A 72,089-nucleotide genomic window follows, 5' to 3' on the forward strand; every position below is an offset into this window, starting at 1 on the left:
TTCGGGATTCTTCCAAATCCCTATACACCCGGATGACCAACATAAGACCACCTTCACATGCCCTTATGGTACTTTTGCATATAGGAGGATGCCTTTTGGTTTATGTAATGCCCCCGCCACTTTCCAAAGATGCATGATGAGTGTCTTCTCCGATTACTTAGAGACCATAATGGAAGTTTTTATGGATGATTTTAGTGTTTATGGAAAGGACTTTGACTCATGTTTGCATAATATTTCTCTTGTGTTGTAAAAATGTGAAGATGTTAGTCTTGTTTTAAATTGGGAAAAGTGTCACTTCATGGTCAATGAAGGAATTGTTTTGGGTCATTTGATTTCGGAAAAGGGCATCGAGGTCGATAAAGCTAAAGTTGAGGTGATAGAGAAACTACCACCTCCCATGAATGTTAGAAGGGTGAGAAGTTTTCTCGGTCACGCGGGTTTTTATCGCCGTTTCATAAAGGATTTTTCAAAAATAGCCAAACCCCTCGCTCAACTTTTGCTTAAAGATGCCCAATTCCAATTCACTGATGAGTGTGTTGAAGCCTTTAATAGAATCAAGGAAGCACTAATCTCGGCACCGATCATCCAACCTCCAAATTGGGAACTACCATTCGAGATTATGTGTGATGCTAGCAACTACGCCGTTGGAGCGGTTCTTGGCCAACGGGTAGGAAGAGCTCTTCATGCCATCTATTATATAAGAAAGACTCTTGATCCCTCCCAAGTGAACTACGATACCACCGAGAAAGAGCTTCTCGCCATTGTCTATGCTTTGGACAAATTCTGTTCCTACTTGCTTGGATCCAAGGTGATTGTATTTTCAGATCACCGTGCTCTCCGACATCTCTTGATAAAGAAGGAGGCAAAACCAAGGTTGTTGAGATGGATTTTGCTTCTTCAAGAATTTGACTTGGAAATAAGAGACAAGAAAGGAGCCGAGAATGTAGTGGCGGATCATTTGTCAAGGATCCGGTTTCATGATGAAAATGGAGAAACCCCGATCAATGACTCATTTCCCGACGATATTTTGATGGCCATTCAAACACAACTTGAAAGGCACATCACCCCATGGTTTGCCGATTATGCTAATTATATTGTTGGAAAAGTACTCCCTCCAAATTTGAACCACAACCAAAGAAAGAGGTTCCTATTCGAAGTTAAGAGGTACTTTTGGGACGATCCAAACCTCTACAAAGAGTGTAGTGATGGGCACTACCGGAGATGCATCCCTCAATGGGAAGTCCAAGGAATCTTGGAAGGGTGTCATTCATCACCCTATGGTGGGCACCATGGAGCAAGGAGGACCGTTGCAAAAATTCTTCAATCGGGCTTCTATTGGCCTACGATGTTTCAAGACACAAGAGAATTCATCATTCATTGCGACGCTTGTCAAAGAACGGGGAATATCTCTTGGAGGAACGAAATGCCACAAAGGGGCATTCTAGAGATGGAGATCTTCGATGTTTGGGGAATCGACTACCAAGGTCCCTTTGTGACATCCAATGGGAATAAATACATCCTTGTGGCCGTAGACTACGTCTCAAAATGGGTGGAGGCCATTGCCACTCCAAATGATGATGCAAAAACGGTCACCAAGCTCTTCAAAAAAATAATCTTCCCAAGATTTGGAGTTCCTAGAGCAATCATAAGTGATGGAGGAACGCATTTCCATGAGAAGAAACTTGCATCTCTTTTGACCAAATATGGTGTTCAACATAGAACCGGCTTGGGATATCATCCTCAAACAAGCGGTCAAGTTGAAGTTTCAAATAGAGAGATCGAACAAATCCTTGAAAAAGTTGTGAACAAGACCCGGAAAGATTGGAGCACAAATCTTAATTATGCTCTTTTGGCTTATAGGACGGCCTATAAGACTCCCATAGGAGCCTCCCCTTACAAGCTTGTCTATGGAAAAGCATGTCATTTGCCAATCGAATTGGAGTACAAAGCTTTTTGGACAATCCGAGCACTTAATCTTGATCTCAAGTTAAGTGGTCAAAAGAGGATGATTCAAATTCAAGAGTTGGAGGAATTCCGACTACAATCCTATGAAAATGCAAAGATTTACAAAGAAAGAACGAAATTACTCCATGGCAAGAGAATTAGACAAAAGGCCTTGCACAAAGGGGACAAAGTCCTTCTATTCAATTCCCGCTACCGACTTTTTCCGGGAAAGTTGAACTCTAGATGGATGGGTCCCTATGTGATAACCGAAGTTGGAAGATATGGAGATTTTGAACTCAAGGCGGAGGATGGAAGCAAGTTTAAAGTCAATGGTCAAAGGTTGAAGCCATACTATGAGGGAGCGTTTATTGGAGAGGTCGAGGTCACCTACCTCGGGCCCTCTCATCCTTGAAAGAACCATCAAAGGGAGAGTTTGGTGGAGTCCTCCCTAAACCACCACTTGTAAATATACTAACCCTCTAACTTGTATTTATAATTTTATTGTATTTCTTTTAATAATTAGCATAAGCTCTTTTCATGAGAGTAAGTGAGGGAGGGTCACTAATGAATTTTGAATGAAGGAAGGAACCAATTTTCAAGTGTGGGGAAGCGTCTATGAGAGGAAAGGAAGTCAAAGGAAGAATTCACAGCTTGAACACGTGCGTTTTCCCTGGAATCCGGCCGTCTTGCTGGAATCCGGGCGTCCTAAGAAGAATCCGTCCGTCCTGCTAAGCTGAGAATTTGAAGATTTTGGGACTGAAGAAGAATCCGAGCGTCTCAGAAGGAAGGACGCTCATCCTGAAGAATCCGGCCGGCTTTGCGGAAAGCCGCCCGTCTTTCTACCTGTGCATTTTAAGAAAAATCCCTGGAAAGGACTCCGCCCGTCTTCAGAAGAGGACGCCCGTCCCGATAAGAAAGAATCCGAGCGTCTCATGCTCGGGACGCCCGTCTTTGTGGTGTCATATTTTTGGAAAGATAGCTGTGACAGAATCCGGGCGTCTTACCCAGAATTCGCCCGTCCCGAGAAGCCTGAATCCGAGCGTCTTCTGCTCGAATCCGCCCGTCTTCCCGTGGTGATTTGACCCGTCTTTTCTTAATTAAATTACACCCCACCACACATTTAGTGACACATCACTCTTCCTTCCACTTGCATTATAAAACCCACCTCCTTATGACTCCCAAGCATATCCAAATCACTCTTAAACCCCACAAAATCAAAAAGCCCCAATTTTCTAGGGTTTCCAAAGGCAACACTCAATCAACAAGGAGCATCCTTATCCTTTCACAAATCAAAAGAATCCAGCTCAATAATCAAAGAATGGCACCAAGGAGATCCTCTTTTAGGAATGGGAGAAGACCAAGGATGAGGGGAAGTTCTTCCACCTCCCATGTCAACACATTAAGAAGGGAGCATGAAGATATTGTAGATCTCACAAGGCTTGATGACTTCTCAAATGTGGAATTTGTCAATGATGTGCAAAGATTAGTCTTCCACCGGCTTCTAAGTAAGAATATTCTTCCCACTAAGTTTTTATGTCATGCTACCTTGAGGAAACTTTGGATTTATCACCTAGTGGAAGCTCTCTTTGAAGTATTTGGTCTCTCCACCCTTTTTCGCATGTATAAACAAACTTATCGATCTCTTGTGCTTGAATTTTTGAGCTTTTTGAAGATTACAACCTTGAACAAAACAATATGCATAGAATTTCAACCCCTTCATCCTCCCCCGTGACGACTTTGTCACGGGAATCTTACAAGATTTGCACTACCGTCAATACGAAACCTCCGTGGACAATTACTATGCACTCTATCCTCAATACCACGAGATGGTTCGAAGAGGACGGATTAGTGAGGAAGGAGCATTTCCCTCATAGGCTCAATTGGATTTGCTCTTCCCCAATTCGGAGAGGGCTAATGAAGGGGCAAACGGGAGACAAGAGGAGGGGAGCAACAATTCTTGTGGAGGAGACACGGTGGAGCTTGAAAGTGAAGAGGACGAATTCATGGACCCAAGTATGAGTGATGCATCAAAGGAGATATGGGATAGCGATCTAGAAGGAGATGATGCCGATGTCTAGAGGATTACTTCATAGCTAGGTGGAGCGGGCGAGAGGCACCCACCTAAGTTTAAGTGAAGTTTTCTCATCTCCTCTCTTTAATTTTCAAGTTTCATGAAAAGAAGTTTGTGTTTTGTTAACTTGTATTTTATTAATCTTGATCATTGTTGGAGTAGTCCTAGCACCATAGAGGACTAACACCTCGGTCCCATTGAGGTGTTCTCATTTTATTGTTCCCACCTTTCAAAATCCAAAATGACAAATTAGTTTCATGCATTGCATAGTGTGTGCATGAACTACACCCATCCTTAGGACATTAGCAATAGTGTCTAACTCGGTTTGGGGAAGTCAATGCATACACAACGGGAGGTAATCTAAATTATCCTCTCCATCATAAACAAAAAAACATGCATCATGTAGTGTAGATTAGTGTAGCTTGCATTTAGTATAGAAATCATGCATCATGTTTGCATAATTACCCATCATTTTGGCCATTGAGGACAATGCCCATATTAGTGTGGGGATGGGGAATTCTAATTTAACTTTTATTCAAAAATCCAAAAAATTTGAAAAATTTCGAAAAATCATAAAAATTTGAAAATTGAAAAACCAAAAACATATTCATTTCCTTTGTAGTGTAGTCTTGTATATATTATTGTATATATTGTGTTTGTTCTATCCTTGTTCACATTGATCGACTACGCCACATCCGAGACATGAGGATCATGAAGACCGCATGGTATGATCTTTCCAATCTCCTTTTACCTCTTTATGTTAATGACTATGTGGCTTTATTTTGATTGATGCGGTATAACAATGTGAACTTAGGACTTGCATTTAGTTTATATGTCATATTAGTTGGTAGAATCACTTGCATTAGGATGTATATAATAGTTGCATCATGGCATATAGTTGCATTTAGATAAAAAGTTTTGAAAAGTGCCTAATTGGGAACTTTGACAAGAGCAACTAACCCATTACAAATACTTTTTCAACTTAAGACTTTGCCTACTATAATGGTTGTAAAACACCCTAGATTGTGTCATACTAGTGTCTTTTGACCCATGACCAAAAGCCTAGTCAAGGGTTTGCATGTGAGTCACCTATCCAACCCCGTGATGCGATGTGGACTTGGTTAACTTGTCTAGGTGACCTTGATTGACCTTGTGGTAAGGCAACCCAAAAATACTTTCTATCAATAAGTTTGAAGTGCTCATTTCGAAAATTTTGTTATGTGGAAGTAATTTATTGCTAAGGAAACCTCAAACGTTATGAAATGTTGAAATGTTGAGAAATTTAGTTATTTTGATGGAGGCGTACCACTTCGATGTGATTTGGAGAGGGATCCATTGAATTGGGCCCCCACACGGTTGTGAATTCAACCGCCCAGAGACAGAGTGACTATCACCCCGAAAAGCTATTGTCTAGCGGTTAACCGGTTGCCTAATAAGCGATTGGCGAAAGCAAAGGACACTAGCCCGGAAGGGACAAACCCCATCTTAAATTTTTGAAATGTGAAAGTTGAATGAGGTCGATTTTTGAATACTAGTCATATCCACCCTTTGTTTACAACGATTTGAGCATTTCATTCCTAAAAAGCCTTTTTGTCAAGCCACTTTGTCGAGCTTGGGACGATCCATGACCTTTACTTTTGTAGAGAATTCGAGACTTGTCATGTCATATGCTACTAGCATCATAGGGATCATCATTCCATAACCATCCGATCGCCCTTGACAAAAGCATTTGGAAATTGAGGACGAAAGTAGTCTAGTTTAACACCATTTGGAGGTGATTTAGTGCCATCCTCTTAGCCTTAGTAATTTGTTGAACTAGTATTTGTGAAGGATTATATGCTCTTAAATTTGTTCCTCTTTAGTGCCTCCGCCACTTGATGAGGAAGTGGCTATTCCTTTTGTAAATGCATCCATTATTTGATTTTGTGTGCTTAATGTTTGGATATGTCGCCATTTTGGTAAGACCTACCTTGCCTTTCAAGAAGGCATCCTACCTCATGGTTGTCTTGTTGTGAGTTGAAGGGGCGGAGTGAGACCCGCTAATTGTCTCATATCGGCTATGTTATTAGGTTAGTTTAAATAATGGTCCTAGTCTTTATCACCTATTTACTCGGGACGAGCAAAGGTTCGGTTTGGGGATATTTGATGTGACCATAATTAGCGCATATATAGCCCCCGAATTAGCCTTGTTCCCATGCTTTTTAGTGCATATTTGTGTCATTTATTGTCTTTAGTTCTTTGTTTTGCATATTCTTTGAGATTTTGATCCCTTGGTAGGAAAGGAGTAAGAATCTTGCATTTTCATCGCAAAACGAGACTAAATTGATTGAATTCAATGACCAAGCATCAAGGAGAGACAAGATTAGAAGGCCTTTGTACATATTATAGTAGATGGGCAATGTTGAGGAAAGATCCTTGCATCCCCGAGGAAATCCCCAAGGATTTTATGAAGAAAAGGGAAGAAAAGAAGAAGAAACTAAGCTGAGCAGCAATCCGTGCGGATTGCCCTGAATCCGCCCGTCCTCCACAGCCACAATCCGTGCGTCTTCCTTCAAAGACGCCCGGGCAGCAGCCACCAGAAGACGGTCGTCTTCTCCCAAAGACGCTCGTGCCCAGACCCAGAATCCGCCCGTCCCGAGCCTAAGACGCACGGATTCCAGTCCAGCACAATTTCGTCTTCTACAAGCCTCCGTGAAAGATGCCCTTCCTTCGAAAATTACCGGCGTTTCCCTGCTCAAATCCAAAAGTGTAATTACTAGTTTAGCCCTTAGTTAACCCTAATGCATCCACCTAATTTCCACTATAAATACCCCATTAGTCTAATTAGAAGAGCATGTTCTTCTTATCAATTCTTAGAGTAGTTAATATCAATCAAATCTCTCTTTAGTTTTGTAATCAACAATTAATCAAGTTTTAATACAAGTTTTATTTCCTTAATCTCTCTTTTGTTCATCCTTTATTTTGGGTAATTGAAGATTATTTGGATTATTATTGGGAGATTGACAACCTCTCAATCAAGCATCAAGTACTTCTTTTATTCTTGCTTTATTATTGGAATCATTAGTAGGTATAATCCTCTTAATCCCTTTTTAATTATTGTTAATTACTTTCATTTATTCATCATGTTTTACTTTGTTGGTATGAATGACAACCTTGCTAGCATGATCAACATGATAATGAGTGAGTAGTCACCTAGCTAGGGTTAATGGGTAATTAGGGGAAACCAACATGGGGAATGATTCATGCTTAAATTAATATGCTTTCATGGTTTATTTGCTTGCTTGTTTTGATCTCAACTCATGCACATGTTATGTTTGATGAAATGCGAGCCTATGAATCCTTGCATTTTTTACCCATCACCTATCTTTTCAATGAGACTTGTAAGACATAAACCAACTCGAGTCTCATTAGACCATGCATGTTGTCGAGTAGGGAAGATTAAGTCGACTTGTAGGTGTTGTACAATCTAATCGATTCGGCTCCGGGACCCAAACTTTCCTAGGATTGTAAGATATAACCCAACTCAATCCATCACAACAATAATTGCTTGCTTATAATTTGAGAACATGTTTGTATGATCAATTCCCATGATTCCCCTATGACCCCATGACACCCTAGTGCCTTTTATCAATTGTTTACAACCCTTTTAATTCATCTTGCTTGTTTACTTTCATTGCTATTTAGTTTAGTGACCTTCTACATCAACCCAAATTATGACACCCCTAAGACACCACTAGTTTCAATAGAAATCTCATCTCAATTCTCGTCCCTTGGGATTCGACCTTTACTTGCCTTTTTACTAATGGTAGCGTTGTTTGTGAAGTTATAAATTGTGTTTTGGTCTAGGTGCTTCCAACGACAATTGTTCCGAAAAATAGAATATAGTTCCGACCGACCATCCTTTATTCGGGTTTGGGGCTGCGAGGCTTATGTCAAGTGGAGACACGAGGATAAGCTCGGCCCGCGATCGGTCAAGACATACTTTAGAGGTTATCCAAAAGGAACATTTGGTCATTACTTCTATTCGCCTACCGAACATCGTGTTTTTGTTGCGGCTAGTGCGACGTTCTTAGAGAAAGAATTTCTCGAGAACAAGACAAGTAATAGAACCTTCAAGCTGTCGGAGATTCCAGAACCAACAACCGAGGAACAGATAGAGGAAGTTGTTTCTCCAACTGATGATACGGTTAATATTCCCGAGGAACCTAGGAGGTCGGGTAGAGTCTCTCATCCTCCGGACAGATACATTGGTATGGTCGAGGAGAATGACGTTTTACTCCTAGAGAGTAATGAACCCGTTACCTATAAAGGTGCTATGACCTGTTCCGACTCAAAGCTATGGCTCGAAGCCATGCAATCCGAGATGGACTCCATGTATGAGAATGACGTGTGGGATCTAGTTGATTTACCTAATAAGGTAAAACCTCTACAGTGTGCAAATGGCTTTACAAAATAAAGCGTTCTGTAGACGTGCAACCAGATACCTATAAGGCACGACTTGTGGCAAAAGGTTTCACTCAAGTGCACGGATTGCATTATGATGAGATTTTTGCACCTGTAGTCATGCTACGTTCCATTCGGATAATCTTAGCGATTGCCGCATTTCATGATTATGAAATTTGGCAAATGGATGTGAAAACCACCTTCTTGAACGGTTATTTGGAGGAAGAGTTGTACATGGTGCAACCCGAAGGTTTCATAGATCCTGAACATCCTAAGAAAGTATGCAAGCTTAAGCGTTCCATTTATGGACTTAAGCAAGCTTCTTGGAGTTGGAATCATCGTTTCGACCAGGTGATAAAAGAGTATGGTTTTACTCGATCGGCCGAGGAACCATGCTTATATATCAAGTCGAGTGGGAACAAGATTGTATTCTTGATATTGTATGTCGATGACATACTCTTGATTGGGAATGACATCCCTCTCCTATCTTCGGTTAAAGGATGGTTGAAGAACCATTTCCAAATGAAAGATCTGGGTGAGGCACAGCGCATTTTGGGAATCCGTATCTACCGAGATAGATCACGACGGACGTTATCACTTAGTCAGGAGTCTTATTTGGATAAGATTCTTGATAGGTTCAGCATGACCAACTCCAAGAAGGGGAACCTTCGAATGACGTGTGGGATGCAGTTGAGCAAGTCTCAAGTCACCCACGACGCCCTGAAGGGTTGAACGCATGAATCGTGTTCCTTATGCATCGATTATAGGATCAATCATGTATGCCATGATATGCACACGTCCGGACGTGGCACATGCATTGAGTATGACGAGTCGGTACCAAAAGAATCCAGGTACCAACGGAGGACTAAGGATTGGGTATTGACTTATGGAGGAGATACTAAGCTATGCGCAACCGATTCTGCAGATGCTAGCTTCCAAACGGATCTCGGTCCGGTTCGTCTTCACTCTTAGTGTGTTGTAGCAGATTCTACTCTTTGAATCGTTGAATTATGATAAGCATGTAGGGCACGTCATTTCCATGGGAATTAAACGTGTTCCTGAGTTGTAGTACTTGATTATGGATTTGGTACATTATCTTTTTCATATACTATTTATAACTTCATCGTTTTATTATAATATTTTGTTTTTCATGTGGATTGTACTGACAACATTGAACGCCACAAAGTGAACTGAATTACAATATATTTGTTTTGGTCCGTAATCGCCAATGTGAGCTGATAACTCCGGCTATTATATTGTGCAGTCGATTGATGGTGGGTTCAACGAGCCAGAAGTCAAACGGTTGACTGATCGATCGCAGATGCGAGATTATAACGATACCTCGTAGGACAACTTTTTGTGACAACGTAATGGAGTCCTAAATGTTTAAAACATTCGGTGTCAGGTCATGGATAGGACATCCATTGTGTTCCTAGAGTCGATTCTTTTGACTATCGTTTGTCTCTTGAGATTAAGGCAGTTTTGGGTGACTTTGGTTTCTTTCTCACGGTCTGCCCGTGAATGGAGGCTAAGTAGATTTTTTTGGGTCATTTCATACTGTGCTTACATTTGCGGGATTCGAGTTGAGAAAAATATCCAACCCTTATCAGGTATAGTTATTTCTCAGGGCCACTCGAGGAGTTGTAACTGAAATGCATGGCCATGCTCGAATGTTGATTCGTTTATCAGTTAAGTTACTCTCTAGTCGGGGAAACCACTCTTGATAATGATCACTTGTAAACTACGACCTTTGTGAATGCGGATTTGCAAATTATTTTACATTGAGTGGGAGAAATTTTAGGATATGAGAATCGGTTATCGCACATACACTTGTGAGGACAAGTGGGAGTTTGTTGGAGCTTGTGTCCTCCACAAATTAGTGTGATAACAATTTGTAAATCTCTTACAGGTTCACAAGGGTATACTTCGTATATTTAATCATTTAATTAACGTTTACCTAATAACGGTTGGCTTGCTAGAAAGTTTGACGTTATTATCATACAGATGGCGGTGATCAACTGGTCCCTAAAGGTCACACCTATAGGATGTGTTTGAGAGATGTGGTTATAGAAATATGATCACATTGATGCCTAATATGACTAAACAATTAGTCAATGTGTTGATGAGACAATTATTTAATGAAGATTAAATAATATTAGTTGAGACAATTAATCGTCAATTCGTAAATTGAATATAATAAGTTATATTTAATTAAATGTATGTAATGTTAGCTTGGACGAATTAATCTGTTAATTCGTAATTAAATGTAATCGGTTATATTTAATATCAACAAGTTGAATGTGTCATAGTGGTAATAGTGAGGGTACACAAACCAAGAGGTCATGGGTTCGATCCTCACTAGATGACAATTTACACATTTTATACATTTTTTGTAAAAACCGAAAAAAAGAGAAATGGACCTCTCTTATTTCGGTTAGCATATGGGCCGAAAAATAAAAGAAGAAGATCTACCCTCATTCTCTTTTAACCTAATCTCTCCTCTCATCAAGAAAAACACAAATAACCTAAACTTTTACATAAAATTTTGGATCGATTTCTAGCATAATCAAAGGGCATATCTCATATCGTCTTGGGTGCAACTGATAGGCGAATATCTATTTTGATATTGTTCTTAGGCCGTATTTGCTAGGACCGAAGGTTATTTCTGAATCCTTTACTTTTGTTTATGTATTTTTATTTTATGACTAGTATCATCTTCATAAAATTCGTTATAATCCTTCAATTTTAAGGGAAGTATACAAATGATTTTCATAATCCTTCAATAGTATGCAGTTTTAGAGTCGTAATTAGGGTCGGGTTTTACTATCTAACATGATGAATATAGTAGGATAACTTTAGGCTCGATACAGGTATGTAGGTATGTACACACGCTGTTTTAAAGGAGTTCTGAGGGTGGTAGAGTGGTTGGGCCGAGAGGACAGCAGGGGTTACTTGTTTCGGTACGGTTTGACCTTGCTTCTTATATTAGTGGAGTTAACACACGGGATTTGTAATGTGAACTAGTTTGCTTATGGGTGAGCGTGGGCTGGTTGTTGTGGCAGGTTAGCACATAGGCGACTGTGTTAATGAGTGGCATACAACTGTGGAGGGAGGGGTGAATCGGTTGTATAGTCGGGTGGTCGTGGTGATAGTAATCTAATGATGGCGAGGTTTTATCTATAATGTGTGTTTACTATAGATTATGGTGATCACACTTGGTGATAATGGTTGTTCACCTTTGTTAGACTACTTTATTATAATGGTTGTTCATTCATTTTTTTATCGTTATTCGCATACGACCTAGTTGATATGTTTAGCAATGAATTCATCTGAACATAATTCCTAATGAGCTAACTTAGTTTGATGAGTTAATATGTTTAAATATTAAGAGGTCATATGGGGGGTAGAGTTGATATTAATTATATTAGTTTGTTGATTTGATTGAATTATAACTATTATTTATCAATAGATGACGGACTTGTGGAATGGGTTTGTTGAAGGGTATTTTTAGCAGATTTCACTAATTGAATTTTGTTGTCATGTAGGAATTTCCTACTCAACTCGAGATTTATTGTTAAGTGGACGTATATTCAATTGTGACGATTGATGAGATTAATGTTGATTTTGTGATTTATTCTTAGAGAGTATATTTGTGTTTTCTAAGATGTAGGCTGAGCTGTATGACGGGATTATTATTGAGTATTTGTAGTTGGTTACATGTGGTGTGGTGCGATGGTTATTTAGTTGAGCATAACACATAGTGTGTTACTGCCAGTTGTGCATAACAAATGATTGTTACTGCAAGTTGTGCATAGCAAGTAATTGCTACTGCCAGATAGTTGAGCATAGTACGGAGGGTACTACTGCCAGGTGAGCATGGTACGCAAGTACTACTGCCAGTTGAGCATAGCACGGTGTTAAGGGAGTTGTGCTACTGTCAGTGATGTAAGTGAGTTGTACGGATAAAATGAAGAGAATTTGAAGGATGATTATTTTGGTTGGATTATTATTGTTGTTTAGTTTATACCTACTCAACCTCGTGGTTGACCGTGTATTCATGAACACCTGTGATGAACCATAATTGGGAGCAGATTGACAGGTCCTAAAGATTAGCTGACTTGGGAGCTTATGGGAATGCGTGAGGACTTGCTCAGCCTACCTAGAAGTCTAGACCACATAGATTGTATAATCACTTATTTATTTCCGTTGCGAGTTGTACTTTAATTTATATTAAGTTTTATTTTGGTTAAGTTGTAATAAACATGTAACCGCTAAATTTTTATTTAAAGTACTTTTGTTTGTTGTACTTTGTTATTCACTACCTCGAGAAACCGAGATGGTAACTCTCTCATTTACGCGGGATGTCTAGCTAAAGGCTCCTGAATAAATGGGGGTGTTACAAAGTGGTATCAGAGCAAAACGATCCTCAGACCAAACCAATGAATAATAATGAACCTAGGATGTGTCTAAATAAAATGAACCCCGAGTAAGAATTGTTAGGTGCCCCGCTTAGTGCGGTTAAGAAGGCGCCCTTAATTCGTACCATGGCCCTCTTAGTTTTGAACCAGGAACCCTGAGAGAATACTTGAGAGTATGGAATAGTTATAATGAGGTATATTTTAGAGGATATTTGATATGAATTTACTAACATTGTTACAGGGAAATATTACCTGTAAGTATTATGAATGATTGTTGGCTTGGCCATAAGATGAGAATTAATATTGTTTAATGGATGAAATGAGGATTTGATGATGACTTCTTTTGATCCTGAGCATAAAAGTACTTGTGAATCGATATTGATTATGTGGTTGGATGTTTTGTGATAGTAGTATCATGTCTAGTGATATGCAGTTATATGAATTCCGAAACCATGCTATTTACAATATTATGAAATGATTAAACTAGTGATAGGAATGCATTAGGATAGATGCTAGTCGCGTGGGAAGTATGATAACAAAATTGTGTTGATACATGTATAGGAGGGTGTTAATGAGGGCTTATGACCTAGTAAGAAGGAACCTAGAGCTGAACTTTATTTTGTCATATTTTACCCCTATTTGATTTAGTTGCCGTTTGATCTTTGCTTATCGTCTAAGGTCGAAACTGTTATGAGTGATAACCCAATGAGTTAGCTTTCCAATTCCGTTGGTCTCATGTTTAAAAGTTTTACGGTTTGTGAGAAATAAATATTTTAGTGGATAGTGGTCAGAATGTTCCTGTACAGTTATGCTTTCGACAAACGATTTTGTAAAATCTCTCATTTAATTTGTACTTAAAATTTTTGCCTAATTCTAACTCCAATGTTTAAAAGGTTCATATATGTTTTCAAATTGATAAGCTACGTTGCAAGATAAATATTGGACATTTAATAGTGACTTTTATAAGTTGACTCAAGTTTTTGACAAATTGTTGATCAGTTTTTTTTTCGACCCACTGAATTGTAAAAATATTTATAAAATGATTATTCAAGATTTGGGCTTAATCCTTTTTCTCATGTTTTAAAAACCCCTTATATTTTTTGGAAAGTATAAAAACTCAAAGAGAAATTTAACGGTTATTTAATGGTGATTTTTGAAAGTTACAGCTTAACTCTGAATTCTAAAAACGCGAGTTTTACCAAAGGATCAATATAGATGCTTTATCAATTCTTAACCTATGATAGTTGAGAGGTAGGAGTGACGATAGAAGATCAAAGGAAGGTTAACTAGTATTTAATAGGTGGATTGGAGTTTTATCATTTATTAGTATTTATGGTGTTAGTAGTTTTAATAAAATTATAGTAGTTCTGAAACTTCGGGACGAAGTTTACATTTAGGAGAGTAGAATGTGACACCTCATGTTTTAAGTATTTTGTGATACATTTTGAAAAGTTTGATAAGTACAATATGGTTTGATAATGATTAAGTGAGTTAATTGTATTACAATGATAATGAGTTAAAATGACATTCAGATGTGTTGATTGTTTAATGAGGCTTTTGTAGCATTTTTCGGTGAACTTCGGGATGAAGTTCATTTAAATGAAGGAAGATTGTAATATCCGTATTTTATTATAATTGATAAATTATTTATAAACTTATTAAAATACTTATTCGGTATTAGATTATATAATAAGCCGAGAATATGATGGTCTACATGAAATTTGGTAATATTCTTGTGTAGCCAAGTATTGGTAACTAGTAGTAATTGAATATTTAATGCACCTTATTATTAAACCTATTATTAGTATTAGTTGCTTAGCTTCTAATTATTATTAACCTTACCTAATTAGCATCTAGGTGTTCCTAAACCCGTATAAGTCATATGTAACCCACAAAATAGAAATCCTTGTATCATTAACACTATCAAACACACAAAAAAGAAAAGAAAAGGGGGAAACTTGAGCATGCAGCCGTTCCATCGTACCATCATCATCAGCTAACCATCGTCGTCATTGATTTTTCTATCATCATTTATTCCGCCTCGTCGTTCGTTAATTATACAAGATAATAATATGGTTTCCTTTAGTATAACATGGTATAGTATGCAGTTTTAGAGTCGTAATTAGAGTCGGGTTTTACCATCTAACATGATGAATATAGTAGGATAACTTTAGGCTCGATACAAATATGTAGGTATGTACACATGCTGTTTTAAAGGAGTTCTAAGGGTGGTAGAGTGGTTGGACCGAGAGGACAACAGAGGTAACTTGTTTCGGTACAGTTTGACATTGCTTCTTATATTAGTGGAGTTAACACACGGGATTTTTAATGTGAACTAGTTATGTTATGGGTGAGCGTGGTCTAGTTGTTGTAGCAGGTTAGCACATAGGCGACTGGTGCTAATGAGTGGCATACAGCTGTAGAGCGAGGGGTGAATCGGTTGTATAGTCGGCTGGTCGTCGTGATAGAAATCTAATAATAGCGAGGTTTTAGCTATAATGTGTGTTCACTATAGATTATGGTGATCACACTTGGTGATAATGGCTGTTCACCTTTATTAGACTACTTTATTATAATGGTTGTTCATTCATTTTTTTATCGTTATTCGCATACGACCTGGTTGATAAGTTTAGTAATGAATTCTTCTTAACATAATTCGTAATGAGCTAACTTAGTTTGATGAGTTAATATATTTAAATAATAAGAGGTGATATGGGGGTAGAGTTGATATTAATTATATTAGTTTGTTGATTTGATTGAATTGTAACTATTATTAATCAATAGGTGACGTACTTGTGAAATGGGTTTGTTGAAGGATATTTTCCGCAGATTTCACTAATTTAATTTGTTTATCAGGTAAGAATTTCCTACTCAACTCGAGATTTATTGTTAAGTGGACGTATATTTAATTGTGACGGTTAATGAGATTAATGTTGATATTGTGATTTATTATTGGAGATAATATATTATTGTTTTCTAAGATGTTGGCTGAGCTGTGTGACGGGATTGTTATTGAGTATTTGTAGTTGGTTACATGTGGTGTGGTGCGATGGTTGTTTAGTTGAGCATAACACGGAGTGTGTTACTGCTAGTTGTGCATAACAAGTGATTGTTACTGCCAGTTGTGCATAGCAAGTAATTGCTACTGCCAGATAGTTGAGCATAGTACGGAGTGTACTACTGCCAGGTGAGCATGGTACGCAAGTACTACTGCCAGTTGAGCATAACACAGTGTTAAGGGAGTTGTGCTACTGCCAGTGACGTAAGTGAGTTGTACGGATAATGTGAAGAGAATTTGGAGGATGATTATTTTGGTTGGATTATTATTATTGTTTAGTTTATTCCTACTCAATCTCGTGGTTGACCGTGTATTCGTGAACACCTGTGATGAACCATAATGGGGAGCAGATTGACAGGTACTAAAGATTAGCTGACTTGGGAGCTTATGGGAATGTGTGAGGACTTGGCCAGTCTACCTAGAAGTCTAGACCACATAGTTTGTTTAATCACTTATTTTTTTTCCGCAGCGAGTTGTACTTTAATTTATATTAAGTTTTATTTTGGTTAAGTTGTAATAAACATGTAACCGCTAAATTTTTATTTAAAGTACCTTGGTTTGTTGTACTTTGTTATTCACTACCTCGGGAAGCCGACGTGGTAACTCTCTCATTTATGCGGGATGTCTAGCTAAAGGCTCCTGAATAAATGGGGGTGTTACACAATGAAACATGTACAAACATATGAAACATAATTAATCATGATAATAAAAAATCTAAAATATCCCAACTATACAAATCAATCATTAAATCATGTAAATCACATTAATTGGCATAAACACAATTTAAAGAGAAACACCTAGTTACTTTTTTCGCAAAACCTAAAGATCGTCTTCCACCAGAAAGATATCCTCTCCAGGTGCAGCTTCCACACCTTTAACGAATTATCCATGCGCCAAAGATAACGGATCTAATTAACATACTTACTATATAAATATATTAAATAAACGCGTAAACTACGAAACTTACAACGAATATTGATAGATCCAAGGAATAGGATCAACCAAGGCTTGAAAAATGATGAAGAACGAAGAAGCGAAGAGAAACAGGGGCGGCACGAATCCCTAGGGTGAGAGAATTCACACGGCACCAAGGGAACAAAAAAGAGGAGGAAGATTAGGTTTAGGGTTTTGTAGAAGTTATGAGAAAAGAAAAGTAAGGGTTTAGTCTAACCAATTATTTATAAGAAAAACACATAGGTTAAACCAAGCTTAGGCCCAAAACTCCTCCCAAGACATCAAAACACATGTGAGACCCAAGCACGGAATTGGTTTTCACCCGTTTCGAACCCAATGAGCCAAAAGAACAAGAAAATGATATTTTCCCGAAAAAATAAAATATATGGGAAAAATAAAATAAAGAAATATATTACTGAAGTTATGGGTGTTACAGGGACGACTTCCAGATTGTCGTAAAACATGGGAGAGGGAATTTTGGCAGTGGAGTTAAGGATTTTAGGACCCAAGACAGACTCTGACTCATACTCATCATCAGACTCGGATTCATTTTCAATTCCCTCAGCTTTGAACATGGGACCTTCTCCAGTGGTTAACTTCAAAATGCGGCCTTGATTATCACTCCATTTGAAGGTTTTCCTCCAGCCTTGGATTTTCTTCTCTTGGTCAGCATTAGAGATCAAACTAGTAGGGTCAAACTTGTTGTCTTTCAAGAATGATGGCTACGATCTTCTCTTGATCGAGGTGTTTCATTTTGTCTTCTCCAAACAGGAGGCTCACAGTTTATCCGTCGAGGTAAGGTGTTTGTCCAGACTTGGTTGGGGTAACAACAGGTGCGTTATCTGGTATGAAGTAACACTCTTGGGAAACCTCTATGCCCGGGGGCTTGAACTTCAGGACAGGATTGTAGATAGGTTCGGGAAAGCCGTTGTATGGCTCAGTCTCTCATTCTAGGACGAAGTATCCATTCGGAGTTGGGTGTGAGGATGAAGGATAATGCCCTGCTTCTTGCGGTTCCTTACCAGCAGCTTCATCTCTTGGATGTCTTGGTCGGTTGCCTCGTAGCCTAACCCGAAAGGAACATTGTGAACCTTGACTTCTTTCATTAGAGGTAAGGCGCTTTTGAGACGGTTAATGAGCATGCTGGGGAAGTATCCTTGGCGCATCATCATGTTGTCGACCACAAGGCTTCAGAATGAGGTCAAATTCGAAAGGTGTTGCTTCTTGGGTTAGGACGTTCACAGCTTGAAAGCCCCACATTTTATTGTCGGCCTCTTCTGTTACTTAAGAGGCTATCCCTTTCTCTATGACAGCACTTATAGGGGGCGCAGGTATGGTGATTGCGTTCTCGTCAAGGGAGGCCTTGATTTTATGGTGCAGGATTGATGTGATGGCTTTTGTTTCATGGATCCAGGGACGTCCGAGGAGCATGTTGCAAGAGGCCTCGATATCGACGACCTAGAAGTTGAATTTCCTTTCGAGGGGTCCAGTTGATACGGCTATCGCAACCCTATCAAAAATAAACAAACTGGCTCAACTAATAAATATAGTAGAGGTAAGTGGGGTTCCGTACTCCACGGGGAGGCTATTATATCTACCTGCTATATAAGTCTGTCACGGTAACAATTGGTTGTTTTGAATTTAATTTCTGATTAACTAAATAAGATTAAGGCAAGAGATAAAGAACAATAAGAATAAATAGAATTAAGTTGTGATCAAATAAAGAGAAGAATGCTAGGATGTCGGTTCACCATGGTAATTAGCCAATTCAGTCATAAATAGCTCAGTCGGTCTAATGTGAGAAGGGTAAAGGAAAGGTCCTCTAGGTCCACTTTCTGCCCTAAAATACAACTAACTTAGCTCTCGCCCTCATTAGTGTAGTCTACTGTTCATAACAGGTATGTTCATTCCAATCTCTCGATCTAGGTCTGAAATTAACCAAATTAACTGATTTAGAAGCGTGCACTCAACTAAACGATTATAATTATATTGTTATAAAACAATTCTCACAATCATACCAACTAATCTATTTACAACATCATTTATTCACTACCATGGCTCCCCTAATCCTAACATAAAGAGAATTAGCTACTCATACTTTTGATGAAACTAATAACAATGATATATGAAATAGCAAGAGACATGATATAAACATTAAGAGAATGAAATTGCATAAATTAACAACAACAATTAATTAAAAACAGTGATTAAGAACAAGGATTACAGGATGCAAAACAGGATTAAATTGAATAAGGGAAAAAGAATGATTACAAAGTTCGAGATCCGGCAAAAGAGAAAGAGCAACGTAATAAGGAGAGAAATCGTCTTAGCAGTAATTAAGAGCAAAAGTATCAGATTAAGAAGTGTTAAGAGGTTAAGAGATAAATCTAACCTAATTACGTCTTCACCTTATATAGGGAAGATATTTATTAACCAAAACTAATAAACTACTTAAGTCTAATACGAGATAAAATCCCGTGTAAACAGCAAAGTACTCGATCGAGTGACTTCAATCTCCTTGATCGAGTAAATCCTCAGCCAGAACTCTCGATCGAACAAGTAGGGTCTTCGATCGAGTAAACTCAAAATGCCTCATTTCGATAGAGTTCAGCAGGGACTCGATCGACCACTTGTGACCACCAAAACCACTCGATCGAACAGAGAGACCAGAAAAAGTCTTCGATCGAGTACTCGGCTACTGAAACAGCTCGTGTTCTTCCTTGGTTAGCTTTCGAGACTCCTTCACGCTTCTCGAGGCATAGTCATTCTTCTCAGAACCTTCCATCTCCATAAATGCATGCTAAAAGGACTAAAAAGTGTATGGTTCCACTACTTTTGGGTCCGTTCCTGCAATTAAGGCAAACCGAACCAAAGTAGGCTATTCGGGGCATTTTGCAATACAAAACTATGAAAATGACATGGAAATGCGTGTATAAAAAGACCTGAAAGGACTATATAAAATGCAAGTATCAAATCTCCCCAAACCGAACCTTTACTCGTCCTCGAGTAAACTAAATGCAAACTAATAGAACGGAAACCAAAACTCAGAGCGAGCTATAAGTTATCCACTTAAACTAGTTTAATGCAAATGAAACTAACACTTATAGCCAAACCAATCAAATGCAAACGAGTTGTATGATGTTTATAAATAAGCTGAACTGTCAACCTTGCAAAACCTTTAAAAATGGACTCTCACGGGTCACTCTTCTCTCATGAAGCAAAGGGCAAGTAAATAAATGTATGAGAAGAAGAGAAATAATCACTCACATAAACTACGACCCATATAGACATGCATGCAGCTAATATGATAGACAATTTTAACTACCGAACATACATTCCAACCAACAAGGTCCGTCACAGCCGAGGGCTTACAAAAGTTATGGTAAAGTGAGGCGATGGGAAGAGAAAAGGCAAACATTTATGGGATTGTGAGGCAATAGTTAAGCTAGCTACCTAACGAAACCATACTAATCAACATCTGATTCTTAACCCAACAAAATTAAGCACAAGTGCCCTTCAATTTGGCACGCAACTCACTAACCAAACAAAAACTCCTCATATGATATAAATAAAGCATAGGAGTGAAACCGTCTCATCAAATAACATCTTTTTTTCTTTCTTTCTTTTTCACATGGTTTTTTTTTCTTTTCTCATTTTCATGTCCAAGTTCTTTCTTTTCTTTTTCATTTTTCAATTCTCTTTTTTTAACCAACTTCCTTTTCCTCCAACATATCCTCTTTCTTTTTCTACCAACTCCAAAACAATGAAACACAAACCAAACTCGATACAATAAAATATATACCGGAAAACACACTAAACTAGCTTGATAGACGGGCTAAATTTGGATGTAGTTAAGGGTCAAAAAGGCAAATTTGGCTAATGTGGAGCTAAATGGGTAAAAATAAAAGAAAGAAAAATTGTAACCACCTCCCTGCATGTGACACCAACCACAAACCCGAATGTATGTAGGCAAAAAGAAATTGAATTTCATATATGTGTAAATTTGTGAACATGCTATGCAAGGAGTAAACTACTCTCAATTCCTACATGAGCTAGTCATAAATGACACCAGTTATACGGCTCTAAAACTTAGAAATTTTAAGTAGTTTGCCTATTTTATCAGGTCAAGTCTATTTGTTCAGCTGTATTATTAACATTAACTCGTAGATTATGCAAGTGACAAAGCTAATAAAATGACAGTTTGTTGCAAGGCTTAAGTGAAATGACAAATTATAGTGCAATATCATCACTGAAATCTACAGTTCCAACTCGACCTAAGTGCAAAAATAAACGTGAAACATTTTTTTTATTTTCGAATTATTTTGATTTTTGTGGATTTTTCATTTTTTTTTTTTTGAAATTAAAATACAATGCAAGCAGAAATGCAATAAACGTGAATGCAAAACAAATGCAAATGCATACTCAAAGGATGCAATACCATCCCCAAACCAAAACGGGCAACGCCCTCGTTGTCCTCCAGCATACACCAGCAATATAAACGGGGAACGTAAAAATTACAACCAATAAATAAATGAAATAAAGGAGATGAAAAAAAATAAAAGCAGAAAATACTTACAAAATATACGAACTTCCCCAAACCAGCTAGAAAACTAGGGAAGTGAGTAGACCAGCAGCTACTCGTCTTCATCCTCCTCGTCAACCACCGTAAAGGTGGGGTCACGCTCCTCCTCCCGTCTCCTCCTTTGGTCAGCTCTAACCCTCTCCTCTCCCTCAGTTGTGTCCTCCTCACTCTCTGGTTGTGGATACCCCTCCGCCGGGTACCGGTAGAAAGAAGGGTGTGGCCAGCCGTCAGGAACAGGACGCCCTCTCATCATGTGGTACTCGTATATAGGGAACAAGGCAAGTGCCTAATCCCGCTCCATACGAGCCACTCTACTACACATCTCAAGAAGTAAAGCGTCACGACGCCCTTGGTCCATGACCTCAGGCGCCACAAAGGGAGTTGGAGTAATAAAATTAGCCGGCAGAATCGGCTGGGTAACAGAAAGAGTAGGGATAGGGGTCGGGGTAGGCGTGGGCGTGGACGTCTGCCCAGCCTGTGTCGGTGTGGACCCCTCTCCGGTCTCGAGTCTCTTCCGCATCTTAGTGGAAGCGGTAGGAGCAAGTGAAAGGAGGTAAGAAGGTGGAGGTGAAGGTGGAGGTAACCTACTCGTTACAGAAGTCAAGGGTGAAAGACAGGGTAGGTCAGGTGAAGGTAGGGTCACGGACAAGGAACCACATATCTTCCATATCTGTTGGTCCTTTGCTAACCAAAACATGACCAACATGGCCTAAATATGTATAACTATATCCCTATCTACATGTGCAAGGCCGCTGGGAAAATCGGTGAAAAGGCTACGGGAAATGTGGGTTGCTAACCCACCACAGGAAATCGGGCCTTTCACCTTCTGCTCGACAACATTAAAATGTTGAGCCGTCAAGTAAGAAATGTTAAGAACAAAAGGGTCACCGCAGTCAATGTTTAGGTAACCCGCTAAAATCGACAGCTCAACGTTGTTAACGTTGTTAGGCTCGTAGCGTCCAAAGATCGTCTCTCATAGGAGACAGAGGAAGTAACGGGCTGGGGGAAGATGGACGTAAGCCACCTTCCTCTGGTGAAAGGGAGTCTGTGCAAGAGTAGGTCAAAGTAGAGCTAGGAGCTTCCTAGGAACCTCCCGAGGGCTGTCACTAGTCAAACCCAACCTCCTCCCAAACTCAGCTAAGGTCCAAGTGAAGGTCTGGTTAAACAGGCGAAAAGAGATGCACGTTCTCTCTGGGTCAGTCGAGTACGCAGCGGGTGAAAAAGTGAAAGAGCTAAAGAATTTTAAGGTCACTTGCTGATATGTTAGCTCTCTCATTGTGGTCAAACCCGTCATCCCAGTCCCGTTTAGTAACTCAACCAAGAGTTTAAAAATCCCCAATTTCTCTAAGGAAGGCCGACACAAGAAACGAATAGAAGTAACGTCACGAACCATCAAATGCATAAATATAGTACGATGAAGCGGGTTAATGAAACGTACCTGTGGAAACTCGGTAGAGAATCTGGTGAAGTGTCGGTTGCGAACCTGGTAGCGGTAAGGGCAGCAGCTCTAGAACCCACCCCCCCCCCCCCCCTGATGCAGCGACAGCAGCGAGCCCGGGAGAACGAACAGATGGCGTGTATCTGTACGAGAGCAGTAGACGTAACTGTGATGGATGGTGCCGACACCGGGATAAGGACAGTGGCAGTGACGGTCGTAGGGACCGTGGTAACAGTAGTAGCAGTAACAGTAGTAGGGGCAGGGACAGTGGTGGTGACGATGATGGCAGCAGGGACCACCGTCTTAGAGACGGACGGAACAGTAGTAGAACTAGAGGCAGAAACAGTGCTACTATCCATCATAATCACAAGCAAATTCTAATCAAAAAAATAATCGATCAAAATGGAATTTCCCTTAAATTCTCAAATCGAAACCCTAATTTCAATTTTGAAGAACAAAAACACAATTAAATAGTAAAGATTGGAGGAGAGAACTTACTTGTGATGATACCCAACAAAAATTGCAATTAAAATCAACCAAAAAGCACAAATTAATCGATATAAATCCCGATTTTCTGCGAAACCCTAAACCTTCAATTAACTTCAAACAAGTCGAAAATTTAAGGGGCAAAGAGAGGGGATTGATTTAATTGATGTTAAAGGATGATTATGGGTAATGAATTTGGCAAATAAAGGAAAAAAAAATAAGGATTTGGGGATGATAATGGGGGTTTATTGCATAAACAAGGGAAAGAGAAGATGAAGAAATGAAATAGAGTAAAGGAAAAGATACTCCCTCGTACTCATATCGACCTATGTTGCTCGATCGAGTGATTTAAATCAACTCGATCGAGAGCTTTTCTTGTCAATTTGCTCGATCGAGACCTTTGAAGCTGCTCGATCAAATGCTCCTTTCTTCTCCTTGAATTCTACTCGATCAAGAACATTTGGTTATTCGATCGAGGACTTTGGCTCTTCAATTATGCTCGATCGAGTACAGGGCAACTCGATCGAGAACCCCTCAGTTTGGACATTTCGATCGAGTACAGTGATTCACTCGACCGAAGGCTTTTTCTGGGCAATCTGCTCGATCGAGTACAAAAAGTATTCGATCAAGGCCTTTTCCTTTGGCACGCATCCCAATGGTAGCATATCTTCTCCAAACCTATATGAAAATACAAAAAATATTCCCGAAAATACCAAATTCATAATACGCAGTTTATATTCGTTCTTACGCTATTTAAAACTAATCTACGATAATGTCTAAAGCAATTATAGTGTCTAACAAACTCAAATTTACAAAATGTTTTTACAGCGAGACAGCTCCTTGTTTATCTTCTGAAACACTTCAACAACCCAAAATAGGGCTTTTGACTGGAGGAGGTCCCTTCAGCATCGCGGACCATCCTTTTTTATCTCCATGAGCTTGAACTGATTGAAGATGAATAATTTGCGTCCACATACACCTTCACTTTCTTCTTTTCTTTGTCTCGTTTTCTCTTATCATGGACAGTATCCTTGGTATCATTGTTGGCATTTTCTTTGACCGTGAGCTTAAATTTCCTTGTACTATCATCAACGGAATCTCCAATGTCCAATCCATTTGTACCTGAAACAACCGAAATGACAGAATGATCTTCAATATTGCTCCCAATCTGGGGCGGAAGTGTTATAATTGCAACACATGATTCAACATTATCAGTAGGGGGTTCCGTGCCAGGGACTATAGAGGGTAGTGCATTGCAAGGCTGAACTTGCATAGGATCCCTACGAACTTTAGACTGATAGAAAATCAGCTCCTCATCACCCACCTGAAAAGTTGGAGTCTTCCCCCCGACATCTATTACTGCGCGAGCAGTAAATAAAAATGGTCGTCCTAAGATAATAGGAGTGTAAGAGTCTTCGAGGATGTCGAAGACTACAAAGTCAACGGGAATAAAGAATTTCCCGATCTTCACAGGTATGTCCTCTAAGACACCTAGGGGCCGTGATAAGGTACGGTCGGCCATCTGCACAGTCATGTTAGTACAATGAAATTTAGTCAAACCGAGTCTCTTAGCGAGAGACAATGGTAAGACACTTACACTAGCTCCCAAATCGCATAAAGCATTATCAATCAGATGGGTCCCAATATAGCATGGAATAGAAAAACTACCCGAGTCAGACAGTTTAGGTGGGGTCTTATTCTGAATTAGGGCAGTGCCTACTTCAGTCAAAGCCACCGTCTCGTGGGCATTTATGTGCCTCCTACGTGTTAAAATCTTTTTCATATATTTCATGTAGGAAGGTACCTGGGTTAGTAATTCGGCAAAAGGCACATTAACATGAAGGCTCTTTAAGATTTCAACAAATTTACCGAACTGTTGGTCGACCTTCTTGTTCTGTAATCGCCTTGGAAATGGGGTCTGGTCGTGTTCCCTTTTGAGGGTTTAGTTTTCAGTACTTGTCGTTAGGATCACCTAGACCAAAACACAATTTATAACTTCACAAACAACTCTAAAATTAGTAAAGAGGCAAGTAAAGGTCGGATCCAAAGGGACGGGAATTGAGATGAGATTTTCTATTGCAACTAGTGGTGTCTAAGGGTGTCACAATTTGGGGTTTGAAGTAGAAGATCACTAAACTAAATAGCAATGAAAGTAAACAAGCAAGATGATTAAAAAGGGATGTAAACAATTGATAAAAGGCACTAGGGTGTCATGGGATCATAGGGGATTCATGGGAATTGATCATACAAACATATTCTCAAATTATAAGCAAGCAATTATTGTTGTGATGGATCGAGTTGGTTTATATATTACAATCCTAGGAAAGTTTGGGTCCCAGAGCCGAATCGATTAGATTGTACAACACCTACAAGTCGACTTAATCTTTGCTACTCAACTATATGCATGGTCTAATGAGACTCGAGTTGGTTTACGTCTTACAAATCTCATTGAAAAGATAGGTGATGGGTAAAAAATGCTAGGATTCATAGGCTCACATTTCATCAAATATAACATGTGCATAAGTTGAGATCACAACAAGCAAGCAAATAAACTATGAAAACATATTAAATTAAGCATGAATCATTCCTCATGTTGGTTTCCTCTAATTACCCATTAACCCTAGCTAAGGAAACTACTCACTCATTATCATGTTGAACATGCTAGCAAGGTTGTCAATCATACCAACAAAGTGAAACATGATGAATAAATGAAGATAATTAACAATAATTAAAAAGGGATTAAGAGAATTATACCTACTAATGATTCCAATAATAAAGCAAAGAATAATAGAAGTACTTGATGCTTGATTGGAAGGTTGTCAATCTCCCAATAATAACCCAAATAATCTTCAATTACCCAAAATAAAGGATGAACAAAAGAGAGATTAAGGAAATGAAACTTGTATTAAAACTTGATTAAATGTTGATTACAAGATTAAAGAGAGATTTGATTGATATTAACTACACTAAAGATTGCCTAGAAGAACATGCTCTTCTAATTAGACTAATGGGGTATTTATAGTGGGGATTAGGTACATAAATTAGGGTTAACTAAGGGCTTAAATGACGATTAAGTCCTTGAGGAATCGCCGGTCTCTAGGGAGACTCCGGTCTCCTTTTCGCCGGTCTTAGAAAAAGATGCGCATCCTTCCTTGAAGCTTGTAGAAGACGAAAAGGCTGTTAGGGAATCCAGGCGTCCAGGGCACGGGATGGGCGGATTTTGGTGATTCTGGACGGGCGTCCAGAAGGGGAAGACGGGCGGATTCTGGGTGTTTTGGACGGGCGTCCACAGGGGGAAGACGCTCGGATTGTGGGTGCTGGACGGGCGTCTTGTGGACAATCCGCTCGGATTGTCTTACAGCTTCGTTCCTTCTTCTTTTCTTCCTTTTTCTTCATAGAATCCTAGAGGATTTCCTCGGGGATGCAAGGATCTTTTCTCATCATTGCCCATCTACTATAGTATGTACAAAGGCCTTCTAATCTTGTCTTCTCTTTGATGCTTGGTCATTGAATTCAATCAATTTAGCTTCATTTTGCCATGAAAATGCAAGGTTTGCACTCCTTTCCTACCAAGGACACAAAACCTCAAAGAATATGCAAAACAAAGGACTAAAGACAATAAATGACCCAAATATGCACTAAAAAGCATGGGAACAAGGCTAATTCGGGGACTAAATGTGCTTAAATTATGGTCACATCAAATATCCCCAAACCGAACCTTTGCTCGTCCTTAGTAAAGAGGTTTTAAAGACTAGGACCGTTATTTAAACTAACCTAATAGCATAGCCGATATGAGAGAATTAGCGGGTCTCACTCTGCCCCTTCAACTCACAACAAGACAACCATGAGGTAGGATGCCTTCTTGCAAGGCAAGGTGGTTCTTGCCAAAATGGCGACACATCCAAACATTAAGCACACAAAATCAAGTAAAGGATGCATCTACAAAAGAATAGCCACTTTTCTCATCTAAGTGGCGGAAATTATCTACAAGGGAAGCAATTCAAGGGTACACACTCCTTCATAGATGCAATTTCTTCAAACTACTAAGCCTAGAAGGATAACAATAAATCACCTCCAAGTTGTGTCAAGCTAGGGTACCTTTGTCATCAATCGTTAAATGCTTTTGTCAAGAGTAGACTCCCTATGGCGTTAGAAACACTGGAGGATCGCGGAATTCCCCCTCTTGCCTAGACAAGAAGAAGGGTCGTCCCCTCTCTTCCATGCACAAAAATGGATACGATGGATAAAGGGATCAATAGATATTTGAGTTTCATTTTGGGAGTTTGCTTTGTTGTTGTTTTTCCCCCCAATTTCTTGTGGCATTTGACATTTGAGAACACTTTCTTGCCATTTCTTTTGATTTTTGGCAATTCAATACTTGACAACTTTCAACTTTTCTTTGCATTTTTGAACATTTTCAAATTCACCCCAATTTGTAACGAGGGTGCCTTATATTTGAAGCATAGGAGTTCTATTTTTGCTCCTCTTTTCATTTGATGCAATTTGCAAACTTTTTCTTTTCTTTTCTTTTCTTGAACTCAAATTTGAATAATTTCTTTTTGTGCCCATTCCCTTTGATGACAAAAATATGGTAGAACATGGATGATGGATGCATGGTTTCAAGGGTCACCTTGGAATAAACGGTAGACAAAGAGTTATCGCACCACAAGGTACTCTTGACTAGGCCTTAATCCATGGGTCAAGGGATACTAGCATGACACATCCTAGGGTGTTTTACAAGTATTCTGACAAGCAAAGTCTTAAGAAGAAAAAGCATCTACTAGGGCCTATATACACTTGTCAAGCTTCACAAGTAGACGGTTTCACAAAATTTTTCTACCATGCAAACTACATGCCATGATGCAACTAACATATATACATCCTAATGCATATGCTTCTACCAACTAATATGACATATAATCTAAATGCAAGTCCTAGGTTCACATTGTTATACCGCATCAATCAAAATAAAGCCACATAGTCATTAACATAGAGAGGAAAAAGGAGATTGGAAAGATCATACCATGCTGTCTTCAATATCCTCATGTCTCGGATGTGGCGTAATTGATCAATGTGAATAAGGATAGAACAAATACAATATATACAATAATATATACATGACTACACTACAAAGGAAATGAACTTGTTTTTGGTTTTTCAATTTTTCAAATTTTTATGGTTTTTCGAAAATTTTTGATTTTTTTGGGTTTTTGAATAAAAGTTGAGTTAGAATTCTCCATCCCCACACTAATATGGGCATTGTCCTCAATGGCCAAAATGATGGGAAATTATGCAAACATGATGCACGAATTCTACACTAAATGCAAGCTATACTATACTACACTACATGATGCATGGGTTTTTGTTTATGACGGAGAGCGTAATTTAGATTACCTCCCGTTGCGTATGCATGTACTTCCCCAAACCGAGATAGACATTATTTCTAATGTCCTAAAGTTGTGGGTAGTTCATGCACACAAGATAAAATACATGAAACTAATTGTGTCATTTTGGATTTTTTAAAACTGGGAACAATAAAATAAGAACACCTCAATGGGGCCAAGGTGTTAGTCCTCTATGTTGCTAGGACTCTGCAACCATGATCAAGATAAAATAAATAAAACAAAGAAAGAAGTAGACAAACCTCAAGAGGGTAGGAGCCTCCAAAGCTTGCTAGTCTTCCACCATATCATCATTGTCATCATCTTCCTCAATAGAAGTGGACTCATCACCACTTTCCTCTTCACTTCCTTTCTCACTTCCTTCATCATCTTCTTCTTCTTCATTTACCTCTTCAACAATGCCCTCATCATCAACAACCTCATCACCGACAACCTCATCGTCACCCGGTCTCTCACCCTTAGATGCACTTGGAAAAAAGACTTCCCTATCCGCCCAACTAGGCAAAGGACATGAAGGATCAAGTAGTCCTTGCCTAGCTAAATGAATGAGGGGTGGATATTGGGCTAAGTATGCATCTTCTCGATCCTTATAAGCTTGTTTGTGCATCTCTTGCATAAGTAGAGTCATGTAGTCATTGCCCGCTTCAACACCTTCCGGTTTGAACTCTTGATATTTGAATGGATAGGGTGGTGTGACAATGGAGGAGGAGGGCATTTCAATTTCACCCCTTTGTTGATGGATGATGTATTCGGCTTCCTTTGAGAGGGGAAGAAGGTAGTTGGTCCGATGGACACTCAAACGGCATATCTTGGAAGGCAAAGTAAAAGATCTAGCATCATTGGTGAGCCACCCATATTTGGTGTCAAGGGGATTATGCGTGACCCACTTATACTTGTTAATCATGGCATCCATGTCAATGAGATGACCCCCTTTCTTCCCCACATACTTTCTATCCTTGTTTAAATTCAGATCAAAGTACTTGGCCAAGAGAGTAACTAGACCTCCATTTACGATAAAAGCGGTGCCTTGCTTTCCACAATCAACATTGAGCCATCTTTCCACCAAAAGCCTTAGAGCATTGTAAGGCTTGGTGAATTCCCTTCCAATATTTAAGGCCGACTCAAGTAGAACACAATCGAGCTTGGTAATGTGGTTAGTGTCTTTTCTTGCAATGATAGTATTCCCGATGACCTTGTGCCACACTCTAATGCCCGGATGGTGGACTAATAGAGCGCGACAAGCATGAAAGTTCTCAAATTTCTTCCCGGAAATCGCCTCCCAAAGAGGAGCGGGGTCATATTTTTCGGGCTTCTTATAATAACGAGGTGTATCACTAAGACCTAATGCTTTACTCAAGACATCAAAGGTGATGCGCCTATTCACATTGGCAAGGCGGAACTTGATGTATTCTCTAGTCTCTACCTTAGTTACTTTCAAAGAACTCAAGAATTCTAAGGTAAGGGAGGGGTATGTCAATTCTCTTGTAGCAAACAATTTTCCCAACCCCATGGCTTCAAAGAAGGCTTTTGTTTGTTCAAGGACACCCAATTTGTTCAAGGCATCTTCACATATGAATTTGGTGGGTAGAATGGATTTCTTAGCATACTTGGCAAATTTATCCCTATGGGAGTTAGAAATGAAAATTACGTCCGGATAGTTTGATAATTGTGCAATTTTCGGAGTTGTTGAAGTTGTTGCTTCCAAGGGAGGATTTTGTTGTTGTTGGACTTCCAAGTTTGCACTAGCAACCACCATAGCCATTGAAGCTTTCTTTGCTTGAAGGCATTGTTGCCTTGTTGAGAGTGCCTTTGCCTTAAGTGCCTTTGTTAACCCTTTTGTTCTTGCCATTGATGATAATACCAAGAAAAGATTGAAAATCTTCAATTTCCAATAATACCCAAATCGATTTTAAGATGAAAGGCTTTGCCTTTGTAATTCAAAAATCGACTCAAAGGTTGAAGATTTTGGTGCTTGGATTGATTATTGTTGGAAAAGGAGTGATTAATTGTTGTTGTAAGGAAGTTTGGATTTGATTTTGTTGAATTTGGTTGAGGAAATCTTGTTTTGGTGATGGAGAGGATGAGGGTTTTGGGGTTTAAGGGTTTTTGGTAGTGTTTTGAATGTATGAATGAAGGAATGAATGTGGGAGGGGTATTTAAAAACACCCGAAAATTTTGAACTGTAGGGGGAAGACGAGCGTTTTTCCTTCGGGACGCTCGGATTCTGCTCAATCTGGGTTCAGGATTCTTGCCTAAAGACGGGCGTCTTTCAGCTGGGATGCTCGGATTCTTCAGTTGCAGGACGAGCGGATTCTATTGAAGACGGGCGGATTCTGTTACAGCAAGCTTTCTTATTTTGCACTGGCAAAAAGACGAGCGTCTTTCTGCAAAGACGAGCGGATTCTTTAAGACGAGCGTCTTCTCTGCTGGGACGCTCGGATTCTTCAGCAGCCCCAAATTTTCAATTTTGCAGCTCAATTGGATGGACGGATTCTGCCAAAGACGCCCGGATTCCCTAAAGACGAGCGGATTCCCCTTGAGGACGCTCGGATTCTCCCTGGTCTACCCGGATTCAGTTCCATCCGTGCACTTGCATATCCCGTGTCATTTTTCATCCTTCAAATCCCGTGTTCTTCATTGTAGGGGCACTACAAAGGCATGAATAGCCTAGACAATTGTTATCCCCACACTAAGCTAAAGCACTAGACATCAATAAAATCATTAGTCCCTCCCTCACTTCTCTCAAAAATGATAATTATCTTGATCAAAGCATAAAAATCCAAAAAATGACAAAAATGCAATGTAAGAATTAAAATGCAAGTTAGGGAGTTAGAAATATTTACAAATGGTGGTTTAGGGAGGACTCCACCAAACTCTCATCCTTAGTGAGATGTCATGGGGGCATGTCCAAGGTGTTGTTGATGTTACTCAACACCTTGAAGAAGTAGTCAAAAGCTTGTTCATTGTCATGATAAAGATCCTCAATAGATCTTTGCACTTGTTGTCCTTCATGTTGGTCTTGATCGATAGCATTACCAATATAGGGGTTGAAAATCCCTTCAAACTCATCGTCCCAAAGACCACAAACTTCATTTACATGGTCACTAAAGTTCTCTTGAGTTGATAGAGACAACTCTCCCACTTTCTTGTCTTGGCCAATGAGGCCATCCTCTTCATTGCTTGACTTTGGTGAGCTTTTCAAGCTCTCTTTGTTACAATTCACTTGCTCTTTAAATGGAGCATCATCAACTTTCTTCTTCCATTGGAATTCCGACTTCTTCCTATCATCCTTCCAGCTATAATGATAAACCATAAAGCATGGTTCATGCAAACGGGGAGCTCTCATGGTCTTGTCAAGATTGAAAGTTATGCTCTCATCTCCTACTTCTAGAGTGAGCTCTCCATGCTTCACATCAATCACCGCACCCACGGTGTGCAAGAAAGGTCTACCTAGAATGATTGGAATATTGGAGTCTTCTTCCATGTCAACAATGACAAAGTCCACCGGGATGAAAAATTTCCCAACTCTTACGAGAACATCTTCCCATATTCCTAATGGTGTCTTCGTTGATCTATCGGCCATTTGGAGTGTGATATTGGTGCATTTAAGCTCTCCCACCCCTAACCTTTTACTTACCGAGTACGGCATAACACTCACACTAGCCCCTAGATCACATAAGGCTTTGTTAATCGTGGTGTCGCCAATGGTACACGGTATTGAGAAGCTTCTCGGATCTTTAAGTTTTGGAGGTGAACTCCTTGAAGGATTGCACTACTCACCTTAGTGAAGGCGATAGTCTCAAGCTTCCGGATCGACTTCTTCTTTGTAAGGATGTATTTCATGTATTTTGTATAGGCCGGCACGTGATTGATTAATTCCATGAAAGGAATTGAGACTTCCAAATTCTTCACAATTTCCATAAATTTTCCAAGTTGGTCGTCAAATTTGGGCTTGGCTTGACGACTTGGAAAAGGAAGTCTAATCACAATTGGCTCCTTCTCCTTGACCTTGTCTTCATTTTTCTTTGAAAATTCTTCCTTTGATGGTTCTACATCCTTGGAGTTTTGCACAATTTCTTCTTTGTCACTAGCTTCCACAACTTCATCCTCAACTTGCTTTTTTGTGCTTCATACCTTGTACCACTTCTCAAGTGAATGGCACTAACCGTTTCATCTCTTGGGGGATTACTTTGAGGTGGTAATTGCCCCTTTTGTCTTTGTGAGCTTGAAGATGCTAGTTGAGTCAATTGGGTTTCCAACATTTTGGTGTGAGCTAGGATGTTGCTGATGGTGATTTCCTTTGATTGACTATCTTTTTGCATTTGAGTGAAAAACTCTTGTTGATTTTTTTGCATTTGGAGGACCGCTTTTTGAACATCAAAACCTTGGTCATTTTGTTGATTGTATGGAGTTTGATTTTGGTAACCTTGGTTTTGGTTGTAAAAGGGTCTTTGATTTTGGTTTCTCATGGGAGGTGGGGTGTATGTTGGTTGAGGGTTTTGAACATTTTGGCTTTTGTATGAGAGATTTGGGTGGAATTTGGTGTTTTCATTGTAATAATTGGAATAAGGGGTACCACTCTTGTATGCTTGAAAAGCATTCACTTGTTCATTTGTTCCTCTACATTCACTTTGGTCATGTCCCAAAGTTCCACAATTCTCACATATCCCACTTGGGATTGATGAAGATGCCGTCATGGCATTAACATGATGCTTTGGTGATTTTGAGGCTTCTTTAAGTCTAGCCATAGCTTTTTCAAATTTCAAATTGATGGTATCAATGTGAGCACTAAGTTGAGCACCCAATTGAGTAATGGAGTCCACTTCATGCTTTCCTCCTCTAGTAGCCTTTCGAGGTCTACTATATTGTGAGTTATGGACCGCCATTTCCTCAATCTTGTTCCAAGTTTGATTGTCATCAACTTCGGTGAACATTCCATTTGATCCCATGTTGAGGATGTTTCTTGAGTCTTCATAAAGACCGTTCCAAAATTGTTGTACCAAGAACCACTCGCTAAGTCCATGATGAGGACATGAGCGACAAATTCCCTTGAATCGCTCCCAAGCTTCATACAAAGATTCTTCATCTCTTTGCTTAAAGCCCGTAATTTGAGCTCTTAGCATGTTAGTCTTTTCCGGTGGATAGAACTTTTTGTAGAAAGCTAGAGCCAACTTCTTCCAAGAATCAATTCCGAGAGTAGCCTTATCAAGGCCTTTCAACCATTGTTTCGCGGTGCCAATTAGAGAAAAAGGAAATAAGACCCATCGAATTTGGTCTTGAGGTACACCAGTTTGAGAAATCGCATCACAATAGTCACAAAAAGTTTCCATATGAGAGTGAGGGTCTTCACTAGGCATCCCCCCAAATTGGCTTCTTTCGATTAATTGGATAAATGCAGATTTGGCAATAAAATTTCCGGTTAGATGTTGTGGTGTGGGGGTACCATTGGGTAGGTTCTCCTCGGTGGGTACGGAATGTGATGAAAACTTAGGCATTGTGGGTTGATTTTGTGTTGGATTTTGTGTTAGGTTCTCCTCACCTTCTCTTGCAAAAGGGTTGATGAACTCAATAGTGTTTGGTTGAATATCTACAACCTCACCAATACCTCTCAAAGTTCTCCTAGCAAGTCTTCTATTGTTTGTCAAAGTCCTTTCAATTTCGTGATCAAAGGGTAACAAGTTACCTTGTGATCTTCTAGTCATGCAAAATATCAAACAACTCGAAAATAATTAGAACAAACCTTGAGGAGTTTTACTTCCCCAAGGCAAAGAAAGACACAACTAATAACAATATAAGAAAATCTAAATCAAGTTAACACCGTCCCCGGCAACGGCGCCATTTTTGGTCCGTGTTCCCTTTTGAGGGTTTAGTTTTCAGTACTTGTCGTTAGGAGCACCTAGACCAAAACACAATTTATAACTTCACAAACAACTCTACAATTAGTAAAGAGGCAAGTAAAGGTCGGATCCCAAGGGACGGGAATTGAGATGAGATTTTCTATTGCAACTAGTGGTGTCTAAGGGTGTCACAATTTGGGGTTTGAAGTAGAAGATCACTAAACTAAATAGCAATGAAAGTAAACAAGCAAGATGATTAAAAAGGGATGTAAACAATTGATAAAAGGCACTAGGGTGTCATGGGGTCATAGGGGATTCATGGGAATTGATCATACAAACATATTCTCAAATTATAAGCAAGCAATTATTGTTGTGATGGGTCGAGTTGGTTTATATCTTACAATCCTAGGAAAGTTTGGGTCCCGGAGCTGAATCGATTAGATTGTACAACACCTACAAGTCGACTTAATCTTTCCTACTCAACTATATGCATGGTCTAATGAGACTCGAGTTGATTTATGTCTTACAAGTCTCATTGAAAAGATAGGTGATGGGTAAAAAATGCAAGGATTCATAGGCTCACATTTCATCAAATATAACATGTGCATAAGTTGAGATCACAACAAGTAAGCAAATAAAATATGAAAACATATTAAATTAAGCATGAATCATTCCCCATGTTGGTTTCCCCTAATTACCCATTAACCCTAGCTAAGGAAACTACTCACTCATTATCATGTTGAACATGCTAGCAAGGTTGTCAATCATACCAACAAAGTGAAACATGATGAATAAATGAAGATAATTAATAATAATTAAAAGGAATTAAGAGAATTATACCTACTAATGATTCCAATAATAAAGCACCGAATAATAGAAGTACTTGATGCGTGATTGGAAGGTTGTCAATCTCCCAATAATAACCCAAATAATCTTCAATTACCCAAAATAAAGGATGAACAAAAGAGAGATTAAGGAAATGAAACTTGTATTAAAACTTGATTAAATGTTGATTACAAGATTAAAGAGAGATTTGATTGATATTAACTACACTAAAGATTGCCTAGAAGAACATGCTCTTCTAATTAGACTAATGGGTATTTATAGTGGGGATTAGGTACATAAATTAGGGTTAACTAAGGGCTTAAATGACGATTAAGTCCTTGAGGAATCGCCGGTCTCTAGGGAGACTCCGGTCTCCCTTTCGCCGGTCTTAGAAAAAGATGCGCATCCTTCCTTGAAGCTTGTAGAAGACGAAAAGGCTGTTAGGGAATCCGGGCGTCCAGGGCACGGGACGGGCGGATTTTGGTGATTCTGGACGGGCGTCCAGAAGGGGAAGACGGGCGGATTGTGGGTGTTTTGGACGGGCGTCCAAAGGGGGAAGACGCTCGGATTGTGGGTGCTGGACGGGCGTCTTGTGGACAATCCGCTCGGATTATCTTACAGCTTCGTTCCTTCTTCTTTTCTTCCTTTTTCTTCATAGAATCCTTGAGGATTTCCTCGGGGATGCAAGGATCTTTTCTCATCATTGCCCATCTACTATAGTATGTACAAAGGCCTTCTAATCTTGTCTTCTCTTTGATGCTTGGTCATTGAATTCAATCAATTTAGCTTCATTTTGCCATGAAAATGCAAGGTTTGCACTCCTTTCCTGCCAAGGACACAAAACCTCTAAGAATATGCAAAACAAAGGACTAAAGACAATAAATGACCCAAATATGCACTAAAAAGCATGGGAACAAGGCTAATTCGGGGACTAAATGTGCTTAAATTATGGTCACATCAGGGTCGTGATGGGAATAGCTAGTCTTTCATTTCTTTTTGCCAAAGAGTTCTCGTAATCAGCATCAGTTTTACTCGATCGAGCATCAGTTCCCTTCGATCAAGTAACTTTCTCAACCTTTTCACTCGATCGAGCATCTGCAATCACTCGATCGAGAACCCCTTTTTCAACAGTGCTCGATCGAGCAACTTCCACAGCATTTTCCCTCGATCGACCAACTGAGATCATTCGATCGAGGACTTTTCTCGGATTCAGCATATTTTCGTCAAAGGGCGACCGTTCATGAGCAGCAACTTCAATTTCTGGGTCTGATTTATCACTTTGAATCGGCATTTTGTGTCCCTCATAGGAAATACCGCTCCTCAAATTTATCAGATTCACCGTCTCGTGATGTTTCTTATCAGGTTCGGATGCTAAATGGCCCGGCTGCCTCGAAGCTTGATTGGTAGCGAGTTGAGCTATTTGTGATTCAAGTGACTTGATAAAGGCATCTTTCTGTTGGTCACTTTTCTACAATTGAATAGTCAATGGCTGTATCATCGACTTCAACTCAACTACATCACTTATTGTTAGGTTCAAATACCTCTATTAGACTCTTCTAATGGTGATCTAAATAACTTGTTGATTTTGAACTAGTGGATCTAGTTGCATGCATACCAAAATAAAAGAGATAAATAGGAAAACAATGTTCCTTATAATGTTAAATGGTTCGAAATGGGCACAAGTAAGGTCTCCTACCTTCACTTGTTCTTGAGCTATGAATAATAGGATAATCCTCCAAAGTTTCAAGCTAGAAACTCGCCTTTCAATTGCACCCAAGACATTCCCATAACACTAATTTATATATTAACTAGGTATTATGAATTAGTAACCTTAAACTTGGATCTAATATTATTTTCATTACTACCATAGTATTTTTAGAGGTTTTATTAGATCTAGAAAAAAAATTATCTATAAAACAATTTTTATGAGAGCAGATAAGAGAGAGAGCATAAGAGTTGTTCATCTAAAGGAAAAATGAGAAAACAATCTTATGAAAAAGGGGAAGGGGGGTGCCGGTTTTGTCACTAGGGAAAGCAAGGCTACTCTTGCTTTTTGTCTTCTCAAAAAACTAGAGTAGGACCCTAGGGTTACGCATGCTATAACTGTCATCATGATGTCCTTAAGCATGCAATAAACTAATGACAAAAATATCACCCACTAACCCTTAGTCCCATTGGTTTTTATGCATAAAATGGACCTCCATTTTATCTTTGTAATTTGTCATTTGTAATATGTTGGACATGTGCATGTAACATGTCATTTGTAATATAAATGCATATTTAACTAATTAAATATCATTTCAAATTAAATAAATTACATTTAACAATTTAACAAGTAATTCACAATTTTATGTGTATAAAATGGGTCATATTAAATATAGTTAATATAATCTACAACATTTTGCAATTATTATTTACTAATTACTCTTATCTCAAATCTTTCATATACATTAATCAATTTTAGTAATATAACATATTAATGACTAAATTGAATCTTATTTAATCACATTACAATAAGATATAAAACTCTCTTTTATAAATAAAATTTGTTCAATTTAAGGAATTAATTAATCTGTATCAATATACAATTAATTAACTTTACAGTTTGGAAATCGTCCTATAGGTGTGACCTTAAGGGATCAACTGATCACCACCGTCAAACCACAGTAATGTCAAACTCTAGTTAGCCAATCATTACCTATTAATGTTGATCAGCTGACAATATAATTGAATCATCCCCTCCGTATTCTTATTATGAGATTTAATCATCTGATCGCACTATTGTTGAGGACACTTACTCCAACAATCTCCCACTTGTCTGAGATAAGTGTGCATCACCAATTCTCTTATCCTATTAAATCATCTCACACTCAATGCAAGGTGTCTTGCAGGTCGTACTTGCATTCGATCATATCTTGAGTGGTTTCCTCGATCTGGAGAGTAACTGTCTGACCGGAATTGCACCCAATTTTTCCAATTCGGTCGTTCGATCAAACGTAGATACCTTCCGAGCATGGCCACGCATTTGCAGTTCACTACTCCTCGAGTGGCCCTGAGATTTAGATAACCCTGACAAGGGGGTGGACAAATCTAATCGCACTATTCCCTTCGAATAGCTACAACTCATCATGGCCCAGAAGATGACCATTTGACCTCAGTTACGACAGTCGCAGAGCATAAATCAAAGTCACTCAGAAACTGTGCCACCTTGGGCGGACAGTCTCTCGTCAAAGAATTGACTCAAAACAATACTATAGTAACTCTCGCCATGACCAGGCTTTATAAAAATTACTAGAACTCTACAAGATGTCACTGCCCGACAGAGTGTCTCATACAGTCTGCCTATGTGATCGACTAGTCATCTCTTATGACTCTATGGCACTTGAACTTGCCATCAATTGCATCACACTCTAGTCACGTCGAGACGTCACCTCATATAAGCAACTAGGGGCCAATACTATGTTAATCCAGTTCACTTAAATAGGATTCAACATTATCTCGACAACCTATTTGGAAAAACAAAGTATTAAAGAAAAGAGTTTTGTATAAAACTCAAACGATGAATGCTTTATCACATATGTAAAATTGATACAATATCAGTTACTACAAAATCTATAATTCATTCTTAATTTTATATATAGTTGAACATCTCAATTCAATTGAAATGACATGACTTATCATGCTTAGCCTATGAAAAAAGCCTTGGTTAGCAAGTTTTAGCAATACATTGCACTTTCCCTAACCTTACTATATACTATTTCTCATTCTTATGAATAATCTTTTGAGTACGTGTCTAGATCCAATATGGACATGGGCTCTCTTGCCTTTGAATAACTCCCACTGTCCTCACAGTGTGTAGGGATAGGACCTTCGGTTATTGGAACGAACTACCATAATTCCTCCAATTCATAAAATCGAATCCTAGTATCATCCCTTCCTTCTTGCATATGTCATGATTGCAAGTGTACTCAATTTCCATTGTGTATATCTCATTGTTCAACTGCCTAGGATGTTTCAAGCAGATATCCTCCTTAAATAATATAGCCAAGATGGTTCTCTAACCATTCTTATGTGTTTAGAATATGGTTTTTGTGTAACTCCTTGCACATAAATCCATCTCAGTTCTGAATGCTTAGCTTCATACTTTTAGTACTTCCTGAGTACTAACTAATGAACTATGTGGCTATATAGAGACTTCTCTCAAAGATTCAATTCATAACTTCTCCTTATACTCCAAGTATACGAAGTTTAATAATGGTGATACATCTTAGCGTAATGAATTAATCCCGCAGCGGAAGCATGTAGATTCAATTTCTACATGTTCAATACCTTTGAACTTGTCAAGATTATTATTAACATAAGAATATTCATTTAATGCTAATATCCTCTTAGAACTATCTTTATAGGTCTGGATATCTTAGAGATATATTATTCTTCTCCTAAGTCTTCCATCATTCAAAATGATCAATATATCTCTTACACATAAGACTAGTAACACCATATTACTCCCACTAAACTCCATGTATAAACAGAACTACTTGATAATTCGAGAAAAGTTTTTCACATGATCAAAAACATACAATTAAACTTCTTGACTTTTACTTAATATTTCTTCTCAAGTTTGTATCCTACCTTAGGATAGTTGCGATTTACAAAACTCATGCAAGATGATTTTTAAAATCCAACTGTCAAATTATATCCGAATTCAATGAGGTGTTGTTGTTGCGTGCAAAACCCTTTATCACCAATCAACCAAGCTAAATAAACATCTTCATGTTTATGCTCACTTCGGACTATTGTGGAGTTGACACCAGATAAAGCATCTTAATAAGTTACAGGCTTGTTACTTTCAAAATAACATGACTCCTGTCCACTTTAGATTTTGAATAAATAATTACTGATTTTGCCAAGAAGGAACATCTTCTTACGTCTTATTCTCAGTTTGTGGCTCTTGAACATTTTCTCCCACTGTTTTTAAGAAATAATTATCTTTTCTTAATAGACAGCATCACGAGCCACAAACCCTTTGTTCTCGTGATCATGTAAGAAGAGAGAGCACATGTTTGCTATCGAAACAAGCTACAATTTAGGTACCATGCCTAACCATATCTCATATGAAAAGTAGATGATTGCTTTAATCATGTTTAATTTTAGTGGAAAATTTAAATGCTAGACAATTTTATAACAGAAACTACCTCCAGCTGTAATGTTAAGATTCAATCATATCATAATGAAAGTGAACTTGCGATACGATATCACACTCTTTTTGGTGCAGATAAAAGTCATCACTTTACTGTTCCCCATTTTAACAAAGTACTAATACTTTGGTTTTATAATATGTAGATTTTGACACTTTTTAAACATTCATTGAACTTATTCAAAGAATTTCTCTTCTTACCTCATTAAGTGGACATCAAGTATCTACCTAATTAGTTGGTAAAAGAGATGAAGAAGTAATAAACTTTTCTGATTGAAATTGTATTCGGCCATACACTTTAAAGTGTAGATTGGGCGAATATCTTGCTCTATTCATAATCCTTTTCCAGAAAAAGTCATGAATTAACTTGCTTTGAATACAAGATTCACATACACCACAAGATTCCCAATCAAATGGTTTGGGAGACTAGTCAAAACTAGTTTCTAAATATGATTTTTAATCGAGAATTGAGAAAGGATTGAGGTTACAAACTTGAGTCTTGTATATATGACATTTTATTTCTAGTTTGAATATAATTACCTTGATTTGTATGGTCTCACCATAAACTTAATCGTGGTATGTAAGGGCGCAGCGCTTGTTTTAATTGTATAAAAGAGAAACCCTTTGTGTTTTATACAAAAACTTGAATTATATTCTTATTTAGAGTTGGTGTACATCATAACAATTATTGAGGTACATTTCTAAATACAAAACTAAAATGAGTACACTATAACACTTATATGTCCATAGATGAAATGGCAACTACCCTAGTTCCATTCATGCAAATTATTGAACTTATTCTTGCTATTCATCACACGATAATGCCAAGTATTGTGATGAAATCCACAAATTCGTATAAAATACTCATGATGTGGTAATTGGCAAGAATGCAATGTCAATGTCATAGATATTGAAGGAGGAATATGTTGGATTCACACGACCAGCTTCCTTGATCTTTACTTATTGAGGTTTGTATCTATTTTAGTGTCTAACACCTTCTATTTTGAGCCTAGTTCTATCCTTAACAATTAAGATAGGTACTTACTTCTTATTGCTCTCACTCACTTCAAGAATTTCTACTTGATGAAGACTTATCTTCATTTAAATTCCTAGTTAATCCTTCAAAAGGATGAACTCTATTGTGGTATTTGGTTAATCAAAATTTCTAACAAATTAATTTACCAATTTAACATTGTCATGTTCTTAACAACTTAAATGCTTGATGACAAGTTTTTAGGTTGAGTAATAAGACTTTTGAACCATGGATGCATAGAAGAATATCATCAAAACATATTTTGACTAGTCATTACCTCTAGTCATATTTCTTCACAAGAATTCATACATAGGTATGTTAGGAATTTAAGATGCTAATCTTATATGACATAGGACAACTCTTATGGAGTTCTATGGAATAGAACGATTCCTATCGAGCTAGTCCACAAGCTTTGATACGGTTCCTTTTAGAAAGAGATTCTTTGTCGTTAGCAATAGTGGTTTAGTGGAGACTCGTGTTACAATGGAATGATATCGCATATAAGTAGGAGTAATGAAATAGAACAACATAAACAACGAAATAGTGGAAAAACTAACATTCATAGTAATATATGAAAACATTTTAGCATGTTTTAGCATTTATATAATGACCTCCACCCAATTATATAAATGATTCCGAGATCCAAATCCATATTAACTTGGGTACAGGAAAACCGACACATTCCTCATTAATATAACTCGGTGGGTTAACTCTTTAACCGATTCTATACTTAGAACTCTCGGTCGATGAAATTACGTTAATTTCATCTCTAGCCCCGGAACATAAGACTAGTCTTCATGTCCCGTTGAGTCCAACCAAATTTTGCGTGTAATCACGTTTTATTACCCCACTTACCCAATGATAAATGAAAGCACCCCGGGAAAACCGAACCAACCCCAAATGTCATGGGGAGTCATGGGTCCTACTATTTGGTAAGGCTTAATCTCAATTTTTAATAACGTGAGAGGTCGAGTCAATTTATTATCTATCAAATTTAAGTGAACTAAAACTTCGAACTTACGATAATTATAATTGACACGGTCGAATACTCGATATGATATACATGTGTTGTTTATGGCGATTTGGCAATGCATGCAAACATATAAAGGAAAAATGCAAAGCAATAAATAAATTTCCTAGTATGGCCTTCCTAAAATAGAAAATCTAATATTCTATTACATATTCGGAAACCAACTCCATTGGTTCCTTGAATCTTCAAAGTGGCACGCTTCCCAAGGACTTTGTCTTGATCGGAACGCCTTTCCGATTGGCACCGTCTTAAAGGAAGTCCGGAATTACAAATAATAATAAAATACATAGCTATTCCTATTATACATTTGTAATATAAAAAATTAATAAAAATAAAAGTGATACGAGATCACATTTAATTACAACCGAATCGGTAATTCCTTACATTACGGGTAATACCGATTAAAACTAAGGCCATACTAAGATAAATTACATAATTCAAAATTACATAAATAAAATATGACATTCATCTATAAAAAGGCCGCATTTATCTCTAATTTTACATAAAATCTGCAAAATATGCATGTGACATCATATTAAAATTTTATGGCATATTTCGAAGTTTAACTATTTTTAGTCATTTAACCTCCATTTATACCATTTTTATCACATAAAAATAATAAATCATGCAATATTAATCACATTAATACGAAATTTTACATACAATACATAAAATATGCATTTGAGGTCATACTAAAAAAAATCACGGCTAGTAGTGAAGTTTAACTATTTTTAGTAAATAAAAGTTCATTTTACTCAATAAAATGTAATTATTTCACTTATAATCATTAAAATATGCAATAATCATCCATAAATCATCAATATGACCTAAACACATTTTAGAACCAGAATATATTACATGCAAAAATTTTCGTGGCATAATCCTTATAAATCACAAAATATCTAGTTTTAATTAGGTTACATTTAACTTAGAAAAACCAAACCGATTATGCATGCAACACCAAAGCTCTGATGCCAATTGTAAGGTTCAAATACCCTATTATACTCTTCTAATGGTGATCTAAATAACTTGTTGATTTAGAACTAGTGGATCTAGTTGCATGCATAACAAAATAAAAGAGATAAAGAGGAAAACAATATTCCTTACAATGTTAAATGGTTCGAAATGGGCACAAGTAAGGTCTTCTACCTTCACTTGTTCTTGAGCTATGAATAATAGGATGATCCTCCAAAGTTTCAAGCTAGAAACTCTCCTTTCAATTGCACCCAAGACATTCCCATTACACTAATTCATATACTAACTAGGTATTATGAATTAGTAACCTTAAACTTGGATCTAATATTATTTTCATTACTACCATAGTATTTTTAGAGGTTTCATTAGATCTAGAACAAAAATTATCTATAAAATAATTTTTATGATAGAAGATAAGAGAGAAAGTATAAGAGTTGTTCTTCTAAAGGAAAAATGAGAAAACAATCTAATGAAAAGGGGGAAGGGGGTGCCGGTTTTGTCACTTAGGAAGGCAAGGCTACTCTTGCTTTTTGTCTTCTCAAAACACTAGGGTAGGACCCTAGGGTTAAGCATGCTATAAGTGTCACCATGATGTCCTAAAGCATGCAATAATCTAATGACAAAAATATCACCCACTAACCCTTAGTCCCATCGGTTTTTATGCATAAAATGGACCTCCATTTTATCTTTGTAATTTGTCATTTGTAATATGTTGTGATATGTGACATGTAACATGTCATTTGTAATATAAATGCATATTTAACTAATTAAATAACATTTCAAATTAAATAAATTATATTTAACAATTTAACAAGTAATTCACAATTACATGTGTATAAAATGGGTCACATTAAGTATAGTTAATATAATCTACAACATTTTGCAATTATTATTAACTAATTACTCTTATCTCAAATCTTTCATAAACATTAATCAATTTTAGTAATATAACATAATAATTACTAAATTGAATCTTATTTAATCACATTACAATAAGATATAAAACTCTCTCTTATAAATAAAATTTGTTCAATTTAAAGAATTAATTAATCTGTATCGATATATAATTAATTAACTTTACAGTTTGGGAATCGTCCTATAGGTGTGACCTTAAGGGATCAACTGATCACCACCGTCAAACAACAGTAATGTCAAACTCTAGTTAGCCAACCATTACCGATTAATGTTGATCAGTTGACAATATAATTGGATCATCCCCTCCGTATTCTTATTATGAGATTTAATCATGTGATCGCACTATTGTTGAGGACACTTACTCCAACAATTATGCCACTACAAGAGGCACCTTGTTAGGCGGTGGGAAAGATGGAGGCTTTTGAAAGACTTGCCGAGCTTTGTGAGGTGGTACATATGGTTGTTGCTGCAGTGGAGGTGTAGGATTCAGCACATTCTGACTTGTCCATCTCAAGTTAGGATGGACTCCCCCTTGATTATTGTAATAGGAGCCTCCTTACCTGTATTGTTGAAAGGCAAAAACCTGCTCCTTCTCAGCTAGACAGTCCACAGTAGTATGACCATCATTACTACCGCATCTCTCACATGAGACGGTCTCTTGTCTAGTCAACAAGTGAACCGTGTGTTGATTCCCCGTAGCCTGCAACTCAAGTTTATCAAATCTGGCGTTCATGGCTTCCGGCTGAGCCACCAATGCACTATCAATAGAAGAAACTGTTCTAATTCCCCCTCTAGGATTCCCATATTCAGCGCAATGGATAGCCATCTCCTCTATGATCCCCCAACCTTTGTCATCATCAATATTCTTTTGAAACGGACCATTGGATGCAGCATCCAAAATAGCACAGTGGTCGTCATACAACCCATTATATAATTGATTGCACAAGAACCACTGATCGAAACCGTGATGAGGGACGGACCGCACTAGTTTCTTGAACCGACCCCATGCCTCATACAAGTTCTCATCTGGAGTTTGCTTGAAACTTGTAATTTTTTCTCTCAATTGGTTAGTTCTCTGCGGAGGAAAGTACCTTTTGTAAAAGGCAAGGACTAAGGTCTCCCAGTTGGTATTCCCAGCTGCAGTTCTATCAAGATCAGTGAGCCACACTCGGGCTCCATCAGTCAGAGAGAAAGAAAATAGAACCTCCTTAATCTTATCATGTGTCACTCCCATAGTAGCAGGAATAGTAGAACAGTAATTTGTAAAGACCTCCATGTGGTTTGGCGGGTCCTCAACAGCTACTCCACGACACATATTTCTTTCGACCAGATAGATATAAGAAAGACGAATGTCGAATGTACTCCCATCTTCTGTTGCAAGGGTGAAACCTTTAGGAATAGAAGCAGTTGTTGGCTCGGAATGGCTAGCGATATTAGCCATCTTTACAGGTTTAGCTGCAGAAATAGAAGTGTCTTCACTTAAAGACTGGTCTTCTACAAAAATGAAGTGTTCAAGATCAGGGTCAAAAGTATTCAAGGCTTCCTTTTGACGATTCTTTCTCAACAAGCTCTGTCTATAGTGAAAAGTCCGCTCTGGTTCAGGATCAGCTGGTATTAATTCTGACCTGTTAGACCTGGGCATAAACAAAACTAGAGAAAATAAATAAGAACTGTCTCAAGGAATTAAAAATTCCCTGAGACTGAGACAAACAAAAATAAGCAGGTAAATAGGCTAATTGCCTCCCCGGCAACGACGCCAAAATTTGACACGGTTGTCGCAACCCTATCAAAAATAAACCAACTGGCTCAACTAATAAATATAGTAGAGGTAAGTCGGGTATCGTACTCCACGGGGAGGCTATTATATCTACCTGTTATCTAAGTCTATCACGGTAACAATTGGTTGTTTTGAATTTGATTTCTGATTAACTAAATGAGATTAAGGCAAGTGATAAAGAGCAATAAGAATAAAGAGAATTAAGTTGTGATAAAATAAAGAGAAGAATGCTAGGATATCGGTTCACCATGGTAATTAGCCAATTCAGTCATAAATAGCTCAGTCGGTCTAATGTGAGAAGGGTAAAGGAAAGGTCCTCTCGGTCCACTTTCTGCCCTAAAATACAACTAACTTAGCTCTCTCCCTCATTAGTGTAGTCTACTGTTCATAATAGGTCTGTTCATTCCAATCTCTCGGTCTAGGTCTAAATTTAACCAAATTAAATGATTTAGAAGTGTGCCCTCAACTAAACGATTACAATTATATTGTTATAAAACAGTTCTCACAATCATACCAACTAATCTATTTACAACATCATTTATTCACTACCATGGCTCCCCTAATCCTAACATAAAGATAATTAGCTACTCATACTTTTGATGAAACTAATAACAATGATAGATGAAATAGCAAGAGACATGATATAAATATTAAGACAATGAAATTGCATAAATTAACAACAACAATTAATTAAAAACAACGATTAAGAACAAGGATTAAAGGATGCAAAAGAGGATTAAATTGAATAAGGGAGAAAGAATGATTACAAAGTTCGAGATCCGGTAAAAGATCAAGAGCAACGTAGTAAGGAGAGATATCGTCTTAGCAGTAATTAAGAGCAAAAGTATCAGATTAAGAAGTGTTAAGAGGTTAAGAGATAAATCTAATCTAATTACGTCTTCACCTTATATAGGGAAGATATTTATTAACCAAAACTAATAAACAACTTAAGTCTAATAAGAGATAAAATCCCGTGTATACAGGAAAGTACTCGATCGAGTGACTTCAATCTCCTTGATCAAGTAAATCCTCAGCCAGAACTCTCGATCGAACAAGTAGGGTCTTCGATCGAGTAAACTCCAAATGCCTCATTTCGATCGAGTTCATCAAGGACTCGATCGACCACTTGTGACCACCAAAACCACTCGATCGAACAGAGAGACCAGCAAAAGTCTTCGATCGAGTACTCAGCTACTGAAACAGCTCATGTTCTTCCTTGGTTAGCTTCTGAGACTCCTTCACGCTTCTCGAGGCATAGTAATTCTGCTCAGAACCTTCCATCTCCATAAATACATGCTAAAAGGACTGAAAAGGGTACGGTTCCACTACTTTCGGGTCCGTTCCTGTAATTAAGGCAAACTGAACCAAAGTAGCCTATCCAGGGCATTTTGCAATACATAGCTATGAAAGTGACATGGAAATGCTGAGTTGATAATCGGACGGTTATGTAGAGTGCTAAGTTGTGATTGGCTCCAAAGGTATGGATGTCCTAATCTGAGAAGATGAATGGGTTGTTCAATTTAGGGACGTCCTGTAACACTCTCATTTAAACAGGAGCTTCTAGCAAGACATTCCTAATTAAATAAGACTATTACCATCTCAGTTACTTGAGGCAATGTATATCAAATAGAAACAAACCAAGTATTTTAAATAAAACTATAGATGTTATTACACTTATCCAAATAAAAACACAAGTCTTTATAAAATGACTCAACGAATAGTAATATTGTATCTCAACTAAAACCGTCTAACAACATGACAAACTAGGCGAGACTCGTCTAACTCCGCTTGGCAACTCAGCATCCCACCTCCTCTCAGCACACAACAACAGCAGCAACCAAATCTTTAATCATCTAAACATGTGTTATTATCTGCTCTTCATTCATCATAAATCATTGAATGGATCAACACAGGCCACTCCGGAAATAGGTGATAATTTACACAAAACAAAACACATTCAACTACATGTATGTTAAGTATAAATTCCCAGAAATAACAATTCATAATAATAAATAAATACTTCTGCAATGATCACAATAAGACAGTTTCACAATGTCAAACGACAACTTAGGCTCACGGCCTCCATTGCAACCGTGGTCACTACTCAAGGCCTCTAAACATGCACGTGACACTACTATGTCGTACTCATTATTGTTTCACACATGTTATCAGGATCACGGCGCTTCTACTTCTCTGTGCCTGGCCAACCAATTCTTCAGGCCCATGACTATAGGTATGTCTGGCCTGCCAATAACACATCAGGACCACAACCGCAATTGTGTCTGGCGTACCAATATCTCATAACAATGTTACCCTGTAGGCAACCAACACAATTTCACATATAATTACGTATGACTCACCATAATAAAAAAAATAGAAGTAACTCCAGCAACTCCTCATCACAAGATAAGCTCAGTATAAGACCGTGGCAACATAGTGTATTACCTAATAGCTCAGCATAACATCGCTTTCACATATTATACTACTCAAAGGCTCAGTATAACCATCATGTCAGCATAGTACTCTCATGTCAATACAAGGTAAATAGATATTTAACACAAGTTGAGTAGGAAAATCCTACCTTTCGCAATACTCCGATCACAAGCAATCAATTATGATTCTTCACAAATCCATCACCTACATAATATAATTATGTATAATTGCCACATTCTCAATTAGTTGACCATGCACATAACCTAGACTCATCATGAGTTAATAGGAATCTCAACTTTAAGAACATATTCGACTTTTCGTGATTTTCCAAAACCGGACAGGCTTGCTATAAAATGTTTAACTAATTCCATAAAAATCCAATTGTTGCAAGGCTTATTGGGTTGGAACCCCATGAATCTTAGATCCAACTCTTATCTAAAGTATTTTTTCTAAATTCCAACTTATCAAGGTTTCCAGATCAATTTCCAAAAGCTGGCAGAGTCCGTCGCACAAAAAGTAAAGGTTCATAAAACAGGTTTAAAACATCATTTTTGAGAAATTACAAATCCTATGATCATTTTTAAAACAGTTGTTGATCAATCAAAAGTTAAAGTTATTCGTTCCACTACGCCAAATCTGGCAATCAATAAGGAGCGTATCACAACGGTTTAATGCATTTAATAACGACACTTAGATTACCGTTTTCAAAATATTGACGGAAACCTAGATCGCGCTAATAGGAATTATGGTTTCCCGCGAAAACCGTTGTTATTATAATTTGACAACAGCTAATTAACAAACCGTTGTCAAAAAATTTTAACGGTTTCCAAAAACTCGTTATAGTATAACTCTTATCAACGATTGTTAGAAAACGTTACCAGTTTAAGATATCGGCATTTCGAAAACCGTTACTAAATTAACACCGGCAACGGTTTTTGTTGTCGGTTGTTATGTTATTGTTACGGATTCTTTGTAACCGTTATTATTGTCTATTATGAGATAACGGTGTTTCAATTTAACCGTTGTCAGTATTTGATTAGATTTTTCAATTTGATTACTGTATTCAAAACTGAACTTTGATAAATATTCAATTTGACCAATAATATTCAATTTGACCAAAATAATTCAATAAATATGTCTTCATAATGTTTTAGGTCAAATTCTAAATTATCAAACATTTACTCTCTAATTTCTTTCTAAATATCTCTCTAAAAAAAATATGGCTGGTGAGCTACAATCACGTTCTCGTTACGCACAACCTTTTACTTGGATTCTCCATAATCTCCCGGTTCATTATGGTGTGAATGGAAAAGGGTTTAAACCCTAATTTAGGGTGGTTGACGGAAATGCTTCATAACTCCGGTTTCACCGCGGTTAAAAAAGTATACCATGTGTCTGCAAACAGCAAGGTTTTGTAGGCTTCGCTTTTATCGTGTTTGGCGAAGCCAACTGCCATGATAGTTTTCGTTAGGTAAGAAAATTAGGGGCTAGATTTGCGGGGGAAGATGCGGGTAAAGAGGACTTCTATTCGGATGATAAACAACAAGGCCCTTATCTATGGGTTGCGACCCATCTTGATCATCATCTGCTGAAACATTGCAGGAAGCATCACATTTTTGCCACCGTGCCTATGTCATGGGAGAGAGAGGTCATTCCATCTGCGCTTCCCGGTGATAATGAAGGGCCGATCTACGACTTGCTCTATACCGAAATTCATAATGAGTATCCTAATACTTCATCAGATTCTAATAATTAACTCTTTAATTATTATCTGGTATTATAAGTTGTATTTGGATTATGGTGGTGGTTTGAATTAAAGTTTAATTATTTATGTTTTTTATTACGTTTTTTGATACCCCCATCCTCTGGAATTCAGAGACAATATCACCACAAAAATATCAAACTTTTATTATAATGACTTAGGTTTTTAGGAGTACATTAAAATATCAAGCTAAAGAAAAAAACTCGCGTAAAACAAGCGTTGACAAACGTGAAAAAGCAAATGTGTAGTGTGGAGTTGAATGGAGGGATTATGTTTTTTCTTACCCCATCCTCTGGAATTCAGAGACAATATCACCATATATGTCTCTTTCACCTTCAGCCCAATCCACACAGTCGTTTTTCCATTGCAACGGCACTGTCCCCTGCTCGGCAATGCGACCTTGGCGGTTCAGGATCGGAAGTAGTAGGAGACGGTCAGATTCATTCGCAACCCATAAATATGGGCCTATACGCTGTTCATCCTGATCAAACCAGAGTCTCGAAGAGTCATTGTTATAGAATGCCCGCTCAAGTTTGCGAGCCTGACGAAAGCATTCCCGCTCCTCACCCCCGCCAAACTCGATGAGGGCACACCGCCCGAAGCCATGATGCCCATCATTGTCAGGGTAAATAGTTTGAACCAAATCCAATCCGGCTAACCGAATCAAACCTATTAACCAGTCAAGCCTATACGAGAGTATAGCCTTTCCATGCCTGTCCTCTGTATACGGGAGATTGTGAATGATGCACGTAAAGGTTTAGCATACATAAATCTACTTGGGGGCCCTATAAGAGGTTCATATGATGCTTCATCATCATCATCAGCGGATGAATAATATGAACCACTGTAAGTTGATGAAGTTTACGACATAATCGATGTGGAAAATTAATGGAGGACTTAACAAGTTAAGAATTGGAAAGTGCAAACGGTATAAGTTAAGATTGTGAAAATTATAATTCTACTTATAATGAGTTTGGGTTGTATTGGAAACGGTATAATAAGATAGTAAGAATTGGAACCGGTATAATAATAAGATAAGAATTGGAAACTTAACAAGTTATGAATTGGAAAGTGGAAACGGTAAAAGCTAAATAAGAATCGGTCCAATTACTTAACAAGAAACACAACGGTTATCAAAAAACCGTTGTCCAATTAGTAAAAACACAACGGTGCAATTACTTAACAAGACTAATGCATGCCTTGTAATTTTTACTTTTTCTGATTCAAAGTTGCAGTATTGCGTGTTTGACCATATGTATAACATAAAATGATAACGGTTCTTTGTTAAGTCGTTATCATATTTCACATATCAACAACGGTTGGACATTATACATTTTAAAAAAAAAATTATTTATTTATCTGTGATTTTCTAGCGTTTGTGATTTGACTAATGCATGCCATGTAATTTTTTACTTTTTCTGATTCAAAGTTGCAGTATTGATTCTTTGACCGTATAACACAAAAAGATAACGGTTCTTTGTTAAGCCGTTATCATATTTCATATATCAACAACGGTTGTTTTTAAATTCGTTGTCATATTACACCAATAAACAATGGTTTTTCTTATAACCGTTTTAAATACAGATCCAAAACTGAAAAGTTTATGGTTTTACCAATGCATGCCCTATTATTATTGGTTGTTTGACCATTATTCACCTCATGCATGCATGAATGCACAATTAATACAAGTTTGAATGTAAGGTATGGATGAAATTAATCTAATTAATTATAGCTTTATTATACTACTATAAATAGCATCACATTTGCAGTAACAATAAGAATCACTTTATTATTACTAACCTTTCTACTTCACTTTTTTTAATAATCTACATATACATACATATAATAATATAATAATTAAAAGAATGGCGTCGTCTTCTTCATCATCTGCAGTCGCACCTTCTCAGCAATCGGTAACCTGCTATATCAACCCGATTACGTGCATAATTCACAACCTCCCAGTCATACGCGATTTTGCTGGGAAGCGAGCTTCTAAGTCTCTTAACCCATTAAGGGACATCCTCATTGAGAATGGGTTTTCAAATGTTAGGGCAATCCACCCGACTTGGAATTCTGGTCGTGGATTTCTTGGATATGCTCTGATCGTGTTTCGAGGGGATGGTCTTGACGATTTTCGCCAAGCAAAACAACTCGCTGCAAGGTATGCATCACGTGACAAACAAAGAGAAAAAGTGACTATTATGACGGCGACCCTAAGGATCGTTATGTACACGCTGGGCCTTACTTATGGGTTGCCACCGATGAGGACACTCATCTGATGAGAAAGTTCATACCGTACAGTTTTATTAATGTACTGCAATCATGGGAAGACGAAGAAGTGCCTCATTTAGATCACCGTCGAGATGTCGATGTAGTAAGCTTGATTTATAATCAAGTTTATCCTCAGTATCCATCTCCTCGTCAAACTCCTGTTAGGGTGTTTGATTAATTAATTTACTAATTAGCTAGCTGTTTGTTTTTGTCGTTTTTATTTTTTATTGTGTTTCTTTTTTTTTCCTTGTTGTACTGTTTTTTTTTTTTTATTTCGTCATTGTATAATATGCTCGTTTTAATATATAGTTCTACTCTTTACATGCATCTTGAATATAAACACCTCTAAAAATGAAAACGGTAGTGCATAAAAACCGTGTTAGATCATAGACACCTCTAAAAATAAATGGAAATTCGATGATATTAATAAGATAATTACAACGGTTCTTATAAAAACCGTGTTAAATTATGCAATTGCTGAATAACATTATTTTAAATAACCTTTTTTCTTTCTTTCTTTATTTCTTCATCTCTCTCTCTCTCTCTCTCTCTCTCTCTCTCTCTCTCTCTCTCTCTCTCTCTCTCTCTCTCTCTCTCTCTCTCTCTCTCTCTCTCTCTCTCTCTTATTACTCAAATTATGTCAAGTGGTAGCTCTTCTTCTTCATCTATTTCAACAGGGACATGTAATTGCTCAGTTCCGGCAGCATTGCGGACTTCTTGGACTTTGCAAAATCCGGGAAGAAAGTTTCTTACTTGCAAATTCTATAATCCCGAGACTAAAATGCGTGGATGCAATTCCTTTAAGTGGGTTGATGAACCAATGACTGAGTGGCAGGGGAAGGTTATAAACAGGTTAGTGAATGAGAAAAAGAGCATGGATATCGAGATTACTCAAGTGAGAAGTATACTATATCAATTTGAAGAATCGAAGCGGAGAAATGACAGTGAAATATTGAAGGCAAAAGAAGAATGTAAGAAGTTAACCATGGATATCATAGAACTCAAAAATAATGAGGCATGGCTTAAGTTAATTGTCAAATTTGTTCTTCTAATTGTTATTTACCTAGTTTATTATGTACGGTGGTAGTTTGTACTCTTTATGTGTAAACTTATAATCCTTTAAATTAATGGAAATATAAGCAAGATTTTCTAAGAAACATATTGTAATTAGCTGGCATATACCAAATGATGCTTTATTTCTTGCAGTAAAATCAAACACAATGAAATATAAAATAAAAGGGTTATACCCAAACCGTTGTTAAGGACGTATACAGTTATAACGATTTAGGCTGTTGTTATGTATATAAAAATGATGCTTTATTTCTTGGCGGGAAAATCAAACAACGTGAAAATATTACAGACAACGGTAATTTCTGAACCGTTGTAGATAGTACGAATCAATTACGGTTTCAAACAAAATCGTAGTCTGTTTGGAAACAAAATATAACGGTTTTTCTTATACCGTGCTTATTACTTTCCAATAAACAAGGTCTTGCAAGTGTTGTATTATTCACACATAATATACTTTCAACTTCCCCTCCCCCACATAATATTCTCAAACATTGAGATTCCCCTCTACCACTAGCCTACCCATCGCCGTCGCAATCATCGTCATCGCCGCCATTGCCGGCGCCAGATCAATTCGGATTCTCCTCTTTAAAGAAGTAATAAACGTTCCTCTCGGTACATTTATTTGTTTTTCTAAGTAAGCATTGTTATTATTTGTTTATTAATTTCTGCTTTAGATATGGTCTAAAAGCGTAAAATAAACGATGGAAATGCGTCAGGCGACGACTCAGGTGATGAGAATAATTTGCAACACACTTCGGGTTGAATGCGACATAGAGTTTCCCTAGAAGCAATAAATTCAAAGATACCTAATCCTTTACAATGGGATAACGATACGGGGCTGCCATATGGTGAGTATGTTGTGTATTTTGCGAGTTGGATTGGTTGTTGTGTAAGACAGTATGTGCCTCTCGGTACGCCGCGTATCAGTGAACTGAGTAAAATACGGAACACCATGCTAATAAGCAGAATAAAAGTATGTATATACAATAATAAATATTTTTGCTGAAATTAATTTACTACTTGATATGTGTATTAGCCGAAACACTTGCACCAACTATGCTCATCATATACGCAGTTAGCTTACGTTGTCCCCGAAAAGTATGATAAGTACCTAAAAACAAAGATAGGGGAAGCCCTCAGTTCTTGGAAGTTAAAGATGGCTGAGAACCACTTGTTCAACAAGGAAACCGGGGAGATGAACAAGAACCCACCAACAAAGAAGTATCCGTATGTCAGTCAAGACCATTGGGATAGTTATATCGCTTATAGGCAGTCTGACAAGTTTAAGGTAACTTAATAATAATAATAAGTAAAGAAGTATACTTAGTTTAGTGTTTGGTCATGCTTACATTTCTTGATACAATTTATTTGATGAAGACTATGAGTGAGAGGAACAAGGCGAACATTTCAAAGAAAAAGACCATCTTTTACGGCTCCCGAGGTGGCTATAGATTGATTAAGAAGAAACTTGTAAGTACATAATTCTTATAGTATTAGACTATTAGGTGTTTTAGTCGGATGCTATATGTTCATCGTAATCATACATATTTTGAGAGGATATCAATGTGATGAATGAATTGTAGGCAAAGCTTAGAAAATTCAGTCATCATGACGCTTGGGTGGAAGGTCACACTCCTAAGAATGGAAAGACGTAAACTGAATATGACAAGGACATCAAAGAGAAAATTGTAAGTTTGAATAAATATGTCACTCCTACCACTGGTAGTCGGAGTTATATAATTGTGTGTTGCTTAATGGTTTTATGTGTATGTAGAGGATCTGTGAGAAGGAGGTACAGGAAGGAAAATGGAAGCATGAAGGACGTGATGACATTTTCGCTAGGGCAATCGGTAAAGCAGAGCATCCAGGTCGTGTGAGAGAGGTATCGACGCATGTTGGTATCAGTAAGTATTTTCGGAACACTACTCGAAGTGGTGATGATTCCAAGAAGGTAATCTATAAATACTGTATTTGAACCAACATAATTTATAATTATATATGCTGACATTAATCCTACTACACAGCTACATAAAATAGCCAGGTTGATGATGAGAATGTTGGAAACGGGGGAAAAGCCATCAGAAAAAGAGTTGGATATGGTTCAAGAAGTCATAAAGGAAGCAGATGAGGTGGAGAAGGAGGAGGAGGAGGAGGAGGAGGAGGAGGATGAGTAGGAGGAGGAGAAGGAGGTAATAATATTTATGTCTTATATATATACAATGTGTTATATGATTTGGAAAATCAGTACGGGTTATATGGACAAGTGTTAATGTACAGAAGGAAGCCGAGGAGGACATGGCAAGGGAGAAGGAAATGGCAAAGGAGACTCAGGTGGGAGCCGAGGATCGATATCAGGCAGTTGAAGAAGAAGAGGAAGCCAGTAAGGCAGTGACACAGGAAGAGATTGAGGTAGTTGATGATCAGACGTTCTTCTCTACACCGAAAAAGGTAATAGCTGCTAGTTTATAATTATTCATCTCAGTACACATTTTTTACTTATGAAATTTATTAAAGGTAGTGAATGTATGTGTACTAATTGATTAAAGCTGTCGTGAAGGGCGATTGCAAGGTGCCTTGTCATTTGTTCTATTTACAGGGGAAACAGAAAGTTGTTGTTGCCAGGGGATACGTGTTCGCTTACGACCGGAGTTAAGGTTCATGGTATAGCCCTTCGTCACAATTTCTGTAAAGTGGAAGTGTCCCAATTATATAAAGACGAGTATGGGGAAGTACAGGTACCATTTCCTACTGAGGAGGTCACGTATTTGAAAGAAGCCCTGAGCCCTTATGTGTTATGGCCTAACAACCTCATCAATGTTGTCATCCCCGAGGTACCTATACGCAGACGTTAATTATTACATGTTCTTTAAATATATTAGGGTATGAATATTAACACAAGTACTTTAATCTTTACATTTGCAGAGGTTAAGCAAAGACATGGCAGCAGCTAAAGCAATTACTACTACGTCAACGAAAGTTGTTGCAGTCAAGCATGCTTATGATTCTTATTATGAATCGTGTGACTATAAGAAAAAAATGAAAACTGCTTCGCTGATGGCTTTGCACAACCTGGCTGTAAAGAAGTCACCTAAAGGGGATGTAGTCATTATTAACATTGAACAGGAAATTATGGGCGCAGATGATGTAGCCGTACTGGAACCGAAGCAACTGATGGAATTCGTCGACCTTAACAATTTAGATGTTGTTCACATTTTGATTTGGATGAAGTAAGTCATTTACGAATAATGATGTTTGTTTAAATTATCAATCACAATAACATTCTTTATTCCATGTGGCGTAATAGGTACCTGAATAATCAGATCGCTGAGTGGAAGGTCTCATTTTACGCCTACGGATTCTTGAGTCCTAATGCGTTCTCTATTAAAAGAATTTCATACGAAGAACAAATCAATAGTATCGCTCGTCGGTTGATGTCGTCCAAAAAACTATGGCTTGCCCCCTGCAATGAGAATATGTATGTATAGTACGTTATTATTGTAATGAAATTAACATGCTTAAATGCATGTAAATGAACTAACAGTTCAATGTCTCAAAATGAATAGGAAGCATTGGGTGCTACTGGGAATCCAAGTGAAAACAAAAATAGTGTACTGGATTGACTCTCGCGAAGGCAAACCCTCTGACAGTTGTGTAAGGATGATAACTGAGTAAGTTTACAACCTTCAATAATGTCATTTGTTATTGTATGACTTGAGACATATATATGCAAATAATAATGGCATGTGTGTATATTTATGATTTAGTGTTTTTGAAGCAAAAAGAAGATTATGTCCACTTTGGAAATATGAAAGCGACGTTATTCCCAATTTTATCACGTTATTAGTAAGTGTATTCTTAATAATTACTCCTGTCATTTAATCAATGTTTTTGCGAGAGAGGTTGATTATCTAATTCAGCTGATTTGTATGTGATTTATATAATAGTCTCCTAAAGCACCAGACGACAAACAATGCGGTTTTTACATTTGCCAGTCTATGTGGGAGGTTATCCACAGAAAACTATCTACCATTCCGATACGGGTTAGTGTGATTTAAAAACTATTTCAGACATAAATTGAGTTCAATTCTGTATACTCCCATGTATTACATCTATTTTGATTATGTATATTTTGAATTGTAGTTTCCACAAATACTCAACAAAGCCTCGGAATATTCGCTAGAGGACATCAACCAGATGAGACATATGTGGGCCAGTTATGTTGTTTCATTAGTGAGGTCTCAATAGTTTTCTCATGCTTTATGTACGAGTGTGTATATATAGATCCTTTGTGCATTGGTTTCTTTTGTTTTCTCAATAGCAGTTGTGTTTTGGATGTTGATCATCATGTTTGTACTGTTTTTAAACTGGGTTTAATTGATTGTGGGGTGTAATATTTTGATACATGATTGAAATTTTGCACTGCAGAGCTGCTGGAATGCTATTTTCAGCAGCATCTGAAAAAATAGCATTTCAGCATCTGCTACAAACGCTGCTGAAAAAATAGCATTTCAGCAGCTGCTAGAACAGGCTAAAATTATAAAAATAAAAAAAATAAAAACGATAACGGTTAAAAACAACCCGTTGCAAACAATTATTTGACAACGGTTTTATTTAGATAAATAACGGTTGACATATTTTCCCTCCCATTCAAACCGCCAAAAATATAAGATGACGAACGATAACCATTGTCGAGTTCAAAATGTTTACAACGGTTTATTTAAGCAGAACCGTTGACAAAATTTCATCAATATAAATAGATAACGGTTACATACCGTTGTCAACAGATGAATATAACAACGGTTTTGCACGCAATAAAGCCGTTGTTAAATTTTGACATTCAATTAAATAAGATAACGAAATGAACCGTTATTATATATAATATTAAACAACGGTTTTGGAACGATAAGTTGTTGTCAATAGTAAACTACGACAACGGATTTGATACTGTTCTTAAGATTTAGCAACAGTCACGGTCGCTTGTTATTTGTACAACCGTTGTATATATTTAACAACCGTCGTTGCAATAACGGTCCCGTGTTTCTATTTAAAAATGGTAATTTGCATTTTTTTACCGTTATTGGATGTCTTATTTGGCGTAGTGTTCATGGCCTACACCAATAAATGTGACAGAACTAAGATCATTTTATGGTTTAGCTTCTTTTTATCGCCAATTTATTCACAATTTCGGCACTATTATGAGTCCTATAACTGAATGTCTATGAAAGGATCATTTGGATGGAATGACCAAGATCAACACGCATTTGACGAGGTAAAACGAAAGTTATGTGAAGCACATATGCTAGCATTATCTGGTTTTTCTATTGCGTTTGAAGTTGAATGTGACGCTAATGAGTGGATATTGGAGTTGTTTTGCTTCAAGGTGGATGCCCAATTGCTTATTTTTTCTGAAAAACTTGGTGGATCAAGAAGCAATTATTTGACATATGATAAGGAATTTTACGCAATTGTACGACCTCTTGATCATTGGAGTCATTATTTGAGGCCTAATAATTTTGTGTTATATTCTGATCATGAAGCATTAAAACATATAAATGGCCAACACAAGCTTAACTCACGTCATGCTAAGAGGGTTCAATTTTTGCAATCTTTTAATTTTTCATCAAAATACAACGATGGTAAGAGTAATGCCGTTGCAGATGCATTATCGAGGCGTTATGTACTCTTGACTACACTTAATGTGTGACTTCTTGGATTTGAGATGTTAAAAGCTTACAATAACAATGACATGGATTTTGCTGATATTGTTTCTACATATAAACATGGTGTTCTGAAAGACTTCTCACTACAAGATGATTTTTTTTTAAAAGGAATCGCTTGTGTGTTCCTAAATGTCCAGTTGATGAGTTGTTAGTACGAGAAGCTTACGGGGGAGATGTTGCTGGTCACTTTAGTGTTTCTAAAATACTTGACATTCTACATGAACATTTTTATTGGGCGAAGATTCAAGGTGATGTTCAAAGTTTGACTGCTAAATGTGTTACATGTCAAATGGCTAAGAGCAAGTTCACATCTGAAGAGTATTTGACATTGCCTATTCCCGAGCATCCATAGGAAGATATTTCTATGGACTTCATTGTTGTTCTCCTTAGGATACCAAGAGGGAAGGATGCAATAATGGTGGTTGTCGATCGATTTTCTAAAATGACTCATTTTATTGCTTGCCATAAAACGGATGATGCCTCACATGTTTCTGATTTGTATTTTTGCGAGGTGGTTCATTTACATGGTATATCTAAGACCATTGTTGTAATACTACGGTTTTATGAGTCTTTGGGTATTCTATCAAGTGGGGCTTACTCTATCGAGTAAGTATGTTTTGTATATGAATCAGTAGTCTGCCTGTAAGGTACTCGATCGAGTAGCCTTGACACTCGATCGAGTAAGTGGCACTCGATCTAGTACGTGACTTACTCGATCGAGTAAGTCGGTTATCGGGTGATTTGCGACGGGTTTGTTAATAATGCGGATTAATATATATAACACTCCTTCATCTTTTTACTAAACACTTTTACAAACCTAAAAACACAAAACGGAGAGATTGCAAGTTATGTTGTTTGACTCATTCGCATTATTGGCAAATCCCGGAGCTAGAGGTGTCGGTTTCCTTTGTTGTTTATACCGTTGTGATCCTTGTGTCAAGGGTAAGTTCTACATATCATTTTTATAGCATTTGGTTAATGTTGGTTAAACCCTAATTTGGGGATTTGGGGGTTTTTATGTTTTGTGTGGTTAACGTAGTAACTGTATGAATGTATGTATAGGAGGAGGATTCGTAGAGGAGAGATTTTGAGATAGCTGCTAAGTCGTCTGATTTTGTGATTGCTTTCCAAATAGGGTTTCCCTACTCGGTATTAATTACATGTTGTCTGTGGTGGTTGTATTGTTATTGTTGATTTATCATACTGCTGGAGTTTGTGACGGTTGTTGATTAATATCGTTGATTGTTGTAGTATCTATCTGTGATCTTCGGGGTATGTCCCTGGCTGAGTGGAGTCACTTGCGGGAGTGGCTTCACGCCCTTGATTCGCCTTCTGTGGAACCCGCCACAGAAGAGATGTGCAGATTAATGAACGTGGGTTTATCGCTCGATGGAGATGAGCGAGGCTTAGGTGGGAACGGCTGCGGTCCCCCACTGGCGGTGTGGAGTATCTGTTGCGATAGGTACTCTGGCAGGGCTACACACTTTAATGTGTAGTCAGTTGTGTGGAGGTTGGTGATGGAGACTGGGGTTTTGATGTGTTGATTGAGTTATTTGGCATTTGTTTCATATTGGTTTATATTGTGTAATTAGTACTGGCCCCGTTATTTGTTTTGTAAAACTGTGGTGATCCATTCGGGGATGGTGAGCAGTTGTTAAGCAGGTTTGATACGATGCATTTGAGCTAGCTGGGATGAGTCATCACTTGGCATTAGAAGAGTCTTCCGCTGTGTCAGACGGTGTCTTAGTTGTTCAGTTTTGATATTAGACACTTTTGGATTTGGATGTATTGGATTTATCAATTTTGGTTTTGAACATGTAATCACTTAAACTATATTTACTTTTAAAGTACGTTTCTTTATTGTCTTATGATATTCATTGCCTCGGGTAACCGAGATGGTTACGTTCCTATACCTGAGTGGTCCTGGTAAGGCACTTGGAGTATGGGGGTGTCACAAAGTTGTATCAGAGCGACGATCCTGAAACCTGTAACCAATTAACCTAATGAACTTAGGGAGTCAAATTAAAATGAACCGGGGGTAGAAGTTTTAGGAGCTAATGCAAAGGCTTGGGAGACGTCCTAAAGTCGCGAACTCGCCCTACAATTTTGAACCGGTCACATGGGGTACGTGTCGGGATCGTATGTGTTATCTTCTGGTTTGTGTATCTATATAGTAACATGTGGTGTGGAACGGTGGATGTGTGAATGTGGAAGATAGGAGGTAAGGAGTAAATGTTGAAAGGTATGTGACTTGTATGATTGGATGAATGAGGCATGTTGTTTGTTTTGTAATGTGGTATGCTAGAAATATGGAAGCAAAGTTATCTTCTTGAGTATATAAAGAATTGTTTATATATATACGAATTGCTGTTGCTTTATGTTGGTATATAAAGTTGTAACTAGTTTGTGGCCCGTGAAATTCACGGGATGTTTTGTTTTGAGTGTGATGTTTCTAGTGTTTTTATTAATTGAAATTTTATAAAATATCAAAACATATAGTAAGCTCACCTTATGAATAATTCATCATTGATTGCGTACTAAGATTACGGGCATTTACATGTTAACATAAAGATCAAAGTCGATAAATTAAATAAGCCAAAGTAGGTGAATATTGCTATTTTTTCGAAGGTAAAATGATGGAAAAAAAACAAACAAATACCAAAATAAAATATATACATTTGAAAAAAAAAAAGAAAAAAAACTATTAGTCATTCACGTTGATGTCGTCAATCTTGTAGTTAGTCTCCAATATATAGTTATTTAAGCTATCCTAGTATTTTACTTCTTCATATAGTCTTCTTTTTCCAACGAATCGACCCTATAATAAAAAAAAGTAACTCAATAATTAGTCCGAATTAACCAACAAAATAGTGAAATTTGTTTTATACAATATTATCGTTGTTAACTTAAGTTTCCTCTTAAATAGTGAAAAAAAAAGGGAATGAGAATGAAGTCGTAGAGATGTAAGTATATAACCTTTGAATAGCTCAACACCACAAATCTTGATATCCCCTAAATGAGAACAAAACAAACACAATCGATGAAATTGAAAATGTGATGAACATTTCATAACCCAATGGAACTTACATAAAAAGTAAATAAATTAGTTAATAATTTTCAAACCTTAATATACTTGGCTTGATGTTAATAGAATAATAGAAAAGTTTAATGATACATTTAGTTCTACTGACGATAGAGATAAGAAAAATTTTGGCTTATAAATTTTGTCTTCCATCAAAAATATATAAAGAATTGAAGATGCGTTTTATGACTTTTGAGCATCCTTTTTTCATTATTATCAAAATTAATATAGGCATAAATATCAATCAAGGTTCACGACTTTTGAGCATCATTTTTCATTATTATGAAATTTAATATAAACATTAATAAGGAATAAAGAGAAATGGAATGTATAAGTTTTGCTTGGTTATTATTATTGTTATAATTTATTTTTTTACAAGATCCACTTTACAGGAGAATTATTTAAGATGTTGTCTTATTATGTAATTAAAATATGACAAGTAAATGATGATAGTTAGTTTTGCTTGCCTTTTAATTAGATTTATATATTTTATATTTAGATTATTGAGTTATAGATTTTCCTCATTATTATGAAATTTAATATAGACGTAAATATGGAGGAAAGGAGAAATGGAATGTATAAGATTTGCTTTATTCATATTCATATTTTTTTTTTTTTTACAAAATCCACTTTGCATAAGAGTGGTTTAGAAATTATCTTATGAAATTTAAAATATGACATTCAGATGATGGTAGATAGTTTGGCTTACTTTTTAATTATAGATTATAATTTTATAAATTCAATTATTATTCCATGCATGTCATATTGTCAATATAATTAAATAATCAATAAAATTGAATAAGAATTAATGGGGTGTGAAAATGTCATGTGAAATGAAATTGAATGTTCTAAGCTACCCTTTTAATTAGATAGTTAGATTTCATGCAATGCTATTGATAATTGAGTATGTCATCTTCCTGAAATTTCAATACAAACACAAAAACAATAACTAAATAACATTCTTACTATTAATAAATTTAAAACATAATAAGGATAAAAAGCGAAAGAATTCATTTAATTATCTATGTATGTATACTTTACCTACCAACTTTTTGAATTAAAATGAAAATTAGGATTGTTATAATAATTATATAGGAAACTTTTTGTTATTAATTATTGATTAAATTCAACAATTTATTCGAGGGAAGAGGAACGATTTTGTGAATTAAAAGGGAGATAAAAAAATTTATGATAACTACAAATTATAATGATGGTGAGAGAAAACCAAAAAACCATCCTATTAAATAAAAGAAATTAAAGGTTAAATGAATAATTAGATTAATAACCAAATTTATGAGAGGAAAATAAAGAGTTTGTATTAACTTATTTTTTGTGTTTACAAATAATATTTTTTTTAATTTTTTTATACTTATAAGCATGTAACAGTTTTAAAGATAACTTTTTAATACATTATTCTAGACTTTTATAATATTATATAAATAAATAATCAAGTAATCAATATAGATGAATTAGTATTTACCAATAAAAAATCGACATGTGGATTAAAAATTAAATGTTTTAAGTAGCCTTTTAACTATATTGTATAGGTACAATTTTTTTTTTCAACTTCATTTATTCTTCTTCGCTCTTAATTTCATGTATTCGGTTTTTTTATTTCAAATACATATAATACTACTCTATATGAAATATCTTGAAATTATTAACTTATAATTAATGCGTATTTTTTTATTGTAGTTTTTTTTTAGTTAATTAAGTTTAAAGCTAATGGAATGTGGATGGATTTGTAAAGAAAATAAGTGAATTAAATTAATGCAATATAATAATAAATTGATAATTCATGTCATATTAGTTTGCCAAGTCACATTGTTATTGCATACGTGGCTTTTTTCATCCAATGTGGCATTGTCTACGTGGCTTTTTTAGGCTAGCCTTTTAATAATGTTATATAGATGTATAGTTGGGAAAGAAAGATAAGCATGCGGGTAGTTATACGATTCTGCATGACTCGATCGAGTGGGGGCACTCGATCGAGTAGGTGAGAGGCTCGATTGAGTGGGTCTGACTCGATCGAGTGGGTAGTTTTGTGTTTTCTAGGCAGAAGCGTGTTTTTGGGCACTCGATCGAGTAGGTAGGGGCACTCGATCGAGTGGGGTCAGCTCGATCGAGTGGCTAGTCAGCTCGATCGAGTATGTTTTTGAGCAGTGTTCTGATCAGGTTCTGGAGTCGAGGCACTCGATCGAGTAGGTGGGGCACTCGATGGCGATCCTCATCTCGATCGAGTGGGTTTCGGGGCTCGATCGAGTGGGTTTTATACAGGTCGTATGCATGTTTGGGGTTATAGTATGAGTGTTTATGTCTACCTTTTATTATATAGTTACAAGATGTTGCCGAAAAGAAACGCCTTGTATGCTAGAGCTTTGAGTATGAACATTGACGACATAGTAAAGATGTTGGAGCACCAAGATGCTCTTACGGAAGATTTGAAGAGAGTGGGAAAGGATAAGGAGGTTGATCACTCCAAGATCAGCATCCATATAGCGAGGTTCAATCCTAAAGAGTATAATGGAAATGGGGCGCCAATTCTGCTGGATAATTGGCACAGGGAGATTGAGAATATCCTGGAGTTGGTGCACTACCTGGATGAGTTGAAAGTGGAACAAGCTGTGTTCTACTTGAGGGAAGTGGCAGGTGAGTGGTGGGATAAGGTTAAGGTGAGTGCTAGGGAGATGTACATAAAGCAGGGACCACCTGCAATACCTTGGGATGAGTTCGGAAAAGCTATGAGACGTGAGTTTGTACCGGAATATGTGAAGAGTAAGCTGAGGGAGGAGTTCGATGAGTTTAGGATGACATCTGATATGATGGTGGCTGAGTACTACCGTAAGTTTAATGAGAAGTCCAGATACGCTGAGGATATGGGGCTGAGTGAGGAGAACCTAGCTTTGGTGTTTGAGAAGGGTTGACCCCCAAGACTATGTAGAAGCTACCGGTGGGAGTCCTTACAGATGTTAAGGAAGTCTATGAGCGAGCTGGGAGGGCTGAGAGGTTGGTTGAGATAACCAAAGAGAGAGGTGCTGAGAAGAGGAAAGCTGAGAGTGAAGGAGGTGGTCAGTCCAGCTATAAGAAGAGTAATCATAATTAGGTGAGAGCATATTCTTCGGGCTCAGGGTTCAGTGCTGGGGCTTCATATGGGCGTGGCCGTGGGAGTGGTAGCAGTAGCTGGGGAATGACCTGTTTAACTGTGGTGGTGTGGGGCACAAGAGACATGAGTGCACCAGTGCGGTGAGTGGGGGTTTCCAGAGGCCGTTACATAGGAGCTTTTCACAGGGTCTTGCACAGAGTTATGCGAGCAACAGACCGGCTGGGTCATGGAACAATAGGGGAGTTCAGAACAACAACAGTGGGGGCAACCGCAATGGCGGTAATTCTTATCAGAAACCAGCTACGAACACCAACAACAACCAAGGGTCGGGTGCTAAGCCGACTACCTCAGCTAGTACTGTCCAGGGAGGTGGGCAGAAGACCAGTGGCAAGCTGTTTATGATGGAGAAGAAAGCAGCTGAGGATGATGCTCTTGTTACCAATGGTACTTTTCTTGTTAATGGTGTTTATACCTTTGTTTTGTTTGATTCGGGAGCGTCAAAGTCATTTGTATCATCAAGTCATGTTAAAAGGTTGGGTTTGAGTGAGTAGGAGTCTATAAGAGAGGAAGTTTTTATACCTTCGGGTGAGTCTGTATCTTGTGGGAGGTTGTATAGAGGTGTATTAATGTTAGTTGGGCAAGTTGATCTACCTGTAGACTTGCTAGAGTTTCCTTTAGATGGTTTTGAGATGATAGTCGGGATGGATTGGTTGGGAAATTACAAAGCTAAGATAGATTGTCATCAAAAGAAAGTTTCTCTGAGAGGTCCTAAGGGGTTAGTGTGTCTTATCGTGGGTTTGTTGTCAAACCCATAGTTAAGTTGATTTCAACAGTGACCTTGAAGTCCTATCTGAGGAAAGGGTGCCTGTTGATCTTGTGCCATGTGAGGGATCATAGAGTGGAGAGTCTGACAGTTGAGCAGATACCAGTTTTGGGAGAGTTTCCAGATGTCTTTCCAGATGAGACTCCGGGGTTGCCACCAAAGAGGGAGATAGATTTCGGTGTTGAGCTGAAACCGGGGACGGGGCCAATCTCTAAGGCACCGTACCGGATGGGTCCTAAGGAGTTGGAGTAGCTAAGGGAGCAGTTGTATGATCTGATTGAGAGGAGATACATTAGACCTAGTGTGTCACCGTGGGGGGAGCACCAGTTCTGTTTGTGAAGAAGAAAGATGGGAGCTTGAGGTTATGCATAGACTACAGGGAGCTGAACAGAGTGACAGTGAAGAACAAGTATCCTTTGCCAAGTATAGATGACTTGTTTGATCAGTTTAGTGGTGCAGCAGTCTTTTCTAAGATTGATTTGAGGTCAGGTTGCCATCAGGTGAAGATTAGAGAGGAGGACATACCAAAGACAGCTTTCACGTCGAGGTATGGTCATTATGAGTATGTGGTGATGCCGCTTAGGTTATCTAATGCACCAGTTGTGTTTATGGATTTGATGAACCGGGTCTTCAGTCAGTTCTTGGACAAGTTTGTGGTGGTTTTCATAGATGACATCTGGTCGGTCCGCTTTCTTAGCTTAGATTTCGGTTACTTGTCGTTAGGAGCACCTAGACCAACACAATATTTATAACTTCACAAACAACTCTACTACTAGTAAAGAGGTAAGTAAAGGTCGGATCCCAAGGGACGGGTATTGATGTAGGATTTTCGATTGCAAGTAGTGGTGTCTAGGGGTGTCACAATTTGGGTTGAGATAAGAAGATCACTAAACTAAATAACAATAAAAGTAAACAAGCAAGATGACTAAAATAAGATGTAAACAATTGATTAAAAGCACTAGGGTGCCATGGGTTCATAGGGGATTCATGGGAACTGATCATACAAACATATTCTCAAATTATAAGCAAGCAATTATTGTTGTGATAGGATCGAGTTGGTTTATATCTTACAATCCTAGGAAGGTTTGGGCCCCGGAGCTGAATCGATTAGATTGTACAACACCTACAAGTCGACTTAATCCTCCCTACTCAACTATATGCATGGTCTAATGACACTCGAGTTGGTTTATGTCTTACAAGTCTCATTGAAAAGGTAAGTGATGGGTAAAAAATGCAAGGATTCATAGGCTCGCATTTCATCAAAGATAACATGTGCATAAGTTGAGATCACAACAAGCAAGCAAATAAATTATGAAAATATATTAAATTAAGCATGAATCAACCCCCATGTTGGTTTCCCCTAATTCCCCATTAACCCTAGTTAAGGAAACTACTCACTCATTATCAAGTTTAACATGTTAACAAGGTTGTCAATCATATTAGCAAAGCAAAACATGATGAATAAATGACAATAATTAAAAAGGGATTAAGAGAATTATACCTAACGATGATTCCAAAATAATAATGCAAAGAATAATAGAAGTACTTGATGATTGATGGAAGGTTGTCAATCTCCCAATAAACCCAAATAATCTTCAATTACCCAAAATAAAAGATGAACAATAGAGAAATTAAGGAAATGAGATTTATATTAATACTTGATTAGAAGTTGATTACAAGATTAAAGAGAGATTCGAATAATATAAACTACACTAAAGATTGATAAGAAGAACATGATAATCTAATTAGACTAATGGGGTATTTATAGTGGGGATTAGGTGCACAAATTAGGGTTACTAAGGGCTTAAATGACGATTAAGTCCTTGAGGAATCGCTCTTCTCAAGAAAAGATGCGGGTCTCCTTTTAGCTAGTCTTCCAAAAATATGCGCATCTCGAATGAAGAAAGAAGAGGACGTGTTTCTCTGGAGGACAATCCGAGCGTCCAAGGGTCGGGACGGGCGGATTGGGGAGCTTCTGGACGAGCGGCCTGGTGGTAAGGACGAGCGGCCTGGCGAGCTTCTGGACGGGCGTCCTGATGGGTGAGACGAGCGGATCTTAGCTCAGCTTCTATTTCTTCTTTTCTTCTTTTCTTCTTTTCTTCTTCCAATAATCCTCCGGGATTTTGTCGAGGATGCAAGGATCTTCTTCATCATTGCCCATCTACTACATTATGTACAAAGGCCTTCTAGTCTTGTCTTCTCTTTGATGCTTGGTCATTAGATTCGATAAATTTAGCTCTATTTTGCCATGAAAATGCAAGGTTTGCACTCCTCTCCTACCAAGAAAACAAAAGCTCAAAGAATATGCAAAACAAAGGACTAAAGATAGTAAATGACCCAAATATGCATTAAAAAGCATAGGAACGAGGCTAATTCGGGGACTAAATATGCTCAAATATTGATCACATCAACATCTTAGTATTTTCTAAGACTAAGGAGGAGCATGAGGAACATCTGAGGATTGTGTTGCAGACCTTGAGGGAACATGAGTCGTATGCAAAGTTGTCCAAGTGTGAGTTCTGGTTGGAGGAAGTTACTTTTCTGGGGCATGTCATTTCAAAGAAAGGGGTAGTTGTGGGTCCTGCAAAGATTGAAGCAGTTACCAAGTGGAAAGCACCAAAGAATGTAGCAGAGATCAGGAGTTTCTTAGGTTTAGCAGGATATTATCGACGGTTCGTGAAAGATTTCTCCAAGATTGCTAGACCTATGACAGCTTTGATGAGGAAAGAGAACAGGTTTCGCTGGGATGAAAGTTATGAGACGGCGTTCCAAACATTAAAGGAGCGTTTGACCACAGTTCGAATCTTAGCATTGCCTGAAGGGAGTGAGAACTTTGAGGTGTATACGGATGCTTCAAAGAATGGGTTGGGTTGTGTGTTGATGCAGAATGGGAAAGTGATTGCTTATGCTTCTAGGCAATGGAAACCCTATGAGGAGAATTACCCTACACATGATCTAGAGTTGGGTGCGGTTGTGTTTGCTCTTAAGATTTGGAGACATTACCTATATAGGGCGACCTTTAAGGTATTTTCAGATCACAAGAGTCTCAAGTACATCTTCACTCAAAAGGAGTTGAACATGAGACAGAGGAGATGGATGGAGTTGATTGGCGATTATGACATGGACATTATCTACCATAAAGGGAAAGCCAATGTAGTTGCAGATGATTTGAGCAGGAAGAGTGTGCATTTTTTGTGCACAGCTATATCTTTGATGAGATTGAGAGATGAGGTGGGGAAGTTCGGGATACATATGATCCAAAAAGGGGATGCTATGGGAGATTTGACAGTGCAGCCTGATCTTATGATGATATTCGGAGTAAACAGGTGTTGGATCCCAGATTGTGGAGTGGAGAGCTGGAGTAGAGAAAGGGACAGTGTCTAAATTCTCTATTCATACAGATGGTAGTCTGAGGTTCGATGGGAGGTGGTGTGTTCCTAATGATGAAGAGCTGAAAAAGATGATCATGACAGAGGCTCATTGCACACCATACTCGGTACATCCAGGCGATGACAAGCTATACAAATATTTGAAAAAGACTTTCTGGTGGCCTGGGATGAAGAAAGAAACAACTGATTTTGTGGCTCGTTGTTTGACATGTCAGAGAGTGAAAGGGGAGTAGCGTCGACCATAAGGTAAGATTCGGTCTCTTGAGGTACCTGAGTGGAAGTGGAAGTCCATTTCTATGGATTTTATCGTGGGTTTACCGAAGAGTCAACAGGGTAACAACATGATATGGGTTATTGTGGATCGACTGACCAAGCCAGCTCATTTTGTGCCAATGAAAGATACATGGACTAAGGCACAGTTACCTATGGCTTATCGAAAGAATGTGGTGAGATTGCATGGGGTGCCTAAAGATATAGTGTCTGATAGATATTCGAGATTTATCTCACGGTTTTGGAAAGAGTTGCAGGAGTCTTTGGGAACTACCTTGAAGATGAGTACAGCATTTCATCCTGCGACAGATGGCCAGACGCAGAGGACCATCAAGACTCTAGAGGATATGTTGCGAGCTTGTGTTATGGATTTTGGTGGTAGCTGGGAACAGAGGTTAGATTTGATTGAGTTTTCTTACAACAACAGCTATCACACCAGTATTGGCATAGCGCCATTTGAGGCTTTATATGGGAGGAGCTGTAGGAGTCCGATTTGTTGGGACGATAGTGCTGAGGCAGTTGTTTTGAGACCAGAGATGGTACATGATATGGTGGAGCAGATTAAGCTGATCAGACAGAGGATGAGAGCGGCCCAGGATCGACAAAAGAGTTATGCTGATCTACATCGACGGGATATAGAGTTTTAGGTTGGGAACAAGGTTCTTTTAAAAGTGTCTCCTATGCGTGGGGTCATAAGATTTGGTAAGAAAGGGAAGTTGAGTCAGAAGTTCATAGGACCATATGAGATCTTAGACCGTGTTGGAGAGGTTGCTTATCGGTTTGCTTTACCGTCTGCTTTGGATAGGGTCAAGTGTCTCAGCTGCGAAAGTATGTTAGTGATCCGTCACATGTGTTAGAGGTAGAGAACATAGAGCTGGATGAGTCCTTGTCTTATCTTGAGGTGCCTAAACATATTCTTGATCACAAGGTTAGGAAAACTAGACATGGTGAGACAGTGTTGCTTAAGATTCTTTTGTCTAATCATGAGGTTGAGGAGGCTACATGGGAGGCAGAAGAGGCTATGACGGAGCGGTACCCATCTCTTTTTTATCAGGTATGTATGGTTACGGGGACGTAACCTTGTTTCTTTTGGGGGGGGGGGGGGTAGGAGATGGCCGCGAAGAGTTTTTACATGTTTTATGTTAGTTTTGATATAGTTAGTAGTTGTTTGAGTCGGGTTGAGTTTGTTTTGGTAAGTATGTTTTGGAGTTTTATGTTGAGTTTTGTTTTTGTTGTTGTGTCGGGAGATTGTCAGTGTGTTTTTTGTTTTGTCGTGGTTTGAACTTCGGGGACGAAGTTTTTTTTAAGGAGGGAAGACTGTAATACTACGGTTTTATGAGTCTTTGTGTACTCTATCGAGTGGGGCTTACTTTGTCGAGTAAGTATGTTTTGTATACGAATCAGTAGTCTGCCTGTAGGGTACTCGATCGAGTAGCCTTGGCACTCGATTGAGTAAGTGGCACTCGATCGAGTACGTGACTTACTCGATCGAGTAAGTCAGTTATCGGGTGATTTGCGACGGGTTTGTTAATAATGCGGATTAATATATATAATACTCCGTCATCTTTTTACTAAACACTTTTACAAACCTAAAAACACAAAAAGGAGAGATTGCAAGTTACGTTGTTCGACTCATTCGCATTATTGGCAAATCCCGGAGCTAGAGGTGTCGGTTTCCTTTGTTCTTTATACCGTTGTGATCCATACGTCAACGGTAAGTTCTACATATCATTTTTATAGCATTTGGTTAATGTTGGTTAAACCCTAATTTGGGGATTTG

At 37.8% G+C, this 72,089-nt stretch overlaps 1 non-coding gene across 1 annotated transcript; it reads left to right on the forward strand.

Moving 5' to 3' along the window:
• The first annotated feature begins 33,812 nt into the window (after nt 1-33,812).
• On the forward strand, nt 33,813-33,919 carry LOC141640298 (small nucleolar RNA R71). Its single transcript, XR_012542931.1, has one exon. It is a non-coding gene; the product is annotated as a small nucleolar RNA R71 (small nucleolar RNA).
• Nucleotides 33,920-72,089: the final 38,170 nt, after the last annotated feature.

The sequence above is a fragment of the Silene latifolia genome, unplaced genomic scaffold (genome assembly GCF_048544455.1).
Source record: "Silene latifolia isolate original U9 population unplaced genomic scaffold, ASM4854445v1 scaffold_75, whole genome shotgun sequence".
Taxonomy (NCBI): Eukaryota; Viridiplantae; Streptophyta; class Magnoliopsida; order Caryophyllales; family Caryophyllaceae; genus Silene; species Silene latifolia.